Genomic DNA, 72,089 nt, shown 5'->3' on the forward strand with positions numbered 1-72,089 from the left:
TTTAGAAGCTCAGAAAAAGCCTCAGGAAAAGGAGATAAAGAAGAAAAGATAAAGTAAAGGTAGAGAGAAAGATAAAAATAAGCATAAAGATAGGGAAGAGAAAGTTACAAGAGGAGCTTAACTGAAAAGAATTGGAGTGAAAAGGAGACAGGGGAGTAATTGGAGTAAAAAGTACAGTGCAGGCAAAATTGACCAGATTAAAGAATAAATGGACACAAAGGAGAAGAGAAAATATATACTATTGTTTCTGTTATCTTAATATAATTATAACAATAATAGTTGTAGGTAACATTAAAGAACTTTGAGAAGATACACAATACACTCAGTACCTCAAACTTTGAAAACATCATGGTTCCACTACACCCGAATGCCTTGTATTCACAATGACAGCCCTATGTTGTCTAAATGTGGCATCTGTACTCACTATAATTATTTTTGCCAAGGCAGAGAAATTGCTGTACCTCAAACTTTGAAAACATCATGGTTCCACTACACCCGAATGCCTTGTATTCACAATGACAGCCCTGTGTTGTCTAAATGTGGCATCTGTACTCACTATAATTATTTTTGCCAAGGCAGAGAAATTGCTATTGTATCTTTTTAAACAATGATTGCAACTAAATATTGTATCTTTTTAAACAATGATTGCAACTAAAAACTGCTAGATTTTGATATGCCAAAGTATTTACCATAGTCTATCTAAAACCACTCCTTGGTGAGTAAAGATTACAACTGCTATGTCTGCACCATCTATTCCCATAGACACGCATGCATCTCACAGGTAGCTCCGCCTGGGAATTCAAGGGGAGGCACCCTTTTATTCTGAGAGGTCAAGTGGGGATTTCTCATTTGTCTTCATAACTTTTCATTGTATCAGCGTGGATTCAGCCTAGACACACAACCATTGGCTTATGGACTGAACGGCATGGCAAATCACAGACATCTCATCTTATATTTAGTTTTGAAAGTCCAATTTAGAGATTCTCTGCATTGCAGCATGAGGTCAGCATTTCATTGACAAAAATCCCTGTTGTCAAATCTATTTCTGCTGCAGGTCTGAAGGTTTAGGACAGGGAATACAATACCACCCTTTCAAGTTTTTAGTAAAATAAAACAAAATTAAAAACAGCAGCCATCAGAGAATCTGTCAGGTTCTTAGGTCGTCCACATTCCTACATATAAGGTTTCAGTTAGTTAAGTTAGTAGGTAAGGAGGCTGTTAATTGTTTCTATTCAGAAGTTTGATTTTTCCCTCAGTGGATAGAAATTAACTTGACAATTGAACTAATTTCTATGTGGAATTTTTGGAAAAAAGTGCTCATCCCACACAAAAAATAAAAATGGATAATGAAGACTGAAAGAATTGTATAATTTAATCTATTTGTTTTACTCCAGCTACCATGCTTTATTTGCAGAAAACTGTGCTTGGCGTCCACAGGATCTCTGTGATCAATGCTGAAGTGTCAACATTTAACTCAAGTCCAGACCACTACTATCACAACCCTATTCCAAAAATGCACCCGAAAACAAGAAACTGCAAACTTACTTAATAAGCTTCCACTCCCTCTTTCCCCCTTCTGGCCTTTTTGTCCAGGATTTCCTTTGAAAAAAGAAAAAAAAAATATTTTTTTTAAATCAGGGCAATTCACAATGCTTGCTTTAAATGGAGACAGGACATTGCTAGGTAATCTAAAACATCAATGTATAACAACATACAGACACTGAAATATAACAATAATGTTGATAATAATAATGATAGCTATCACTGGTAAAGTCTTATTACGAACCTGGCATTGTGCTATCTCAAATTATTTAAAAGGGCATTAAATGTCCCATTTTTCTAAAACAGGCAAAGCTGATGTGTGAGTGGTTTGTTTTGTGTTTATTCACCCTCCTCTCCTGCTCTTCCTTTTACTCTACCTTCCTCCCACCCCTAGGAAGCCCAGTGTCTTCCATCTCACTGGAAACCTTCCTCTTCTATTCCATTACAACTTATCTGTACGATTTTCCATTTCTTTATGGTGGGAGCACCCCAGAGACTGGGCTGTGAATGAATTTCTGGGAGTGCTGAGATTCTGATGACATCAGTCTTAGAGGAAGGTAGGAAGGTCTGTGGGACATTCGAACCTCGAGGCTGGGTCACTTTTGGCTTTGAGCAACCTCATTCATTTACACAGGATGGTGGTACAAATATCATCATTTTATATGAGGATCAGGGTTTCGAATTGATGTGGAAACACTGCTAGACCTTGGTCTTTGCTAATAAATTGTTAGTTCACCCACAGTTCCATTTTTTTAGAGGGGTATCCAGGAGATGTTCTTTTAGTACCAACAAGAGATTTTAATGGTGACAATTTCATCTCATGAGAGTGGCGCTGCTCTTGCTTATTAATTCTTCTTCCAACAGCCATCAGGGACTTATGTGCAAGTGACTACTTTCTTGGCATAAAAGGAGGACTGATCCTACTGCTTTCTGTCTCTAAGTCGAAGTCTTTGCTATTGTTCTTGATTTCCCACCCCCAACAAAATCAAGAACCTCCATCTTTTCATCTAAGAACAGAGAGGACATAGTTTAAAAATCATGAACTTTGGAATTATTATAATTTTGAAACCTTTGGCTTTAATTATTTTGCATTGTCACTCACTAGGTACGTGGCTCAGGACAAGTCTTTAAGACTCTCTGAGCCAAAGGTTAGTCTTCTCTAAAATGAAAAAATAATGCATTTCATTTGACTTGCCTTGAAAATTAGCAACAAAGTTCACAAAGCACCATGTCCATAAGAGGTGCATGTAAGAGATGGTGGCTCTTATTATGTCTGTTTCTCATCTCCCAAAGCTTGGCTAGAATCTGCTCTCTGCAATTGCATTCTCAGTGAATGAAAGAGAACTTTTTAAAAAAATCTAAGTTCACTTTTATTTTATTTTTATTTGAATTCATCAATATACAATGTAGTTGATTTTCATGTCCCTTTACCAATTCATCTTTCCCCCTCCCTCTCCCCCTTCCCCTCCATCAACATCATATTGTTCACTTTTCTTAACAAGTTCAAGGAATTGTTGTGATTGTTGTGTCTTCTTCCCCCCTCGCACCCCCCACCATTTGTATATTTATTTACTGATTGATTTTTAACTCCCACAAATAAGTGAGAACATGTGGTATTTCTCTTTCTGTGCCTGACTTATTTCACTTATAATCTTTTCTAAGTCCATCCATGTTGCTGCAAATGGTAGTATTTCATTCTTTTTTATAGCAGAGTAGTATTCCATTGTGTAGATGTACCACAGTTTTCTTATCCACTCAACCAATGATGGACATTTGGGCTGGTTCCAACTCCTGGCTATTATAAATAGAGCTGCAATAAACATTGGAGTACAGGTATCCCTTCAACATAATGATTTCCATTCCTTTGGGTATATTCCCCGCAGTGGAATAGCTGAGTCATATGGTAGATCTACTTGTCATTGTTTGAGGAACCTCCAAACCATTTTCCATAAAGGCTGCACTATTTTGCAGTCCCACCAACAACATATGAGATTTCCTTTTTCCTCCACAACTTCACCAGCATTTATCATTCACAGTCTTTTGGATATTAGCCATCCTAAATGGGGTGAGATGGTAGCTCAGTGTGGTTTTGATTTGCATTTCCCGAATGCTGAGTGATGTTGAGCATTTTTTCATGTGTCTGTTGGCCATTCGTATATCTTCCTTTGAGAAATGCCTATTGAGAACCTTTGCCCATTTTTTAATTGGGTTACTTGTTTTTTTGCTGTAAAGTTGGTTGAGGAACTCAGTTCAGCTTTTAAAAAAATTTTAATTGACATATAATAACTGTATGTATTTATGGGTTGCAGAGTAATATTTTGATACATACAATGTGTAATGAACAAATCAGGATAGTGAGCATATTCATCACCTAAAACATTTATTCCTTTGTGTTGGGAACATACAAATGTGCCTCTCTTCACTTCTTATGGCATAGTTATATTTAATTTTATTTTAAAGTGTTAATATTTATTTATTTACCTATTTTTGGTTTCTCTAGTTTACTTTGTCTTCATCTGTGTTTTGTTTTGAATGTTTGTTCTTATGTACCTTTTAGAGAAGACTTTTGTCCCCTAATTTACCAAATTAAAAAAATGTGATATATTAATGGGTAGCATGAGACTTGAGGCACTCAAAAAGTATAATTTTCCAACTCAAATTTTTTTTGAAGATTTAACAAAATGCCAACCATTCATTATCAGAGTATTATAAAGAGAATTTCTAAGTTGCTAATTGTTTTGCATAATGTGATTATACTTTATATCATTAAATTCACTTTTTAATTGTGTGTGAGTCATTTCATGTATTCTTAAATTGGCAAAAATCATTTAGTTCGTATAAAGTACCCAAAACCTTTCTGATTTTTTTGATGGTATCCCTTTATGAGGTATAATACCAAATTTTCAGTTTGCTCAAGAGGAAAAGCTTAAGAAATAAAAAATAAAAATAAAAATGATAAGGGAGAGTTAAAGCAAGGTGTAACTGATCAGTTCTATTTCCTTTCAGAGAAGAAAATGTAATAAACAAGCTTAATTTCATCATTTCAGAATTAATTTCACAATTAGAAAAGAGAAAGAGACTGAATTATTCTTGGAAGTCTTTTCACACAGTGATTTGTCTTGGATATCTGAGACTAGAAATGCTCAGTTCAGAGCACTGACCCACTTACGGTCCTTATAGCTCTAGGATCCTACAAGCATAAAATTAGTTTTTTTTATTTTTTTTTTCTGACACCACTGTGACTTTTTCTCTTAGAGACGGTAAAACAAAACTTTTTTATCTTCTTATTATAAATAACAAACAAATGTTTTATATCATTTTAGTATAATTGAGAGATGTCCTCCCAGAGGACACTTAGAAATCTTTTCTCACACTTGAAAATACCAAAAACATTCTTTCTAGAGAATAGGAGTGTATTGCTCCTTTAGAATGACATCTTTGGTTAAAAATGACCAAGGACAAAACCTGGAGTTAACCCTCTCCTGTCACACACATCACTCTTTAATCAAAAATAACATATTTCTGAAACCCATTGAAAAATGAGAAGTAGATAGTATGTAATATAGTGACATTCTAACTTTAAATGTTAGAGGAGGTGTTTCAATGACATAAGTATTTCGAGCATTTTTAGTGCCGCTTCTATGATGCAGGACATTTTCACGTGCATGCCTGAAGTAGCCCAGACACACTTTTCTACAGCTGTAGCCCCTCCTCTCTTTTTTAGCTATTTCAGTTTAGATTGTGACCATCCTCCCTCAAAAGCTTAATACTTCTCTGAATTCTTCACCTTCCACCTTCTCGTTAACCTTACACTATCTTTTTACCCTCCAACCTCTTCTCTATTTTATCTTTCCATCAGCATTTAAATACTATTCAAATCTCTTCTTCAAAGAAAAACAAATCAAATGAAAAAACACGACAAACAAAAAGCTCATTTCTTTCGCCATCTCTGCATAACGAGAGGGTTGGCTCTGTCCCCATCTGCAGTCCCCACCACCTACCTGTTCTGGCTCTGAGCACACCTGGATCTGGTTTCCACCCCACCCTGCCCCACAGGAACTGCTTTCAACAGAGGTAACATCCCCAAATCAATAAATGCACAGAGCTTTCGGGAAACTTCGTGTGACGTGAACACCTTTTGAAACTCCCTCTGCCTTTGGCTTCTTTCACACCACATTGTCACTCTGCTCTGTTGGAACTGCTGCTCTGCTCTTAGCCCTGAGCCTGTAGTACTGGAACTACTTAATGCTTATCCAAGCCCCCCTCTCTTTTTACCTCCTTCTCACTCTCAACCTAAGAAATCCTATTAAAATCCTATTAAAATGTTCCAGTGGACATTTATATGATCATAGCTGCAACTTGGTCTTTCTATCTCTGGCCTCTCCTCTGAACTCCAGACCTATATATTCAATTATCTATGGATAACTCCATGAATGGCACAGAGAAAATGTTCAGTAAATGTTTGTTGAATAAATAAATGCATTATTTTTGGTCTGTAGTTTTAGATACTCCTAAAAATGACCATAACTCACCCTTAAGGAAAAATCATCACTTTGATTTGCCTCTGAGAGGCTGACTGGACAGAAGCACATTATTTGCATGCTGGATGGTCTTTTTTTTTTTTTTTTTAAACAAAGTTATATACAGAGTCTTCTAGAGATTCTGAAGACATGTAAGATTACACTTCAGTTAAATTTCTGAAGTAAATACAGTATGTCAGATCTTATTGTAAATGCTTTACTTTATAGATATTCTTTGCACGGAAAATGTACACATTCTTCCCTTTCCCTTCTCATGTTTGTATATCTTATCAGTGAAGATCTGTGTGTCATGCACCTCTCATTTTCCTGTATCCAGCATTGTGCCCTCTCTATGCCGTGTACACTTAATCTGTGTAGAAGGAAAGGGGTGGGGTGGGGAAGACAAGAGGAGCAGGAGAGAAAATAAACATGGGATGCTCTTTCTTGAACTTTTTGCCTTCTTAACATTCCTAAAATTTCTGCTACTTTTACCATTTTTATGTAGACTTTCTAGAAAGACACATTAGTAACTCTGTTTAAGTCAGAGCTATAGTGATATCTGGATTTAAAGTTAATTAGCTACAGAAAACGAGTATATGATGTAATGCATATGTAGCCCACAATATATCCATATTTCAAAACAACATGTTGTACATAATAAATATATACAAGTTTGTCCATAAATAAGTAAAAACAATTCTCATGATTTAATGTAAAAAGGAAGCTACAAATAGACCAGATCAGAAAGAGTCCAAAACAAAATCATACCATGATTTTGCCAGGGATACTAAATGATCACTATTATTTGAGATAGATCACAGGCTGATACACTATTTTAAATTTAAACTTAGATTATTGATAAAATATTTTATCTCACTTCACAGAATTATTTTGAATTATCTTGGAATTTATAGGTAGCTTCAAAATTGTGTCAAATTTAAGGTTTTTAAATATATTTACTTATTAGAGACAAATCACCCATATGGGAAATTCAGTAATTCCTGAGTAATGTAGATAATTTCAAACAAATTAGCAAATGTGAATGCTTTTTTCCATTTTGCCAAAAGAGCCTGATTAAAGCTAGACAGTTTTAGAGAGGCTGGTACATAGATATACCACCCACTTCAGGTAATCAGGTCTCTAGTGGAGACTAATTACAGATTCCTTATTTGTGGCTAGCTGATTTTTCTCCAAGCCTAATTGACATTGAAACAGTTCATAAACACTGTTATTATCAGCAATACTGCAACATACCTATAATGATTGCTAAAATCCAGAACAGTGACACCACCAAATGCTGGTGTGTGGAACAACAGGAATCCTCATTCATTGCTGGTGGGAATGCAAAATGGTAGAGTCCCTTTGGAAAACATTTTAGCAGTAAACGTAGTTTACCATGTGACCCAGCAATTGTACTTCTAGGTAAACTCTTTTACATACAAAAGCTTGCACATAAAGGCGTATAGCAGCTTTATTCATAATTTCCCAAACTTGGAAACACCAGGATGTCCTTCAGTAGGGGAATGGATAAACAAATTGTGTTAAACCCATAAAATGGAATGTTATTGAGAAATAAAAAGAATTTATCAATCAGGCCAGGAAAAGACGTGGAGGAACCCAAAATACATATTGCTAAATGAAAGAAGCCAGTCGGAAAAAACTACGCACTATAAGATTCCAACTATATGACATGCTGGAAAAGGCAAAGCTATGGAGACAGTAAAAAGATCAATGATTGCCAGGGATTTGTGGGAATGGAGAAGAGAGGGTTGGTGATGAGTAGGTGGACCACAGGTGATCTTTAGGGCATTGAAACTATTCTGTATAATGCCGTAATGATGGATGCATGACATTATACACTTGCCAAAACCCATAAAACATGTAACACGAGTGGCCTTTAATGTGAACTATGGATTTTAGTTAATAATAGTGTATCCATATAGGTTCATTCATTGTTACAAATGTACCACACTAGTGCAATATACTAATAATAAGAAAAATTGTGTGTGGGTGGTACACGGGAACTCTCTGTACTTTCTGCACAATTTTTCTATAAACCTAAACTGCTCTAAGAAATAAGATCCATTAAAAAATACCTCAACATCCTACTTTCTTGATAATAACTCACTTTGAAATTAGGAAATAAAACGCCTTCCCCCTTCTAAAATTGCTATGCAAAGTTCACAATTCAAGCTTAAGCTACTGGCATAACCAATGAAAATAATATCATCAAGTGAGCAAATGTTGATATTTAGAGTGCTGAACAATGTTGATTATTCAGCATGAATAAATAGTAGCAGGTAGCTTATTTCGCATAGTATAGGATTTCAGGCCCACCTGTATTTTGCTAACTGTAACTTAACAGGATTTGGACAGTTGTGGTTAAAGTGGTATTTATACCTTGTTTATTTGTTTTTCTTTGCCTGTCTTTCCTCTCTCTTTTTTGTCCAAAGGTAGATACCATTCTTCACAATGATTTATGATTGTGTAGAGTTTATAAATCCTGTGTTCATTTGTTTTGAACTATTTTCCTTCGGGACATAGAAACTTTCTTCAGGTGGATAGAAATAAGTTTCAAAATGCTTTAGGCCACAAAATAAACTGCATGTGAATGCTACTATTCAGACTATGATGAATATATTTTTGTTATCCAAGAATTTGAAAAAAAAATCTATAAGCTGTTGTTTCTTTTACATAATTAAAAAAAGAAAAAACTGCACATGATCACAATACCTGGCCTTCCTGCGGGTCCTGTGGCTCCTCGACTTCCAGGAAAGCCAACTGCTCCCCGATCACCTTTAAGACCTGGAGGACCTAGATGGTTAATGAAGAAAACAAAGTGGGTAATAATTCATTTTGCATACAGATTTGAGAGTGTGATGGAAGAATCTAGTTTCATAAATGAATATAAAGCAGATGAATCTACAAATGGAGTAATCTTATCTTTCCTAAAATTTCATGTGTGCCATTGAAAGGCAATATAAACAATAAATATAAACGTTAATACATTTAGTACATTGCATATAATCAGTAAATAACATATTGTTAGCAGAAATAAAAGCACATGAGAAAAAATAAATCTTAGAGTTTTAACCAGAAGGCTTCTGTAGTCAATCAGAAGTTGTCAAATAACAGAATTTTGCTGCAGCTGAAATGGTAACTTTGAAATGTATAAGCTGAAAATTGAATTCTTAAAATTTGCCTTTGAAAAAGGACAACTTACACAATAAAAAGTATCAGAGTATTTATAAAAAGTTGGTGTCCTAGTTCTGGAATATATCACTTTATCTCTCATGAACCTGTTTTTCCATATTCCATATGTAAAACATATTCTATATTCTAATAATACATATTCCATATGTAATCCCGAATAATGTAAATATATATGTATACACACACCCAAATACATACACACATACAATACACAGATTTACTTATGAGTATATATTACATACATACACAAATCCAAGGTTATACGTGCTTAAATGAAAACTGAAAATGGCCATTTTTTTTCTTTTTACCCCATATCTCTGTGGTGACCATGAAAACTGCATATAAAAGCAAATGTTATATTCCTATGAAATAAAATATTTCATCCTGGAGTTCAAAGGTTTAAGATAAACTATTGTAAAATAGCTGAATTGTCTTATTTTATCTTCTTTTAAGTGTCATTGTCATACAACAAAGATCCCATTCATTCAATTTTTGGTTGACTCCTTGAGAAGAAACATTCTAAAAATTGATTATACATCTTTTTACAATATCAACCTTTTAGAAGATTACCCTTAGTTTGCAAGTTTCAGGAGACAAGGCTTATACATATTTAATTCATTAAATTTTTTTTCTTGAGATTCATTCTTATAGGCACCTAAAATTAGGCTAACTGTCCTCTAAAAAAATGTTCAATTTAAGAAGTATATTATTCTAAAAAGTTAAGAAATATTATTCAATCCAATGTAAAATTTCTTTTTTTTTTTTTTTTTTTTTTTTTTTTTTTTTTTTTTTTTTTTGTCTTTTTCCGTGTCCGGCAACGGATCGCAACCCTCAGTGTTGCCCCCGTACCGGACCGGGGACCGGCAACGGGATTGCAACCCTCGGTGTTGCTCCCGCGCCTCGCTCAGCCAGTGAGTGGGAACTGGTCTGTATGTGGGATCCGAACCCTCGGGCGGGAGCGCCGCCGCGCTTCCCAAGCGGCGCACTATCCAGTGCGCCACCGGGCCGGCCCCCGATGTAAAATTTCGATTCCAACAAAAATTAAGCAGATGTTCAAAGCAAAATAATTATAAATTATGTTTACAAATATTGGTAGAGTCAGGACATTTCAACTCAATGTAATTGCTCAGTTTATACTATTGTAATTCAGAGTATACAGCTGGAATTCATAGTATACAGCTCCAAAAAGATCTAACATCTGTTCTCAGGACAAGCTGATAGTTTAATACTTAGACCTCCTTTCACTGTACCTGTATTAGCAAGGTAATCAGACCTCTGCACTTGCAGCGATTGAGAACTGTCACTCAAATTTACAAATAAAAACACTGACACTATTCTCTCATTTAAAAAAATGTTTAAAACATTCTCCCACTCTTTACAGAATGTCACTCACAAATGACTCCCATTTTTACTATTTTCTCTATTAATTCAACAAATACTTATTGAGCACACATTTTGTGTTAGTCTTTGTACATTCCTGGAGTTAAAAATGACCTTATCCAAACAGATCTTCCAGTGTGGAGAAACAGTAAGGAGACAGATGGTGAGATAGGCAACAAATACATAAAGAAGGCAATTCTGGTAGTTATAACTTTAGAAAAACTCGGAAATGTAATAGACAATGGCTTGGGCCTGCTTTAGAGAGGGGATGAGAAATGGCCTCTCTTATGATGGCCTGTCAAGTACAGTACAGTGACAGAATGCAGGAGACCAACTACGAATTGTGGCACATTTTCAATGGGTAAACAAATAAATCCATAAATGAAGCACATAGCAATCAGTTGATCATTAGCCATCTATTAGGGGAGATGTTTACCAGACTCTATAAAGCCTGTAGAATTATGAGACTTGGTTGTTTAAAGATGTTTGAAAATGTGGCCTCTAAATGTGGCACCACTGTTGAATTTTATTCTAGGAGACCAGATTATCTTAGCCTTGTAGCTGGCAATTAGCTATTTTTCTACAATAATCTGTGGCAAAGGGAAAGGATTTGGCACCTGTTACTTACTCACAGGCAATGTAAGTACAATTATACAGAATCTCAGCCATGAAATGTTAGAGTTCCAAGAGACCTTAGACATCATTCCGTCCAAATCTATTATTTTGTGGAGGCAGGACCATAAGACCAGAGAGATCAAATCTCTTATGTAAGGCTGGACTGATCATTCTCCTCCTATCCTAGGTTCCCCACATTCCATTCAGGCTTCTTTCTGTGGTCTAGAAGACAGGCGTGGACTCTACAGTCATGCCCACCTGGCCTCACATACTAGCTCTGCCGCATACCAGCTGCTGACGGACCTCAAGCAAGTCATTTAATCTCCCTGCACATCCGTAAATTGGATGCATTATTCATCTCTACATCATCAGTTTTTTTGTGGAAAAATTGAATTAAAGGATAATATGAATCCTTCCACAAACGTTTTAAAGATCCCTTACATATACATATATACATGAGTGAGGTGTCTTCAAAAAGTTCATGGAAATATTCATATTGCCTTCTACTTGTATTTTTTCATGAATTTTTTGAAGTACCCGTGTGTGTGCATGTGCGTGTGTGTGTGTCTTTAAAAATACTTCTAAAATCTTTTTTTATGTTTTTTTTTTTTTTTGGTGGCTGGCAGATAAAGGGACTGAACCCTTGATCTTGGTGTTATTACACCACACTCTGACAAACTGAGCTACCCAGCCAACCCTAAAATCTTTTTTAATGTAAACTTTATAATCATTTTTTAAGCATAAGGATGTAAAGGCCAGGCAGGTGTCAAATTCATACTTTTTATTTTAAAAAATTGTTTTTCTGATGTAACCTGGGTTAGTAAATACATTGATCAGAAAGAACATCTCTATAATCAAAAGACAGAAAAAAAAATTACGATGAAATACATGGTATTTAGACTTTTTTGGCAGCACAAACAGTTATAATTAGATCATGCCTACTTTCAAACAGCATGCAGGGGATTTGATTTCTAGCCAAGAGGAACATGATAATCATGCTATTGTTACTGTCTTTTTTATTTTTTTAAGAGCAAAGAAAGTTCATGCTCTTTCTCCTTTTCTGTCTTCTATTAGCTCCTTTCAAAATAATGCTTTCAAGACTACAACATTGACAGAGGAAAATAATATGAAACAATTTTGCTCTGTGTAAAATGCAGAGTGGCTGACAGCAAATGTCATCTATATTTTAGTCAATATTTGCATTTAGATTTTGTGAGTTTCAATAGATACATTCAGGGAAGGACTACACTCATATAAGAAATATAATCCAATTTGCCCTTGACTCATATTAATGCATTCTTTTTTGGTATCTTAAAAAGCAGATAACTTGCAAATGTATTCAATGCAAAGATGAGGTTTGTATTTTCCTTCATATGTGACAAAAAGCTGGGTTTGCCATACACTGTTTGCAGACTATATTATAGACAACACTCCTAAGAATTAAGAGTAACTCCATGTAGTGACTCTGGCTAAAGCATTGAATTTTCTTCAAAAATCAAGTGTCAATTACAATTCAGCATATTATATGATTAGGCTGCTAGAGTACTTAATACCCCCCCTCCCTAACACACACACGCGCGCGCGCACACACACACGCGCACACGTGCACACAGATGTGTATTAACTAGCTTCATAGCACATGATTAAATAGTTACTATTATCATACCTTTCGGACCTGGTAAGCCTGGTGGACCACTTTCTCCAGTAGGACCTCTATCTCCTTTTTCACCTGGGGGCCCAGGAGGACCTTTAAAAAAAACACAATGACTGGTCATAGTTGTAGAGCATAAGTAAAATGAATTTGTCAAGACAGCTATGTAAGGAAATCTAAAGTGTTTTATTTGTTGTGCAATAATATAGGAGTAAGACTGACCTTCCTGAATGGAGGGCTACTCTGCTATTCAGTAGTATAATGCCCTATACTGATAAGAATGACATAGCCCTAGATTAAAAAAAAATATTTATTTATTAAATATTTATGTGTGCCTAACAGCCTTCTGGTTTCTAAGAACCTGGGGTCAGAGAAAAAATACCACATTGGCACAAGGCCACATTAGTATTGTGCATATACTGGTCAGATTTCACTATATTGAGTTGGATACTGTGTGAAAAGTGTATAAGGAAGGACTTATAAGACATTTGGATACGCTCAAGGGAAACAAAAATCCACACATGGTAAATAACCAAAAAGCATACTGTTGGAACTGACCATAAACTCAGATATTGGTCAGACAGATGGAGACCAGCCTGGGTGGCAGTGGTGGACGAGGACTTTAATGAGGGAGTAGGACATGAGGGTACTTTGAAGAATGGGTTGAATGAGAAAAAAGAGAATTCTAGGGAAATGAGAGAGACGTGTGGAAAGGCAGGAAGGTGAGAATGAGCAGTGGAGTCCTTTTTCAAGTAAAATCCCTAGATGCGTACAGATATTATAGAATAAGTAGAATCTCTAGATGGGTACAGATACTATAAAAAAAGAGGGAGAGCTTGCAGGGAAAATTTTGAATGCTTAGCTCCACCATTTCTCAGGTGGCTCCTGAGTGCTGAGTTGAACAACATTAGTTTAGTCATTTGAACTTTCTGAGTCCAGCAAAACAGATAACTGGCGATCACCTCTTGAGAATGCACTGAGTATGTCTTTAGAACTTAAAGGTAATCCTACCAGCATTCCCTCTTCCACATGGACTGCACAGGACAAGTATTCTTCCCTTCATTTAAAGCAGATGCTTAATTGTCTTTTCAACTCCAAAAGGAAGAAACAAACATAGACATACTACAGAATAATGAAATAGCAACGTTTTAAAAGGGGCACTTTCAATTGCAAGGGTTTGGGCACATACACAGCCCGAGGACAGCCAAGGACTGAAAGAGTCAATTTGCTGCCTGAATTCTGTTGAGCAAATTAAACAGAAGCAAATCCACAGTGTTGAAAGATGGTGTTTTGAGAAAAAGTGCATGAACACAGACTTTAACTTAGTAATTAGAGATCTAAAGCAATACACAGACATTTCAGCAAAAACTAGAATGATTGGGACCAGAAACGAGGGATACACAGATTAGGTCAAGGCTTTTAGCCTTAAGATTGAATCTTGCCATTTCTTTGGTAAGTAAGAAATGGAATTCTTTCGTAATTACTGACTATCCTTTCTATTATTTTGCATGTAACTATGGGAACTGCATACAGCTTTCATTTTGGGGAATTAGTTCAGTCACAACAAACATATCTGTGTTCCTTTCTGAAATTTGGAGTTAAAGATCCTTCTCTGTGTATTTATATATATATAAAAATATGAATAACTGGTGTCTGAATCCTAGAGTAAGAAAACCAGGTAAAGGCTTGCCTTAAATATTTCTAATTAAGTCTGTTGAGTATTACATTTTTATTCATCTTCTATTCTTTATGTAACAATTACCTTACCTATTAGAAGTTTCATTTTTATATATTGTTATATCTCTTTCACTGCCTCCAACAAAATGTTGGAAGGATCTCAATAAATGATCTAAGTGACTTTTAGATACTTTTGGGGGATGGAATTAAACAGATTATATATCACTGTACAATTAGCTTCTGGTATAGACCTTCTGAGAACATTATCAACATAAGGCTATCCAGCTGCCTTCCAGGCTGGTCTGCACTCCACCCCTGTTAAAGTCGTAGGTCACGTCCTCTTCATCCTACAGCTGGACTATTGCTAGAGTTTTTTTTATCTGGTCTGAATGAATTTTGTCTATTTCACCCTCCTATTTCTTTCGGTGTTGGCTTTTTCTTTCTTTCTAATAAGAGTCTGTTTTATGTCTCCATCAACTGGAAAGAAATGTGGTAATCTATTCTGCCATGTTATGGAACAAAAGAAAGAACATTAAGTCAGGAGACTTAGCGCCTATTGCAGTCACCTTTGTTCTTAGTTCCTACTTAGCCTCTTCAAACTCCTGTTTCATAATCACATCAATAACTGCCTCTGTGCATCAGTAAATGGACATAATGTTACCTGTCTGCTCCCTTGCTGACGTATGTCAGAGAAAACTGGATTAGTATTGGCCAAAATGAATGATTTGCTTTAGTTCAAGAAGCCATAACAGTTCATACTATTTTCCCTCATCTTTAATATCTTCTAATTACAAAGTTACAGGAATAATTCATAAATGCTACGGCAATAATCTGCTATGAACAATTACCTCTATAAAACACACAAATTCTATTTCGCTTCCCCTAAGATTATTTTTTAGAAAAAGAAAAACTAAGATTTCTACATAGCCACAAGAAATGTACTGATTTACAATACTTCGTAATCAGAAATATGATAGATCAAAAATACCCAGATTACTGGAAAAGCAAGCCCAGGCATATCACATTATTTAAAATCCTCAGATGATAACATACTACTAATAATATCTGCCTAAATTTCCAGAGCTATGCTTATCCATGTCCTATTCATTATGATAGTTATGATCATTAATTTTCTACTTCTTTTTCAATCTTGCCTCATATTCAGATTAAACATAAAAATATGCCAAATATTCTAGACTATTGCTACTTAAACCCCTATTTTTTTTCCTCCCCAGTTTTCGTGCTCGCTGATTTAGATATGTTTAACCTGGAAGATGCCTTAAAGATTGCTCAGTCAAACATACAAAGATACTTCAAAAAGTATGTGGAAAAATAGAATTAAAAGATAATACGAATCTTTCCATGAACTTTTAAAGTACCCCCATATTTACAGAGTATCAGAGAGTGAGTTTTGCAATATCTTAAAGCTAGTTGGGTAAAATCAGAACTAGAACACTTCCTTCCTGGCATCCTATGCTATACTATTCCAAACTCAATTGACTTCATTTTTGGCCATCAGTTCCTCCATTTTTTCCTGAGCTAATTTTTTTCTTTACACAGTAGCTAAAAACACAATCCATTTCAAAAATCTCAAATAATTGTGCAGAATTCCAAATCCAACTTTCGTCCATTGCTTGTTTTTTCTTCTTCCCTACCATAAAGATAAATATATCTTTTTTGGTGCTTTTAGATCCAGGAAAGCAAATATCTCTTCAAATCTTCCAAATAAACATCATATTCTCTTTTCTCAGCACTGAGTCATATCACATGATATTTCTCTTAACTTCCTCAAATGTTTACCCCTGGTTGCTTTAAATTGTGTAATCCCCAACTCTCCACCAAACTCTACTTCACCATTTCAACAATGAAATTGCATTTAGTCCTTTCAACTCTAGTTATTGCAATTACTTGAGAAATGTATTAGAAATATTTATTTAGTTTATCTTCATTATTATTTAGCAATAGTAAAGATAAGGAAAGGGGAAACACAGAGTATTGATACTGATCCTACAGCCAACACATGAGAAGGCACTCATTAGATTATACAATATGTTTCTCTTGGGTTACAGTTTAATAAATATTTATTAAAAATTTATTTCATGGCTATGTGCTACAAGGAATATAAAGACCAGACCCTCATTTTAAGAAACTTCTGTCCAGAAGTGCTAACATTTCACTAGAAGACACTATGAAAAACTTTTAAATGTGACTATCATATTAAGACTTCTTTCATGAGAGAATAACATTCAGTATTAAATAAAATATATATGTCAGCTGGGCATTACTATTGGTAGAAACAGAGAAGGCTTTATGCAATATCTTAGATGGACATTGAATGATATAAGACATTTTTAGATACAAGTAGAAGCGTATTATTTCAATTGAAGAAAAAGGCATGAGGAAGGATGTAGAAAGTACTAGGTATGTTAGAATTATAGTCAAATTGATTGAAATATTTGGTATATTGAAATATTTGGGGCAAGGGAGGGAATGAAGCATTCAAAAGTAGTTGAGACACATTGTAAAAGACCTTGAGTACAACAGAGAGAAATCTATGTCTAGTGAGAGGGAGTAGAGATGCTCTTTGCAATCTAGAGTTTCCCTTTAGGAAGGCTGCATTCTAACAAGAGTGTAGAAAGGGTTATAGTCCGGAAGCCTGAGGCAGGGAACAATTTCAGCAGTCTGACACAGTAGTGGTAAGAACAGTCCGTACCAGAATATGAATAAGTGACAAGGGAATAGAGAATAGAGAACATAACAACTGATGGTGGTCTTGAGAGATGTAATAAAAATAATTTAAATGTCCAGTTTGGAAAACTGAAAGAGTGATTCTGCCATTACGAAGTGTAACTTGATAAGAGGGAAGTGCTTGGGTCACTTATTCACTTATGACACCTATATAATTGCTCACTCACTATATTCCAGATATTCTAACAGGTGTTGGGTATGCAAAGGTAGACAAGAGAGACAAGAACCAATCTCACAGAGCTCACATTCTAGTGGAGATGAATATGATGAAGAAATAAGCAAATGTGTATATAAAATAACTTCATATAGTGGTAATTATGAGGAAGTTAAAGCAAACAGTGGTATAGAGAGATGGGGAGTCAAAATGAGCATGGGGGAGGTTGAGGGGGAAATAATCCCTAAAAACGGTGGTTTTAAGTAGAGACAAGGAGTAGAGATGTAAGGGAAGGAAATTTTAAGAGGAAGGAAAGGAGTCTAGTGCTCGTTACAGCGGCTGTCAAGTTAACTCAGTTGGTTAGAACGTGGTACTGATAACACCAAGGTTCGGGGTTCAATCCCATCCCTGTACCAACCAGCCTCCGAAAAAAAAGTAAGTTTGCAAAATGTTTTTGGTAACTTTGGTGGAAAGAAAAATTTCAATCAATCCAAAGTGGCAAGAAAGGAAAGAAAAAGAAACATAAATCAAAGTGGGGGGAAACAGCACAAAATAAGATGGTAGAAGTAAATACACTGAAAAGAGATTGTCAGGTTTCATTAAAAAGTAAAAAAGGTTAAGTGTTTACTACAAGAGACAAACTGAAAGGTAAACAATATCAAAAGGTCGAAAGTAAAATGTAGGAAAATATCTACAAATGTAAAAATAACTGAAAGCTACTAAAAATATATGTGATATATATTAATTAAAAAATCAGTAAGATTCAACTCATCATGTCTTACTAACAGGAACTGAAGAAGAACTTGACCAATCCATCCTTATTTTGGAGAGGTCCAAAGACCATTCTCATTAATAATTCAGCCATGTAAGAAGTAAGAAACTATCAGAAATTTTTGAAAAACAGAATTAACCAGCTTGATTTATGGGCATATAGAGAATTTTGTACTTACAGAAAAGTTGTATTTGTCTTTAGTAATTACGGAATATGTTCAACAATCAGAGACTCATTAGATCTTAAGAGATATTTCATTTGTTTATACCCTTCAATGTAGAGAATGCTGGGCTACTTGTTATCTCATCACGTCTTGATCTGATCTTAAGATTCCTTCCTCCAGGTATTTGTAATGAATGTATGCTCGAAACTGATTATTTCAAACCATAGGATTTAAAATGCCAGATCTCTGCGTAAATTTTAGTAGATGTACATTTAAAATATATAATATTTTCTGGAGGAGTGATGAGACACTTTACCTTGAATTAGAGTGATATTTCTCAATGTCTGAGAGTGTTCCCAATCTTTCAGCCTTAGATCATTAGTGATGTTGTTCAATACTTTCACTTCTCCTCTTATTTCCTGATCCAAATGCATGTTTTCTTCTTTCACAGACTTAATTTCTGCTGATGCATTGTGCACACGCTCCTTCAATTCACTGATTTCCTGTGAAATATAAGTGAGCATCCACAGCTTTTGTTACACACGTAATTATCAAACATGCAAGTTCAAGAAGGCCTGGAAATTCAGGTTTTTAAAAAACATATAATATTACAGAAATTTTATGGAATAGAACATGGAAATTAGAAAACTTAAAATAATAATTCTTTGATTGTGAAGCATTTCCTCTTTTGACTGAAAGGCTGAATTTTCACACTCCAAGCCCCACCTCCCAATAACAATAATAATCAATTAAATATATCTAATGTATGCTTCTATTCCCAAATATATAGATGTTTGAATGCTCAAAATAAAATAAAATTTAAAACTTGTCATATGGTTTTTAATTTACTGAAGTGAAATTTCTTCATATTCTATTTAGAGTGGTAACAAATTCCAGTTCTTACATACAAAATTGTTTTTATAGCTATAACCAAATTTAGTATCTTAATTCTCAGGGATAATGAATGTTAAGGATAGATTTCTAATTTCAATAAAATCTCAAACTAGCATGTTAATAATACTTTACTTTCAATTTTTGTCACCTCTATATTTGAGGCTTCATTATTATTTTGCTTTTGAAACACGTACATATGTTATGTGTATTTTTATGAGAAGGGAAAGTGGATTCGATTTAAAAAAAAAATCCTATACAGCATCCATGCACAACCTCTGCACTCCACCACCAGTGGCTCTGCTGGGAATAGGCATTTAATTTTGCAGTCCGACAGTCTTTTCTATGAACAAAGGAGATAAATTCCACCCCATCTTCTATTTGGTACCAATGTTCTTCCTTTTTTCTTTCAAATTAAAATGTCTATAACCAAATTTTAATGTCTTAATTCTCAGTGGTAATGAACATTAAGGACAGATTTCCATATTCTATAAAATCTCTGTTTGGTCTTTCCTTGATAAGTATTATGTTGGTATTACTTATAAGCCTTTTCCTCAAACAGCACTTACTGATTCAGGCATTCATTTCATTTACTTATTCCTGTACTGGATTAAAGATTCCAAAATCAGTCAAATTATTCAAGCAATGGGGATGAGAGTCCCGATGTTGCTTTTCTGTGTGTGCATACATGTACACATAGGCAAACACACATACATACGCTGACACTGACATAGTTTCTAAATCACTACAAGGGACTAGTGTTGTCGAAAGAATATACAGCTTTGAACGTTCCACCAATTCCTTGTACCTCATTTTCTAATGCTGGAACTCCCTTCAAAACCTAACAGCAATCTAATCCAAACTTAGACTACCAATCACCAGATTTTGATTATTTCTATTAATTATTACTTCAAACAGATCCAAAATTTCTACTGCCTTCCATTGGTTATGTGGGCTCAATGACAATCTATGGTCTCTGCTGCATTTGGCACACTACAGATACCAAATATGTCTTTGTTCTTTCATCTTATCCATCTTCTCTCTGTCCTACTCCATCTCATGGCCCCCCTGACTCTCTGTTTCTACATAAATTAGTATTTTTTTCTCCCTCCCTTTTTCTCTGCAACTTAATCAGAGGCTACTCCTATAACTAACATTTTAGCCTCCTCTCTCTCCCACACTCCCCAAGCCTATGGACAGTTTCTTCTTTGTGTGTTTTCTCTAACCCTCCCATAGTCCAAGTCCTTGATATCCCAATACCATTTGATATGCTTAGTTACTTGTTATCAATGTGGGAAACAGTGATAAGATTTTGAAAGTGATATGGCACAGAAACAGAATATCAAAATTGGTGTAGAGATGAGGTTCACCAGCAGAATCACCACCTTTAAACCATAATGTCATTGTCTTCTGGCACCTTAAGCAGAAGACCATGTAAAAATTCAAAAGTTCTGAATGATTGAACCTCATAAGTAATAAATATGTGGGATATTTTTCCTTAACCTGTTTAGTCTATTCTCTAGTCAATAATTTAGTTGGTTTTCATGTGATGCTATAACTTTGGAGTCTTGTCTTTGTTCTATAAGTGATGACCATTTAAAAGAAAAATCACAATGTGTAATATTGTATCTATACAGAAAACAACCTCATTAACTAAGAATGGGTCTATTCAAGTAAAATCTCCTCCAGAGACACCAGCATTGCTTAGCAAATGATAGAAATTTTATAGGCTTCACATTAGTTAGGGGTCTTAGATATTTTATAATATAAAAATTATTTTTCACATGAGAAGTGAAGTTTTTGTCAAATATTTTTCATGGAAAGAAACAATTCTAATTACTCAGTAAAAAATGCAATTTTTGAATAAGTTATTTGCTGCTTAAATTCTTTCTCATCAATGCAAAAGATCTGAACCAGGGTTGGCTACAGAACAGTCTAGGACAGAGGTCAGAAACTCATGGTCGTTTGGTCAAATTCAACCCACAGTCTGTTTTTGTAAATAAATATTTATTGCATCATCACTTTGCTTACATGTCTGCATATTGTCTCTGCCTGCTTTTGCACTACAGTGGAAGTGCTAAATAGTTATAACAGAGACCATACGACCCCCAAAGCCTAAAATGTTTCCATCTGGCCCTTTACAAAGAAACTTTGCTGACAATTGGTGTAGAGTATGTTTTGCTCTCTTGACTGTATTATAAAGGGATATCTGATCATTCTACGGCTTGACCGTAATAGTGCTTTTCTTGTTGCTATATTTCTCAGTGTTTAATGAATATCACGGCTTGCACAGTAGTAGAAAACTTAATGTGTATTTGATCCTATGATGATAATAACTGCACATTATTATCCTATGATGATCTTGTAATGATAAAATGTATACATTATTCAAAATGTAATTATTTGTACACATAAAAACTTATGTATACTTCTTGGGAGCAGCAAATAAATTATTTTAAAATTTAGATTTTGTAGGATATTTGTGTAAATAAAATTTCCATTCCTTTGGTGATGAAGAAATATTGGGTCTGTTGTAAAAATTCACAAATGCAGAGTGCCCACCTCTCAAGACCTACTAAGATAACCTAAGAATCATACTTTGTTTAGAGAGTTTAACAAGGCACTTTAATAATATTTAAAAAATTAAAATACCTTAAGAGAGTCTATATCCAATGGGAAAAAAAATTCCCCCTTTTTCTGGGAGTCTGGGGAAGGCACTAGGTAAAACCATTTGAAACCTTTTGCTAAGATTGCCAGAAGAATCAGGGTAAATAGGATGATGCTGAAACAGTGTTTGCAACCTTTGCTTTCCTGGACTGCTTAAGGAGATAGGATCTGGATGGATTCAATTCCAGCATGTGAACTTCCAATGCAAAAATTCTTACCTCTTGTTGTTTAAATGTGTTCTCTTGGATTTTGCCATTTAGTGTTTCTACATTGAGCTGCAAATCAAGCAATGTGGTATTCAGATTTGTTAAGGACTTGGCGATTTCTTCTATTGCATTCTCATGTCCCTGGACGGAGGAAACCAAGTTGCTTAGCTGGAGAAGAACATCATCAAATCTTTGACCAGTTGTCACAGTGAAATTTTGGAAATGCTCCAAATCTGGGAGATTGGCCTCAGTATCTGAAATATATTGAATTTTCTTCTCCATGTTGCTCATGTGTTCCATAACATCTTGAAATCTCATTTCTTCTTCACTGTCATTTCCTTTACCCGTGAGACTTTGAGATATACAATTTGTGTTAATTGAATCAAGTGTGGAATTCTTTGTTTCCCTCTTCAGGAGTTGAGCTGCATATTTAAGTAAAAATAAACCAAATCATGGCTTGTATATTTAAATGCGTACACCATTTCATGCCATATCATTCTATTTTATTTATTTCATTCCATTCCATTCCAACATTTTGAATGCTAGCCTAAGTTAAGTATTTAATTATACAATGTGTAAACCACACTAAGTATTTTGCTGAGAAACACAGTGTACCTTTGCCACTTTACATTAGAATTTATTCCAGGATTACATCATTCTTTCTGAATTCTGCTTATATGAATCTTCCTGGCCATTGAATTTGCCAGTTAGAGAAAATTTTATAAATCGTAAAATGTACTGTATGCTACTCCACAGGACTATTGTTAGGATAAAATGAGATACTGCTTAATATAGTTTCGAAAGTAAGAATCTCAAATATGTAAGCTACTGTGATGATGATGATGATGACCAAAATAACATATAGTGAAAGTAGAAGTAGTACTGTCATTCACTGTACAGATAAATTGTTGGCTCATCTTCCTTGTCTTTGCACTTAAGCTAGCAGAGAATTGTCATTTCAACTCGCAATTGGTAGAGCAGAAATTTGAGCAAACGAATTTTTTCATCTTAAAAATATGTTTTTATAAGACTCCGCTCTACCTATTATAAAATATATATTCATAGCAGAAAATTTAGCAAATATGAATAATAAGAAAAAAATAATTTATCATAAATCTCACCAACCTGGGTTAAACTCTAACATTTTGATGTATGTATATCAAATCTGGCTGTTTCCACTATTGTATTATTGCTATTATAAAAGAAGGATTCTTTTTTATATATAATTTGGAAATTACTCTTAAATTTAATGCTATATCATTAATACTTTTTTCATGTTATTTAATATTTTTCTACAGAAATAATTGAATAACTATATTGTATTCTATGTATGGATTTCCTAGATTTATTTAAACAAACATCTACATTTAATTCGCTTCTATTTTAGTAACATGTTCAATATTTTGATGAACAATTTTGTGATTATTTCCTGACAAAAAAATTCTATTAAATGGTATTTTGGGAACATATTGAGCTGCTAATTTTCAAATGGGCATATGTTTTCTAAACAACCTAATTATGTTTCTGAAATGATCTAAAACAGTATGTTTTACAGTTTCAAAAACAATGAAAAACATAAACATTAAATTTGCAGATAAAAATAATGCATAATTATACATGACGAATAAAGTGTTTAACACCATTTTATCACTAATCAGTGATGGTTGAGATTTTGTTATTTTTCCATATATCTATATATACATTTGATCTACATACATCAATCACATTTGTATTAGGTTGAATGCATAAGATTTTCATTACTTGACAATTATGGAGCAATAAAAAGAGTAACTTCATATGGTTTAGAAATATATCTTTATATATAGCTACACCTGAATCTGTTGGTTTTCTTAATAAAAATAATGTGGTAATAGTACCAGCTTTACAGATTTTTGAGAGTCAACTGAGATAACACATGGAAAACATTGAGTTCTATCCCTAACTTAGATATATATAAGTTATATAAACGAGAGTTTGGCATTTATAGAGGACCAGGCTGCCTGACTCTGGAATCTAGTTCCACCTCCTCACTTACCAGTGGGGTTACTCTGGGCAAATTACTTATCTTCTCCTTACTTAGGTTTCCTCAAACAGGTAAAAGTAATAAGTACCTCAGCAGTGGTGTTGAGCACGAATAAAAAAGTATGTGAATCCCATACACACACTCAATTCAACCCCAAAGTGCCTTACACATCAAGATACTATCTTAGTTATAGAGTCCACTGTATTTGCTACCCTTCTTTCAAGAAGCTGTTCGATGATGGTTGCTATTGTAGCTGTTACTATATTGAAAGTAACTATTATGTTATACATGCATTTAAATTTCAATTAAAAAGGCATTATTTCATATTTTCCCCAGTTGTATTTTTTAATATTAGTGTATTTGAATTAATGAAATATGTGTGATAACATTTTGATGTGATGTACAACAGAGACCATATTGAGTGTCTGTTATTCTATATTTCTTAATTTATCAGTAAATTAGACATAAAACCATATTTCTCATCACATTTATTAAATTCAGTGTCGGGAGCAAGTTTTGGATTGGCTACTCATTCATGCATTCATCAATACTTTGATTTATTTATTAAGAACCTACTGTGTGTAAACCACCGAGTAACTATGGGAATAAGAAACTTATTGGGAATGGATTTTGAGTTACATAATCAGAAATCCAAATAAACAATTTTTTCAAAATTATTTCAAAATTGTTTCTTAAAGTTTTCTCTTTATTATGATTATTGCTTTTTAGGTAGCAGTTGAGAATCTAGGTTCTGGAGTAAAACTGCCTGGGTTAGTAATTCTGGCTCTGTCCTTTATAAGCTGTTACATTAGACAAATTACTTAATCTGTTAATGCTTCTATTTCACCATCTGTATAAAGGGAATACTAACAGACAGTGTTTAAATAATTAAGTGAACTATTTGTAAAGTGCTTAGACCAACTCCTGGCACATGATAAACATTTGACAAGTTTCAGGGTTTTTTGCTATTGATATTTTGGATTCAATAACTGTAACTTAGCATCTGTATACCCAATATTGGTTAACTATGCAGAATTAATACTGTGTAGTATAAAAATATTTCTGGAGTTCGATGTTCCGATGAGCACAATAGTATCTGTGCTTTATTTTACTGGGCACATTGCTCTAATTTCTCAACCAAATATTTTTACTTTCACTGGAAACAAATTTAATTTCATATGGGTAAAGTGAATATTTTTCACAATATGGAAAAAGAAGACCTAATTTGGCAAAAGCCATGTGGCCAACAGTTTTTATTCTGAGAAGTTAAACATGCGTTGACAGTAAAGGTTACATTTTGCTCGTAGATTTAAAAACACAACATTGCTTTTTCCCTCAAACCCTAAATGAAAACTTGTTTAACCCTTACTTTAAAAAAAGTTTAACTCTTTACCATATAGCTACATAAAAATGCCAGAATTCATACTTTCAAAAGTTTATTTCTTTTACTTTTTTTAGACATATGGCATTTTGCGGCTCTCCATTTCAAATGTGAAAGAAAACAAACATTCATGTCCTGTGCCAAGACCCAGAGACAGGGTTAGGTTTAATTTTATGGACCACGTTTACTCTTTCATGTTGGTAGTATCTTTTCCTACCCAAAGTTTGTATTATTTTGTACTAAAAGTTTTTTAGAATTTCAGTAACAATTTGTATATGTTAATCCTAGATTATTGTCTTGAGACAGTATTATGTGGTTAGGCTGTGACAGTGATTCAGCAGCTTCTTTAAGAAAAGGTAGCAAATGGAGTGAACTTTATAATTAAGAAAATATCTTTTAATATATAATGCACTTTAAATTTTGGTTTGTTTGTTTTTGGCAGCTGGCCAGTGCAAGGATCAAACCCTGGACGCTGGTGTTATCAGCACTACAATGGCACTTTGAATTTAAGTAGTTTTTATGTATGATATTTTATTTCACTCATCAATTCATATTTGCCAAACAGACTAACTTCTATCATTCTGTATATCTTCTATCATTTTAGGGATACGTTTTGTCTATATTTGTAATTTTTTGATATCAGGTGGAGATATGTATTGCATTTTGTTCCTTTCTGAAAAATGTTCTGATCTACAAACTAATTAAAGCTGCAAGTGGGTTATCGATTGTTTATTATTAGTGTATGATAGACACAGTGAGTTCTGTTCCAAATTCTGGTGAATTTGGTACTGATGTGAACTTATAAGACATTTTCAGTTTCCTGTCAATCTTATTAGGTACCATTGTAGTTTTAGTAAATAAATTACTTCAAATCAATCATTGTCAACTCTAGAAAAAAGGTGTTGGCTTTGTAGGATTTTCTAATAGTCCAGGAATTTTAAACTTGGTTAGAATCCTGAGTTCTTTTCAGACTTCTCCCTGCATTATACATGGGCTTATCAAAGCTGCAATCCCCAGGGGCTGGCTCTGTAAGCCATGGTTTGTATAAAAGTGCTGAGATTTACCCAAATTCTAAGTGGCTTATATATAGCTAATGATCTCAACCAATGAAGCATCTTTCAGTCATGCATTTCAAACTACAGATAAGCAAATATGTAAACAACATACAGACAACCTCCGTTCCTCAGGAAGTTGATTATTTAACGCCAAACACACATCAGGTCCTTTTACTAAGATGGCTGCAGTGTTTCTTTGTTTGGTTTGGTTGTTATGGTTGCATTTTTGTTTCTCTTTGTTTTTAATAGTGAAAACAGGAGTTAACGTCTACCTCTGGAAAATACGTTTCTGTGGTAACTCTGCTCTATTGTGTTTTTGATTGGCCAGCTGTATTTTGCTATAAAAACCCAATTTCACTGGGAGACTGTAGACCATAGAGGTTAGGATTCAGAAGTCATGGAAGGGAGCTCCACTATTCTGTGTTGATAATGAGGATGATTATAGTAGCTGTTCAGAGAGTAACTGTAAGAATGTATTAAGATATAATCTGTGGAAAGTTTATAGCCCAGTACCTGAACACGGTAAATGCTCAAAAATGATAGCTACTGTTGTTGTTTTCAATGTCTTTTCTTTCTTAGTGGAATTTTGGCTCTATCTTGGAATATTCCCTTACATTGCCCCTTAGCAGAGGAAGTTTGGCCTTGTATTTAGGAGCATTGTCTTGTTAAGCTGATTAGTATGCACATAAAAACCTATCTTATTCCCAGTGTATATCTGATTAGAGCATATGGCCAGACATTTTAGAAAGAGCTACAAGGCATAGAAATTCAAATGCCAATCAAAATCCTTCAAATTCATCAAAAATGCCACTGAGGGGAACAATATTTACTTGTTTGAGTTATATGCCTGCCATTCAGCCTTGTGAAAATGCCCAAATCTATCCCCAGTTCAAGTCAGACTCTCCAAATATGAACCTGGAGAACACGTTAAGCTCAAGTAACTTGTCCTATTTTTTTTTTCTTTGAGAGGATACTCTCAGTTTATTTTAAAAGATATTTTAAACAACAGCCCTATGAAACACGTGACCATATAAACTGTAAGGATATTACTGAGTTGTAGGCCATTATTTTACAAAGTCTCCTCTCTCTGAAAACTCACAAGAATATTTTTGTCAATACTATAAGTAGAAGAGCTTCTCCTGAACAACAGGCTTGTATTTGTACTATAGACACTGTTAATGTAAATGATCATGTTTATGTCTGCACATCGGCAGCTAGGATACTTATCATGAAATTTGTGGCCTACTGCTAGAAGTATATAGGACTTTAGAGGATAATACATTTTTGAAATGGTCTAATCCTTTCCATCTTACTTTCACATATCTATATTTTTATCTTACTCTCTTTTTTCCACTCTCTTTTTTTAAAATTAAAAAAATCTATTTGTTTCCAGTTAACTTTGCAGAATTTATTTTTAAATTTAATAAATTTGAAGAACCCTTTGTAATATGAAGTTTTCCTCATCAATCTTCGATATACAAACCACTAAATGCTTCTTTTTTGCTCTTACAATGAGTAATTCACAGGGTGAACTGCTACATTCAAAATTCTGGAATACTATACCTGCCATTATTCCAATAATAGGTATAAGAACTGCAAATACAAGAAGATAAAGGGCAATCAGGGCAGCTTTGAAGGACTTCAGTTTCTCCTGAAGGGTAGGGCCATTTTTAGGATCTGAAAAAACAAAAGCCCAACCTATTGTTAGAAAACTTGCTCTTCTCGCTTATTTAAAATTTTCTTAATCTCCAATTATAGGACAGTACTTCAAAAAGTTTGTGGAAAAATAGAATTAAAAGATAATATGAATCTTTCCATGAATTTCTTGAACACTCCTTGTATTCTTACTACCAAGCCTACTGAAATAGCAAAGGGGAAAGAAAAAATAGGTCATTTATCCAGTAGAAAACAAATGGACAGTCACAGGAAAAGTCAATGCGGGTACTACTATGGACATTTGATTTACTTATCCTTTCACTAAACATTCATGAAAAAGTTCTACCCTCTTCAAGTTGTGATTGTCTCTGTTTTTGGAATTAGATGGTATATTTTCATATTGAAACTGACATATGCAAACATAAATTTTATTCTATGCATTTCACATGGAAATATATTTTGTGTGAAAATAAAATTTCTCAAGTAAATATATAATTATGAATCTTTCCTATTTTTAACAGTTACAGAAATATTTATTTTCAATGACTATTATGCAAAATTAATTTTCTTTACCACTTAGAACTCAAGTTTTGTATTTAGGTACCTCTTATGATTTAAATATAATGTGAAAATATCACCAAAAAATGAAATAAACAAGGTGATTTACATTTTGACTAAACTTTGAAATGGAACAAAGAAGCCCATCCTCAGAATATTTTGAAACATGTTAAAAACAATCACCTTTTAGTCTTATGAATTTATAAATAACAGTGATTCATATAACGACATGCTAATTGTGGTAGAGGAAAATCGGTATAGAGGGAAAACTTAGTACCGTAAATGAGGAAGTCCTTTCCTTGAGTAGGTGAATAAAATGTACAATAAAAATTTATTTTTTATGGCCATTGCTTTTACTGCTCAATAACAACGTCAGGTTGCAAACTCATAAATTAAAAACAAAATTTAGACATTGTTTTTAATGCTTTATACAAGATTGTGAGGAAAAGAAGAGAAAATATTTTAAAAGTAAAGAAAAAAAAAGAAGGAAAAAGATAAGAAAATTGAAGGAAAAAGAAAAAGAACAACCCACAATACAAGCAAGATGAGATAAGATATTCCGTTTGTCAAGTTGAGTAAGCCTGAAATTTAATATCTAATTTACAATCACAAATTCTGTGTATTGTTTTTCAAGTAGCTCTCAAATGTTTCTGTTGTCTTCTCCGCTCCCAAAGCCTCTGCCCCCCTGCTCGATCTCTCATCCTCTGTCTCTAGCAGCTTTTACTGTATCTTTTTTACCTGTGTCTCACTGGTACCACATCCTCTCAGCATCCTTTGCCCAGCACACAAGATCCACCGGGCCCAGGGTTGTGGTCTACATTCCAGGTTTGCCTGTGCAAGAGCTCATATTTGATCCTTTAACTTTGCATAGGCTGCTTCCGCTAGCTGAAATGTTTCTCTGACTGCCCTTTCCCAACCTCATCCCCTTGGTGATGTTTATTCAGGGCTTAGTAGAAGTGCAAGCAGTTCTGTCCCACCACCTTAAACGAGCCTGTCCAGATACAGCTGAATACTACTACTTCTGAGCTCTTGTCATAAACTACAAACATCTGCTTCTGCATTGCTGTGGGTTGAATTGTGTCCCCCCAAAAGACATGTTGATATCCTTACCCCAAGTACTTGTGAAGGTGACCGTATTTGGAAATAGGATCTTTGCAGATGTAATCAAATTAAAGTGAGATCATACTGGACTAGCGTGGTCTCTAATACAATAATTAGATGTCTTTATAAGAAGTGAAAAAACACATAATTACACAGGGAAGGAGGCCACGCCAAGAAAGAGACAGAGATTGGAGTGATACAGCTACAAGCCAAGGAATGCTAAGAACTGCCAGGAGCCACTAGAAGCTAGGAAAAGGCGTGGAAGGATTCTCCCCCAGAGCCTTCAAAAGGGTGCACAGACCTCCTGACACATTGATTTCAGACTTCTGGACTTCAGAACTATGAGAAAATCAATGTCTGTTGTTTTAAGCCACTCAATTTATGGCAATTTGTTACAGCAGCTCTAGAAAACAAATACAAGCACCAACCACCCACATTTTCAAACACTAGTGCTTGGCCATGGTGCTAGGACCAGGACCTAGTACTGTGGCTGGGCAGTCAGAGGACTCAGTCAATACTGAGGACTAATGTAATTGCATACAATGCCTCCTTCAATTTCGGCTTATTTTCTTCTCAACAGAGAAGATCTATTTATCAAGTAAGTGTTATTTTAACATCTATACGCATTTAAGGTAAGTCTCAAGCTTATAATTTTTATATAAAAATTTTACTTTGGTACATGGAAATAACTTTTAGGACAACCTCGAGGGGCACCCCATCCTCTTTGACTCACTCATAGGAAGCAAGGCTGTCATCGAGCGTGCATCGAATTTCACATATTCAGAACAGCTATCGGTGTCCTCCTGTTGATCAGGAAAGCTACCCAACTGCTCCATACTTCTATCAAACACATGAAAAAATACATTGATTACACATGAAATGACTAGGGACCTTTTGTATAATGCTTCAAATTGAAACTTATAAGTAAAATTCAGTTTTGGCAAAAAAAAAAAAAACAAGTACAGTTGATTAGTTAAATTTATCTGTTACTTATAGCAAGGCATTAAACTTACCCATAAATTTTAATTTTAATGTAAGAAGACAGATTTATGTGGAACCTACTCATGTATCCTTCTATGTACGAATACATATCTGTGTTTGTAGATGTGTGCTTTTTGAGTGTGAGGAGAGAGGTAGCTCTTCTTTCTTAGCTAAAAAAATATTTTCTAAGTGACAGAAAATAACCATTTAGCTGAAAAGAAAAAATAATTTCCCTTAGAACAAATAGTTATGTACATTTGGAACAAATATTTCTTGTTATCTTTTATCAGAGGTTCTATATTGAATATTTTATTTATTTATTTATTTATTTTTAAAGATGACAGGTAAGGGGATCTTAACCCTTGGCTTGGTGTTGTCAGCACCACGTTCCCCCAAGTGAGCTAACCGGCCATCCCTATATAAGGATTTGAACCCATGGCCTTGGAGTTATCAGCACCACACTCTCCCGAGTGAGCCATGGGCCAGACCTTACATTGAATATTTTAAACATGGCTTCATGAGCTAGTTTTTCTTTGCCAAGGCATCTGTTAATCATTTTAGAAGGATAAAACAGTCTTGTCACTAGATTAGAAACCACAGGAAAAACTTAATTTTTTTTTTTTTCTTAATTTCTCTTTCTTTTTCTTTGTTTCTTTTCAGGGCTTTTCTTATTACACATTGGCAGCAACATAAATATATCCTTGTATCTTTTTAAGCACAATATATATTCTATGACACCATGTATGCCTATGTCTCTTTAACATGTATCAGAATCATTTGAAATCTTGACAGATCTCACCCCCAGAGTTTCTGATATCTGGGGTGGGGTTCGAGAATTTGTAATTCCAGCAAGTTCTCTAGAGATAGTGCTGTTGCTAGTCTGAGAACCACATTTTTAAGAACATTTTCTTTTTCTTTCTTTCTTTTTTTTTTTTTGTTGTGTGCAACGTGATTTTATTTATTTATTTAATTTTAATTTATCATTATACAATGTAGTTGATTTTCATGTCCCTTAACCAATTCCTCTTTTCTCCCTCCCTCTCCCCCTCCCCCATCAACATCATATCTGTTCATTTGTCCTAACAAGTTTTAAGAACATTTTCTACAAAAAGAAATTGTGTGTCTTTTTGTGTGTTTTTCGTTGTTCGTTGATTGATACATTTAGCATAAAGCTAACATCTTTTGATCATTTCTTATTTCCTTTAATGTTGAGTTATGTATTTATCACAGCATGGTTTTAACTGAGTTGGCTGGCAGCTCCAGGACACTAAACTCAAATCCAATCCAGGAAATGAAGAGCAATTATTCATATGCAGACATTCATCCTGCTTTGGGGAGAGGCAAGGACACAGGAGGATATGACCCAACTCCTGCCAATAGATTTTTAAAATATTACTAGGGAGATTCTCTTTTTGGCAGTTTCCAATGACAATCTTTTTACATGCATCATTTCTGAGAATTGGTTTCCATAAATCCTATGTCGATCCATCCAAGGACGGTGTTCTTTAAAGAATTTGACCACTGTGGGGGAAGGCGATGGAGTGGGGTGGGTATAAGGCCTAATCCTCTTTTTACTCAGGCAGAGAAAAAGCAAAAGAAAGAAACAATTATCTGGGAAAATTGACTTTTGTAAGAAACCAAATTGGATCATTCAGATCCAGACTCTCCTTCCATTTCCTCTCTTTTAATTTAGTCTATTGTTAGATTTGGATAACAGGTTTACTCACCAAGCAAAACAAATGAACAAGTAAACAAAATTAAAAAACCGAGATGACAATAAAGCTTAGCTAAATTCATTTTGAAGCTATAGTTCAAAGCAATTGGGACTGTGTGGCAAAGGCTGTTAACTTTGAACTCAGTTTGTGAAAGATGGGCTCACGAAGCATAAGGACATGTACTCCTGGGATGGACGGAAATCTTTTCCTTTCAGGCTGCCCACCTGCCCCTTCTCCACATTTGACTACAGCTTCTGTCCTCATGTTTGAGATATTCTGACTCTGCTTTTATTTAATTACAGAACAAACTTCTCAGATTATCTTATAGTCAAGAATGTTTATGCAAAAAAGTAAAACCTTTTGAATTTGATAAACATCTCTAGACTGTGAGTTATGGAAGGGCAGGGATCATGTCTGCTTTTGTCCACATTGTGTCACCAGAGCCTAAGGCAGCCTGGAACATGAACATACTTAATATTTGATGAGTGAATGATCTCATTTGTTTCTGACATTAGTCTTATATATCAGGTTGTTTTAGTTTTTTAAAATAAGATGGATGTTTGCCTATGATTCAGATTTATTTTCTTTCTTTTTTTTTTTTTTTTCTTTCCTCTCTAGTCTACATTCTCACTCTTTAGATAGCCTCCTTGAATCTGAAACTAATCTGAGGCCTGGATGACTGTTATGCTGTTAGGACACTTTCTCTCACTCTAGCCTGTTCCCTAATCACCATTTGTTTTCATTCTGTCAGTCCCAAGTGGCGGCAGCCCACAGCAGTTCTCAAGGAAACATTACCAGTCTTTTGGTTGTGATAATTCTTTTTCATTTAGGGCTGTCTCCTGGTTGTCACCCTCTAAATGTCAATAATGTCTCACAATCATTGTGTCACAACTCCTCCTGCAACCCCCCTCCTGCCATAAAAACCTCTTCCATAAGTATTTCCAGACACCCAGCCCTCTTTGAGAACCATTGCTCAACGTGTATCCTAAATGTGGATGAAAAGACAGGAACAGCAGCACTCTGCAAAATTTGTCTTGAGCCATCTGACTGCTAACACACCTTTAATGAGCATTTGTTTTCAGGAAAAAAGAAGTATCTTCATGAGCTTCAGCAATCATACAGACTCCTCAATTTGTTTTGAAGGATATCTCTCAAATCCCTCCCTGTGTTGTTAGCCCTTTAAATTCATATATTATAGACCATTACTAAAGCCTACATGAATGGTTCTTACAATAAAATTTAAATATTTTGTCATTTTAAAGAGAAGAGAAAATGGCAATTTCAGAATGATAATCCAGTGATCTAATATTGGCCTCAATAAAGTAACATAAATGTTATTTTTATCCAAATACTTGCTCAGTCATGATATCAGGTCATTTTATCAATTCATTACATTAAGCACTGTGCAAGTCAACGAGATGCCAAGATTAATGTGTGTGGAATATTCTCAAACACCGCTAATTCGGAAAAGTGAAATCTTTATAAACAATCACCTGACAGTGTGATATATACACATATGAGGTACCAGCATAGTGCAGACAAGAGTGGTTAACTCTTTGGGGAAAGTGGGTAGTCAAGGTAGGAACACAGAAAAGATGATACTTTATTGCAGTGTTAAAAATGAGCTGAAATTTGTGGCGAGAAGACTACCCCAGGATGGAAAATACCATGTTAAAAGGGATGCAGGGGCTGGCCCGGTGGCGCACTGCTACAGTGCGCCACTTGGGAGCGCAGCGGCGCTCCCACCGAGGGTTTGGATCCCACATACAGACCGGTTCCCGCTCACTGGCTGAGCGAGGTGCGGGTGCAACACTGAGGGTTGCGATCCGTTGCCGGACACGAAAAAAGACAAAAAGGAAAAAAAAAGGGATGCAGGGTGAGCAGCATGGGGACTTAGAGTGGATCAGCACAATGGAAGCAGGACTTCTGGGCGTGAGGCCAGCAGAAGAGTCTGGAGAGGCACGTAGCTGGTAGTATGCTGCCCATCAATTTCTTCTTTCACTTTTTTGATCTCACAAATCTATCTAGCTTTTGCAACCTATCCAAAATATAATACTGTTGTCAGTATCTATACAAATGAGGTAAAACATCATTCTTCGCTTTGGCATTAGAGACCTAGATTAATATGACTAGTGACATAACATATATTATCTATTAAACATTTTGTTTTTAATCCTTCCACCCTGAAATAAAAATGAAGCTCAAATTTTGTTTTTCTTTAAGCCTCTAAGCTTTGATTTTTCTTTCTTCTTCTTTTTTTTTTTTTTTTTTTTTTTGTGGCTGGCTGGTGTAGGGATCCGAACCCTTGACCTTGTTACACCACCACACTCTAACCAACTGAGCTAACTGGCCAGCCCTTTTATCTATTTTTTCCTAGCTTAAAGAGGTGATAATAAATATTTTGTGGATTACCGTATTTTAAACTGTGTTTTCTTTGCACAGACATTAAAACTTTGTAAAAGAAAACTCTCTTGTCAATGTTTATAAGTGGCTTAACTTAATTGATCATGTTTGGTCTTATTATACCCTTGGCAGTGGTAGGGTGCTGGAAGGGAGATGATCACTAAATTCTCCGAGTGGGATGATGAATAAAAAATACTCCCCTCTGGCTCCTCTACTGCACCATGGGAAGTTGTTTGTTTTCTCAGGCAATGTACAGCAGGGGTTGTTTTATCATAAACTGCATGAAATATTGGTATATATTTTTTCCATAAAAAAAAGATTAAGTTAATCATAGTGTTGTCATCGAATTGCTGGCACTGTCTGTTGTTACTTTCTTTTGTTCTTAGTCTGCATTCTCTTTCTGGAAATCTCATTTACCTCATGGCTTGAACTGCTACCTATATGCTGACCGAGCCATATATCCAGCTTAGATCTCAGGGATTTTTGTTTTGTTTTGTCTTGTTTTAATGCAACTAATGACAATGGTACATTTTCTGCATCAACCTAATGTTCTTTTTCTGAGATATTCAATGTTGGCATATCATCTATTTAGATATCTCTTTATATCATCTATTGATTATTACAATCATTTGTTATTATCACCTACTTATTGTGTAGTGGGGAATACATAACACAGTCAGGCACATGCTAGCAAAGCACAGTCACTTAAATCAGAAGACAAAGCTTTGTCCTAGACCACCCTCACTTACAAGACCCACAGCAATCCTGACTTCCTGGGATCCCTTCCTTCCACTCTATCCCAAGTTTTGAATTTCAGCTCATTTTTATCTTCCCCAGTCGGCATCTTGGGTAGACAATTAAGATGAACATCTAAGAACATTAAGATAAAGAAGGAAATTAAAAGCACTGACGAACAAGCACCAAAACAGAGCACTTTAACAAAGAATAGGAGAAAAATATCAAAGAGTAGAAAATATTTTTTCAGGAAAAATATATGAGAGACATACACTTGAGAACAAACATATATAGTGGGTGAGTAATAGAAGAGAGCCCAGTACTAAAGACAAGGAAGAACTTTTTGACCCAATGAGAGGAAAACAAGAAGTGGTCAGGGTCGTGGAACAGAAAAAGATTCTCAAGGCATGCAAGGACATCCATAGCCTGCCATGAGAAATGCAAAAGGCAGATGCAGACTTGTGAGAGATCAATAAGTAAGTAAACACATAAAGATGAAAGGTCTTGGGTGCATACTAGAAATCTGGTCTTGTTTGTGCTTTTCTTTTGAGAGGAGAGATACTGATGATTGCATTAGGATAGTATATTGAGGGGAGTTTTATTTTTTCCTAGGTATTCCTCCTCATCTCCCCAGTGTCTGACATGGGAGTGTGCCAGGGCTCAGTTCTTGTCTTTTCTCTCTCTCTGTTCACTCCCTCGGCTGATCTCACTATTCTCCTTGCTTTAAATAACAATCTATAAGGCTGAGGCCTCTTGCATCTTTATCTCTTGCCCAGACCTTTCCTAACTCCAGACTTGTATATGCAACTGCTTAACATGTCCACTTAGATTTCTAATATGACTTTGCTTCAAAGGCATTTATTATTAGAATTACCAGATTATTTCTTCCTCATTTTTTAAATAACATGAAGTACATACACATGGGAGGCCTGTTAGCATCCAGGGAACAAAGCATACCGTTCGAGTGTGCCTTTAAAAGTCATTTCCAAAGTTATGAGAAAAAGTCATTTCACACAAAGTTACTTTTCCTACCAAATGTCAATGCACTGAAAAAGGATTGTGAAATTGTTTGAGTTTATATAATCTACTGAAAGTACATTCTCATGAGAAGTGAAAGACATTTCTGTAATATCAGCTTTTTATAAAGTGAGTGAAAAGTTTACAGAACTACCAAGTGAAAGAAAACATATTTTTAACTTCTTGGTATCTGCTACCTGACTGCTTTTTTAAAAGATCGTACAAATTTATAGATATTCCAGTCAAATATCTGGAATATATTCAAAAATATATTTTGAAAATATCAAAAATCATGGCAGTTTTAAACCAAATTCATCACCATTTGGGTAATAATGTTTCTTTTATAATCATTTAGATTCTGATAAGAGTTAAATGATACTTCAAGGTGGCTTTTATTTTCATTGTTTATTCTTAGTGTAGAAGAGATATTTTCATCTAATTGTTATTTATATTTCTTCTAGGGTTAGTGCTTGTTCGTATCTATTGCTTGTACATCTCCGGGGAGCTTTCTTTTGTATGTATGTGTGTGTCTGAATAAGCTCTTCATATGTAATAAATATTTACCATATGTCTTTTCATATTTGATGTATATTCTTTCTTCTAAGACTATTCCCTATTTATATTTGTCATCATATTAATAAGGTCAATTTCATCTTTAAGATTTGGGGTAAATGGTAGTCTTGTAACCTTTCTTATTACTTAAAAATAAAAATTTTGTCTTTTGTAAGAACAGTTGAAAATATGTATAAAATTATTTGTGAAATCCACAGCTCCAAGCTTAAGGAATCTGCCTGTAAGAAGGATTCTAGTAGGAAATGGAAACTTCCGTGTTGTGCCTGATTCCTTGGGATTTAAGGAGAAAGAACATCGATTTTTGAATCTGAAATCTAGATCTGAGTATTGGCTGTGCCATTACCTAGCTGTGTGACCTTACACAAATACTTTAACTTCTTTGAATTGCAGTTTCTTTATAGATGTAAAATATGATTACTATATCAAACAATTGTTATGAGGATTAAAAATAATTTTCATAAATTACCTGGTGCACAGAAAACTGTCAGTAGCGAATGGATCACCACTATTTTAAAGCACTATTTTTTTTTTTTTAGTAGCTCTTTTTATGTTATTCTCACAGAAAACCCCAGGAGGTATACAGTAGTAATTTTTTGAATTTCACAGGTTAGGAAATCAAGACCTAAAATATTTAAGTAACTAGTCAATGTTACACAGTTAGGGTGGGGGGAGCTGGGATTTGAGTGCAGGCGGGCAGTGTCCTTACAGAATATCAGCTCTTCACCACTGCATACAACTCCCAGTCACTGCATAACACAGTCACAATCTCAGTTCTGTGACTTTTCCATCACTATTTTCACATGGCCAATGAGAACACCAACCCCCATTTATACTGTGTAAACCTTACCCATTCTTCAAGATGAATCTAAATCCTAACATTTCCATGAAGATTCTTTTTTTGACAGTTCTTTCTCTCCTTGAAGTAATTTTGGCCTCTCTTATATTCCCTTAGATATCTACAGCATTTTCATGCTACTTTAAGTGCTCAAATTGTATTATGCTTATTTGGGTATATACCTTAGATCATGAACTTTCTGAAAGCAGAAACTATTTTATTCTTTGTATCCTTCCCATATCTAGCTGAATGAACTACATATAGTAGATGCCCAGACAAAATTTGCTATATGAGCAAGTAAAGATAGTAAAAGGTATTAGGCTAAAGCCAAAAGTGTTACCTGAAAAGTAAGGAAAGGAGAATAACTTAAACATGTTAAATTACACTTTGAATAAAGACAATATTTTTAACAAAATCTGCACAATTATGTAACAAAAATATCTTGCCATTTCAAGCTACAAAGTATTTAGTGTATTTATACACATATATATATTTTCTACTCGTGGAAAACTCAGCAGAAATCTCTATTTTTTATTCTTGAAAACAATCAAACCAAATTATCAGTGATAGAATAAAATATTCTACTAGGTACTATTCACCATTTATATACATATCTATCAAATATCCCTCTCTCTCACACACACAGAGTAGGTACATACAATCAACAAAAGCAATTTTGGAAAAACACATTAAAATAAACCGCTTTTACCGTTGGTCCTGAAGAAGGCAGTGAGGATTTATCCACTTCCTTCTCTTTGTATGTGAGACCTGAAATCTTTATCTCATAGTATTTCAGTATCTGGTACATGAAGAAAGGAAATGACACTTGTGTGTGTTGAAAATCTTTCTTAACAACGTGTTTCAATAGCACGTTCATCAGTGCACAAGTTTGCAAAATCTAAATTTGTCAGACAACTCATTCCTCTTCCCATTGAGGCCATTCTAAAAATAAAAAAAAAGAAGAGAGAAGTAAAAAGAAACAGAAATAAGGGTTATGGGAATAGGGCATATAATTTACAGCAGATTGATCTTTCCCTTTTTGTAAGTTACGTATGCCTTCTATAGCATTCACTGAATTCCATTATCTCTTCTTTCATGCTACATAATGTTGAGGAAAGACTCCATGTTTAAGCGACTTGTTTTTCTTAATCTTTTTTCCTATATCCCCACCCCTAGCCTCAAACACAAAACACATGAGGAAAAGATAGGAAAAGCAATAATCTAACAATGCGCACTTCAGCTCTTTCTGTACTGATGCTAGCACTGTCTATCTTTTGAGCACCTCACAAGCTGTTTATTTCCCTAGGAATATAGTGGAGGGAAGGGTTGCCTTACCTTCTGCAACCCTCTCAGAGTTTTATATATTCCATCTCATTTATTTACTCACACTCAACAAGTTCAAACATGACACACACACAAAATATTCAACATTCCATTAATGAGCTGGTTTATTTTTATTTTTAGTTGACACATATGGATTGTACATGTTTATGGGGTACAGAGTTATACTTTATTCCAAGTATACAATGTGTGATGATCAAATTAGGGTAATTAGCATATTTGTCACCACTAACATTTATCATTTCTTTGTGATGACAGCATTTGAGCTCCTCTAACTTATAATAAGCCAATGTTGACAACTAACACTTCTGGGAGAAGGTGTTTAGTTTATATTCCATAGACATTTCCTGGGGCTCTAAACAGGAAGGATCATATTTCCTGCCAAAAGATGGCCAAAATTGCCATCTCTCCGAAGACATAATTCCTCATAGAAAAATTACAGAAACAGTGCACTGCCTTTGAGAGACACAGAGTAACAGTATCACCCAGTCATTCGTAAGGGAGCCATGAAAAGGCTAATAGTGATAGTAATAAGGGCATGAAAGCAAGGGCCACAAGTTCTAGCCAGGCTGCTTAGACAAGAAGTGGAATTACAAGTCGATCCAGCCTGAACCAGCATGAAGGCCATTAGGTTATTCCTTAAACCACTGAGGTTTATCATCAAATTCTTAGTGAAAAGGAACTGGACACTAACATCAAAACTCACTGCTGTAAACTCATTTCCTTTATAAATATTTGTACTTGTATATGCATCTCATTTTGGAATGTGGTCCTTTCCTGTCTTTACAAAATCTGGAGTTTAACAACCCCTTCATATATGGTTATATTTGGGTACCCCTGTCAACACTAGCTGATTAGGCAAGTCGGACTCTGAGAATAAAAACTAAGACATCAACTTTCCAAGATTCTGTCTAATGGGGTTTCTTTCTGTTGGAGTAGGCTCTATTTCTAGTATGTCTCTCTAATATTGTTATGTATCCATCTGCATTTCCACAATGTGAACCACTTCCCTATTGGCTTACTTCCACATTCTTCAGCCAATCTAATTGTTCATTTAAAAAATCTCTCTTCTTTTTGATAAATTAAAATTTAAAAAATCTGCAAAAAATAAAATCTAAAGAAAAAAAATTCTCTCCATCTCTACATATATAAACATACACTATACATATATATGTATGTATTTTTATATAGGACATATGTATGTAAACATATTATATATTATATTGTATAATATTTTCTATTAGGTCTTACTATCTGTAAAACACCTTACCAGATAACCAGGTAGAATTTCAAGCCAATGATTAATTGAAAGGCACAGGGAATGTTTAAGGGGTTGAAACTTTACATTTATTGTTTCATTTGATTTCACAGCAACTTTGCCAGGTCATTTTCCCGATTAAGAAATTGTGGCTTAGAGATATTAAGTAAGCTTCTCCAGATCACAGAGCTATGAGTCATTACAGCTGGTTGTCTAACTCAGTCTGATTTTAAAACTTGGCAAAGTACACATTCTTCTTAATGTGGGGTCAGTGTATGTATTACAAGGTGCTTACGAATTCTTCATAAGAAATGTTATGTAGAAAACAAACCACAGACATGGGCACATTACAGATCATCTGACTAGTTGCCTTGCTATTAGTTACTGCAATGGAATCCCAGTGACTTCATTTTTGTTGCTTATGGATATATGTGTTTATAGTGAAGACTAGATAAGATTATGTCCAGTGTTCAAATAAAGGTTCACAATCAAATAGAGAAATAAGTTGGAAGAATTGAGTTGAATATCCTAGGGCTCATGGTGGTAGAGGCATGCCGAAATCAAAGGAAGATTTAATATTTTTCACTCATTAAGAGATAATTTTGTATGTCTCTGATTTTGATAGGTCATTGGTCACTAGGTATATGACAGATATATGATAAATTTGCAAAGATAATATTTTTCACATTCTAAATTCAAAGCAATAGAATATTGCTGCAGTGGACACAAATCTCCATGTGAACATAATGCATTTATAGAACTGTCAAAATATACCTCATCAAAGTTCATATCGAAAAATGTCTCCTGGCAGAGTTTTTGTTTGATTATTATAAGAAGAAAAAAAGAGAAAAACTTGAGGTTATCAGTAGCATTTCATATAGCCTTATGTGGACAGAAGTTTCTTACATAAGTTTTATCGAAATCCAAATATATATAGTAGGAGAACTAAGCAGCATCTTCCTCATATTAAGCCTATTGCAATATTTTGTATCAACCACACAATCTTAAAAACGATATTATTATTTAAGATTTTAGTATTTTTATAGGATTTTTGAATTGAATTCACACATGCATTACATTTCAAAAATTGGTTAAGAACTATAGACCTATGGAATTTAGATCTAAAATTATATTTCTATATATTTTTTTTTTTGTCTTTTGTCTTTTTCCGTGTCCGGCAACGGATCGCAGCCCTCAGTGTTGCCCCCGTACCGGACCGGGGACCGGCAACGGGACTGCAACCCTTGGTGTTGCTCCCGCGCCTCGCTCAGCCAGTGAGCGGGAACCGGTCTGTATGTGAGATCCGAACCCTCGGGCGGGAGCGCCGCCGCGCTTCCCAAGCGGCGCACTTATCCAGTGCACCACCGGGCCGGCCCTATATTTCTATATTTTAATGACACAAAATTATAATAAAATAATATATCAACACTCAGTGCAGTGGAGGAACCTATATATTTATTTTCCTTTGAGAAACACCACACTTTACCATACTGTCAATTTATAAAAGAAAGTGCATGGAAGACTTCTAGTTCCAGCTTTAACATCTAAAGAGCTTGGGAGTCATTGCTCATGTCCCTACACCAAGAAAAAAGCTTAGCAAACTTCAAGTCAATGACTTTTCTTGAACCCATCAGAGAATTGATGTCTCAGGGAAAAATTACCACCCTGAAATCTGAAGAGAGAGTCGAATACAGAGAATTGCAGCTGAGATCAGTTTACCTGGAGCAGAAGCCACTGGAGCCACAAACTGGTAGGAACTCTTAAATGGTAATTTTGATGAATTGCAAGAGGCTGAGTGTGGAGAGTGAGAGACTCCTGGAGGCTGCAGTATTAGGAGATCCTATCCCCCAAATATTCATGGGCTTTACCTCCAGGAATCCCACCAGTCCCTCACAGTATAGAGCCAAGAAAAATCACCTGATGTCTCTGGCAGAGGGAGTGGGAGAGTAACCATTCTAAAATACACCTAGAACATTGTCCATAACAAAAGATTTACTTTCCAGTGAAAAGCCCTTACCAGAGCCTTATCTTATGTAGGCAGCTAAAGGGCACTTAACTCTAGTTCCCTCTAGCCTTCCAGTCTAACTTAATAGGGGAAAAGAAAAAAAAAAAAAAAATTCCAAGAAACACTTGTGAAGGTCACAGTCCAGGGATATGGGCCTACTAAAAGTCAGGGATTTAATTATAAGATTATAGAACTTTTCCCCTCCCCCATACTTTATCAATAGAGCTCCAGTATGATAACAGTGGATTACAGATAAAAGAGCTGCAAAGTTTTGTTTTAAGGGAAGTTGGTAAGGAAACCCAAAGACAATAGAGGAGACAAAAACAAGACCTGTAGAGAAAATTTTAGCTTCTGACAGCTATATCCATAGCAAATGTTAAACACGGTCCAACGCCAGCCAGATTAATATAAAATCTCACACTAAGAGTCCAGTAAGTACATCCCAGACCCTAAAAGTCACACACTTCTTGGACAATTAGGGAAGTAGAGTGGGTAAAGTATACACAAAATACTAGTGACTAATTTCCTTGCAAGCTCAGCTGTTTCCCAAAAGCAACATTAACAGTTCATCCTTTCCTCGTGATTATGTCTTACTAAAAAGACATAAAAATGCAACAAAAAAGTGAATGTGAGCTAATTTTTATGTGCTATTTTAAGGACATTGCATTGAGTTTAGGGAAGTATAGCTTCAGAATTATGGGTGAAAGACCCATGCAGTTTAAATAAGTTTAAAAGTTGTAAAAGTGTCAATTAACTTGAGCCTGAGCAAAATGCATTAAGCAAATTCTTACCCAGAGGTCTCTAAAATCATTATGGGATGTCAGCCTAGGGGCTCAAAAACAGAATAAGACTTATACTATAACCAGGTGGATTGTGGCAAGCTGGCAATTATACATGCTCCATATCCTTTTATTCTCACAGCAAAATCTCTTTATTTTGAAATAAGTGAATTTAAAGGCTCTTCAATAAATTATCTAGGGTCACCTGGCCAGTGACAGAGTGCGAACTAGAATGTATGTTCTTATGATGTTCTGTCTACTAAACCGCATGGGTCACATAGCCTTCATGAAGATACATAATTTCTTGTTCTATACATCTCCATTTCCACCCATAACATCTCCAAAAGCAACTGCCGATAATTTCCAGGAGTGTCTCCAAAGTTCAGTTCTGCCATTTGCTATCTGATCTGCCTCAATTATCAAGTAAAACTGATTTCTCTTGTGCCCCTGCCAAATCTCTTGAGAGCACCACTTGTTGACAAATGTGAACCAGGAACCATTCAGGGAAGATGATGACAATTGTAAAAATCATTGATAGAAACACTTCATTCAAACCCCTGCACTAAGAGACGTCACTAAACTGCAACAATGCTCTAGCAGCCATATGTGCGACTAACAAGGCCACATTCCTGCGGAAAAAACCAGCAAAGAGCTCCTTTTTGAATTGCTGTCAGGAAAAGCTCGGGGCTGTCAACAGAATTTACTGATCATTCTAGCCAACATGTGACAACAGGTCCCTGACCTCCCTTTCTTAGAGTATTTTCTAGAAAGGGCTTACAATTTTGAATCCCTTGTCTGTGTGTTTAAGATGTATACATATCTCCTACAACTCAGGAGTGTCTCTCTCATGGATCTGAAAGCCTTTTCTTTGAAATGTAGTGATCAGGAAGGATAGGGTCTCTGTCTCCTGGTCTCTGGGGGAGGATAGAATCTTTCTCATTTATCACTCCAGATCTGCCCCCTCACCTATCTCTCCCCTTCTCTTTTTCCCAGGAGGCTGACCTTTTTGAACTGAGTCAAACTGCTCTGTTGACCTCGGGCTGCTGATTAGATTTGGCAAATGGGAAGCCTAGCTGGAGGCTTGCAAAAGGAAGGAGACTAAATCCTCTTTATTAATTCTCTAAAAGCAAAATAAATATTTGTGGTCCAGAAATGTTTAGTCACCTCTTAAGGAGCCACTTGACCCATATAAGCAAAAAATTTTTAGGCCCAGTGAGTAAAAACCTGTCATTATTGTGGGGTTTCACAACATCTTAGTTCCAGAACTATGCCAGTTCAAAAATCCACTACTTCTTGAGTGATGGGCCCCTTGAGAAACAACCCAGCAGCTTGGTGATAGGACCTGTGGTGGGTGGAATAAAGCCCTCTCCACAAGGATGTCCACATCCGAATTCCCAGAACAACATTATATTATAGGAAAAAGGGAAATTAAGGTTACACGTAGAATTATGATCACATTGGACTTGCTAAGCTGACATTTAAAATAGGGAGGTTATTCTGGATTACCTGAGGGAGTCCGATGTAATCACAAGAATGCTTAAAAATGGAAGAGGAAGGCACAAGAAGAGAGTCGGAGGAAATGATGGGATGAGGGAAGAATGACCTGAGAGATGCAAGGTTGTTGGCTTTGATGATGGAGAAAGAAGGCCACAGGCCAAAGAAAGTGGGTGGTCTCTAGAAGCTGGAAAAGGAAAGGAAATGGATTTTCCCTAGAGCATCCAGAAAATAACCCAGCCATACTGACAACCTGATTTTAGGTCGGTGAGATCCATGTTGAACATCTAACTTGTAGAACTGTAAGATAATAAATTTATGTTCTTTTAGGCCACTTTGTGCTAATCTGTGCTTTTTTGTTATAGCAGCAGCAGGAATCTAATACAGCATTATATTAGTTTGCTTGGGTGCCATAAAAAAAAAAATAACACAAACTGGGTGGCTTACAAAATAGAAATTTATTTCTCACAGTTCTGGACGTGAGAAGTCCAGGAACAAGGTGTCTTACAGTGGAAGGATGCCACCCTCTGGATGCCATTGAAACTCCCACTCCCCACCAGGATTGCAATCCAAAAGCAATACTGCATCTCAGAGAACTAGTGAGATCAGGACAACAATCAAATACTAATACTGCGAAGGTGTGATTCTGAGGGAAGGATAGGTGAATAAAACTCTCAAAATGGGAAAGAGTGTGAAAACATTCGTTTCCTGTATGAATGCCCACCAGAGGGCATTCATGGTGGATGCCCAGTAATCTGGCTGATGATATGATCTATCTGGTGAACGTTGTCAGCCTCTTTTCCCAGCCACTAGATATGCAGAGTGGCCATGCAGCAGAGATGGAAGTGATTTGTGGGCTGAACAACGCGCACTTCCTCTCAACAAGACTGATCTGGATACTGCCCAGAGCAATATGTCAATAGCAGAAACCTGATACTGCCCAGTTGTCTGGTGGCATGTTGATTACACTTGACCTCCTCCAGGGAGGCATGTTTAATCTTCACTGGAAGAACACCTGATGTACATGTAGACTTGCCTCTCCTGCCTGCAGTGCTTCCCCCAGCATCACAATCAGCAGATAACACTGAATCTCTTATTCCACAATGAGGCAAACCTCACAATATTGCTTCTGACCAAGGAGCATGTTTTATAGATTGTTCCAAATTGGAAGGCTTCCAGAATAAGTTCTGATTTGTTGAGTTTGGAAAGGGGCACATCACTAAATCAATCACTCTCCTCTACAGGTGGGATTTTGTGAGAACATCAACTCCCTCCCATACAAAAACTGGATGGCTGAACTGGGAGAAGAAATATATCGCAGAAGAAAGGTAGTGACAGGAAAATGCCTCAGCATTAATTTTCTGTCCTCCTAAATTTCATCTATATATCATAGCACTGTTTGATTCTTCATTTATTTGTTCTAATTTTCAAACAGAATGATAAGGGCATGCATATTTTTAGTATATTTTTAAATTAAAATTTTGATAATAATACCTCACAATTATGTATTCCTTAGCACACAGATTGTTACTTTTACATTCACTGTCATTGGATTTTATCTCACAAATGGTAGACCCTTAATACATTTTTTCATTGAAAAGAAATTGAAATAAACATTGCATAAGTTATTTCATTCCATTCCTTACAATGACTTTATATTCTGGGCAGAATATTATCCCAATTTAAAACTGAAACCAAGGCTTAGAAAAGAACTTCTTTAGCCAAGATGACAATGATGGTAAAGGACTGGGTTTCAGTTAGAACCCAAATTGTTTGTCAGTTGATCCTCCTCTCCAACACTCTGTTATCTGTGGATGCAATAGTGATGATGGAAGTGGGCCACTGTCTTTTGACTGAACAACATTAGAGACCCTTTAAATTTTTGGTAAATTCTCCACTGTGAGTGCCTTTTGGGGAGGCAGAATTCACTTGCCACCACAAACCTGACAGCTCCAGGAGCTCTCTCTCCCTGTCCTGTGATAACTGCAGTGCAGGCTGTGATGTGGGGCCAGCCAACAATTTCGTCCTTCTTGGGTTTTTGAGTTTAAATATATATATATATATATATATATATATATATATATAAAGATGTTAGGATAGGTAAGAAATGATTCATAGCAATGCCTGGAATGGGAGTCTTGAGGAAGATGTATTATCAAACACCTGCTGTTTGAAGGAGGCTCTGGGCTTGTATGCTTAGCATTCTTTGCTTTGTGCACGCTCTCTCTCCAGCTGGGTTCTGTACTGATTCCATGAGGAGCCTCACAGTCTTCCAGTAAATTGTTTTGCTGCTTACATTAGCCAGAGTTCTTACTACTACAGTGTTGATGATACTTGATGGAACCAAAGAGAAGCTGGTGTAGAGAAACCGGGTGGTCTGAAGAATACCTATTACTTTTCTCTAACTAATCACCACTGTCCAGGACTACTTCTTCCTTTATTTTTTCTTTTCCAATTCAGTTGTCATGGCTGAAAGTTTAATAGTTTGCACTATTCCAATAGCAACTTTACATGTGGCATGCTCTCTCTACCAAATCATGGGCAGTATGAATAAACAAATTCTTACATGAAAATGGGGCGTGTTATATTTCTCCTCATTAGATATGTAATATGGGCATGAGATAAGCTTTGTGATCTTTGATAATGATCCATTTTCAAGTATTCACTTAATTCTTAGAGGTAAACATCCTCATTTACCAAATCTATGATAAAAAAGAATATTTAGACCTTCCTTAATTGGGCTCAGATGATTGTGCAGATCTGATGGAGTCCTGTGGCTCTCTGCAGGACAAGGATGTCATCTAAAAAGCACCCAACAAAGGCAAACAATGAGTATGATAATGAGGATGAAAGAAATGGCAACTTTTCATCATCGGACAAAGTGCAGGATTCCCCACAGAGGACAAAAGAAGAGGATGTTTCAGAAAAAAATGAGAAAATGGAACTAACATAAACTGCCCAGGACTGCATTTTTTCTGTGTAATATAAATGGCAATTGCAATATTTAATCCTGAACTTTCTATTATTTAGAGATGAATACAAATTATCTTAAGAAAATTCCTCTGCAAAGCAAAAGTTTTTTGAAAATTTAAATGTGTCCTTTCCCATCTGCCATGACGCTTACAATGAATTTACATAGTACTTCACATGGCATCACCTTAACCAAAGAGAACACTCTGGCTGTTTTTGCATCATATGGAAGACACTTTTGTTTGTTTATTTTTTAGTTTAATTTTGTTTTACTGTGGTAGAAACTGGCATATCAAATATTTCTAGCCTGTCTTTAAAACCTATAGCAAAATACTGTATTTCTTACATTTAAAATTTTCTAATAGCTAAAGCAGATTAAGGAAAATTGTTAGAAAATTGGTTACAGACATTATTATATTTACATCTGGAAATAAACCCCTTGCATCTAAATCACTTGCTATATTCATACAAAATAGGAAAAATGAGCAAAGTACAACCACATTATTATATTTACATCTGGAAATAAACCCCTTGCATCTAAATCACTTGCTATATTCATACAAAATAGGAAAAATGAGCAAAGTACAACCACATTATTATATTTACATCTGGAAATAAACCCCTTGCATCTAAATCACTTGCTATATTCATACAAAATAGGAAAAAGGAGCAAAGTACGACCTTTGATGATAGAGTATAAATCAGCTGGTAACAAATTATTGCAGTAAAGAAACACAGTGTTATTTAAGAAACACACTATAAAATCCACAATGTCTTCCAGAAACCAAACATTTTTACCTTTTTATGATAATTTACTCCTTATTAAACACAAGATTTTTTTTTTAATAGCATGGAAGAGAAAGTATGGACTCTAGTACCAGTTTTTGAATCCTGCCCCTGGAACTTACTTAAGCTGTTTTTCAAAAGTAAAATGAGGATTAAAAAAGGGAACTATTAGAATTGAATAAGTTTATATTTTTAAAGCACATATAGCAGTACTTGGCATCTACTGTACCCCCATAAGTGTATTGTTAAATTGTAAACAGTAATTGAAATGTTAAAATTTAAAAATGTAAAACTAACATTGAGTCCTCTTTATTAACATTCATATTTTTTTCCTAAAAGAGCAATTTCTTAGGAAATATTAACCAATCAACAAGATTCTTTCATCTTCAGTAACTGATTGTTTGAGAATAAGCATTGGCATGCTATTTTACCCAGTACACTCAATTGAAGAGTTCACTTTGATAGAAACAGGATGGATAGTTATATTTTCTATTCTCTTATTTACTTGTCTCCTAGTAGAATTCTTTTGTCCTTCACAATTCAGCAATTTAAATGATGACTTAAACCTCATAACTGTTGGAAAGATTCTTGTCATGTATGTTATTGTAATTGATTTACTTATGCAATCTACATCTGCAACCAGCCCAGTGATGAACACCAAGCCACCACAGGAAGCACCCTGGACTCCTGAGCTGGGGTGGTGGGGGGACCAAGGACCTCAGCCACACACCCCCAAAGTCCACACCAAGTTCAGCAATGACCTCTGAGCTACTGCCAGAAATGCCCATGCTTCTGAGCCAGGCCAGTGGTGGGCTGAGGGTTTCAGCCACATCCCTCTGACATCTGCATCCAGGTCAGCAATGACCTGCCCACCACTGGAAGCCCCTTAGTCTCCACCGCCAGAATGAGGGGGATGCCACAGGCCTCGACCAAGCCCCTCCTCCTTCCTACTCCTCCCACCCTATTTTCTTCCCCCTTCTCCTCTCTCCCTACCCTCCACCTGCTCCACAACAAAATTTTAGAATGTAAAAAAATAATAATATAAATAAATAAATAAATAAATAAATAATAAATAAATAAATAAATAAAAATAACATCATGGTAAAAATCACAGATTCTAGAGCCAAGCTATCTGGCTTCAAATCCTGGATTCATCACTTATTAGCTATGTGACTTTGAGCCATCTTATTTAACCTCACTGTGCCTCAGTTTTCCTCACTCGTAAAACAAGGATAAAAGAGTGAGATAGGTTTGTTGTGAAAATTAAATGAGTTCATAGCAATGCTTTCCCATAGTGGGCCCTCATAATGTTAATTATCATTATTGGTATTAGCATAATAATTCTTGTTATGATGTCATTATATTTTTATTTTTGGTGTCCATTTCTGGGCCTTTGAAAAGTATATATGCTGTATTTTTTGGTAAATGTCAACTTCTTTGACATTTCCTATATTTCAAAAATATACTTATTGAGTATCTATTACTAGTTCAACACCTTAATTGAGGTTCAGTTACTAATTAACCACCTCAATAGAGGTGGGTGAAATAAATATAAAAATAAAAACACTCTTGCATTTAGGTTTTAAATCTAGAAGAGACATTGTTAGTACTCACCAGTAGTAGATTCCTTTTTCCTTCCTGGGTATTTGAGAGATCACAATTTCTAGATCACTTGTGGGTCTATGTGACTATTATGACCAATATAAAAAATATTTTAAAAAGTAATGTGAATCACTTTTGGGTTAAGACAATGGACAGTGTCAGTTCAGGCATACTAAATCTTACAATTACAAAAATTATTCCATATTGGATTATACATTATAAAGAGAAGGACATGATTTCAAAAATAATATGCCATAACAGGCAAAAAACATAATATATTTAAATTAGTATTGAATAATTTCTTAGAGTGATTACATTGTCTCATTTTAAATAAAACAGAATACCTTAACATTTTAGAGAATTTCACAAACTAATTAATAATAGTTTACACAATTCCAAATAAAATGAGTTCTATAGAACTCACAGAAGTGTTTTGAAACATCTTTGGAATGGAATCAACTTTATGGTATTCATAGATTCTGTGAAAAATAATGCCTTTTGGTCCATAAATGACATGCACTCAAGTCACATTTTCTGTTACTTACTAAAACAAAGAAATATTGTGAAAATGTTGTAGGTGTATCTATCATGGAACTTAATAAGAAAAATTAATTTTATTCTAAAAAATACATTTAAATTTTTCAAAACATTTGAATCAAATATTCCTTAAAACCAGAATTACCTTATCCTCATCTGCAAACTATGGCCTACAGCCTGTTCTTAAAAATAAAATTTTATTGGAATACATCCATGTCCCTTTTTTTAAACATGCTGTCTATGGCTGCTTTATAACATCAGATTGGGTATTTGCGGCAGAGAGTGTATTCCCCACAAAGCTTAAAATGTTTACTATCTGACCTTGGCAGGAAAAGTTTTTCAACCCTGGATAATAGAGTTAAGAACTTCTATTAGTTTATCAGTTTTTAAAAATTTTGAATTTTTACTCAGAGTTCAGTGCCCTGAAACAGAAACCTTCATTCTTTAAAGTATTTAGGAGTTTTAAGCAGAAAGGAATTCAGGGAATAAAGCATCCGTAAAATTTCTGGAGGGGCTGACGGAGCCAGATCTGGGCTGGGGCTCTTGGAGTGTTTTCCAGAAAAAAATGGAAATGACCTACCAGGGGACCTACAACCTCTGAAGGATCCGTTGGAGGGCTCTGAGCCCAACGAAGCAGGCTCAGTCTTCTGCCCCTTCAACAGCTTCTCTCACCCAGGGAGCTGACTAATGCACACCCTTCTCCAGAATTGTGCTGCAGGAAAGTAGGACAGCTTCATGTATCTGCTGGCCAGTGGCAATGGCCAAGGACCCTAGGAAGATGGCCTCTACCTCACTTCTGCCTTCTAATCTGCAAAAGAGTTATTCTAATTAGGTAATTTGCCCTCAAGCTCAATCTGCAAGGGAGTCTGGAAAATATGAAAGAAATGTGTTTTTTTGTTTATTTTTTGCTTTTAATCTCTCCATCTAGAAGAAAGATGGAATGGACATACATTGAGTGGGCCAATACAGAGAATCCACCTGATATCTTAAGAAAACAAATAATTATACTCAATTATGCTATTTTTTTTTCAGTATGAATAAGATACAGAATGCATACCTAAAACTACGCATACCCATACACACGCACACACACATACATACATATCTACATATATAAATGGTGAAATACTAACACTCTAACATTAGAGACAATGGTAGTCTATCAGAATGACAACCACATTTTGTGGTTAACATATTGGTGTTTTTCAATTAACATGTTGCTTTTAGCTCACAACACATTAAAATATAAGAGCAAAGGAGAATTTATGAGAACTTAAATTATCCCAGGTCATCCTGACACTTTTAGCTGCCCTTTTCCTTTTTTTTTTTTCCTTACCTTGTATCTTTTCAGTACCACCACCATTGAAAATTGTACATTTCCATTGCATTAATTATTTTTATTCTTTTATAATTGAATGGAAGCAAATACAACAAAAAATTTTATTTTTAATTTAAAAAATTTTTATTTTAATATTTACTTGTACATATTTATAAGGTACAGTGTGTTGTTTCAATACATGTATATAATGCACAAACAGCAAAATATTTATAATGGCTGCTCCTATGCAATGAATTTATGGCTGGTTTTCATGCATCTTTCAACATTCTGAAGGAAAATGTAAGTTTAATCAAGTTGTTTATATAGATATGAGATTTCACTGGGTTAAGAAAATCTAAATTGTTAGTTACCAAAGGTGTTTTCAGGAAGTATTATACCAATTTGTCTTTCCATTAGCAATTAATGAAAGTAAATACCTATGTCCTCAAACCATTATTGCTGTGAAGTTTGTTCTGTTATTTTTAACTTTATTAAATTAATAAATGAGATTTTTTTTATTAATGTGTTTATAGGTTTAATTGATTGTAGGTGAAGTTAACCTAATTTTCTCAGTGCATTAGTCATGTATTTATTTTATAAATTGCTTGCCCATCACATAATCTCTTTAATTGAGGTTTTTTTTTTCTCGGTCCTCATCAATTTTATGAGAATCTGTATACTGATAGCAATGACTCTTTATAATTCACAGTTATAATTATTTCCTTTTTTTCTTTTGAATTTAGGTTATATCTATTACGTTATCTTATAATATGATTTTTTAAAAAATTATGTAGTCCTATCTATCAGTCTTTTACAGTTTTATTTCCTACCTTTTTAAAATAACAGTATATTTTAACTTTCCTCTTCCCAGGCTTTGTGCTATTTTTAAAATAATTTTCTACAAATGTTATATATCATATATAATATTATTATTTTTGCTTTAAACAGTTTTCTTTTAAAGAGATTTTTAAAAATGAGAAACAGATACTTAATATTTACTCATATATTTATCATTTACAGTGCTCTTGCTTCCTTTTTGTAGCTCCAGTATTCTACCTGGTATCATTTTCTTTCTGCTGAAAGAACTTTGTTTATTATTTCTCATAGTGATGGTCCTCTGGCAACGAACCCTCCCTTAAAGAAAGGAAAAGAAATAAGAAGCATAAGAACTAAAAGGGAAAATATAAATCTATCATTACTTGCACTTGACATGATCATCTACAGAAGAAAAACAATGTGATGGGCAGAAAAATGATAAAAACTAATAAAAAAAATTGCGACTTTTAAAATCAATAACATTTTCTTCTCCCAACAGTAACTGATTCAAAAACAGTTGTACTTCTGGCAGTGAAATCTCTCAGACTCCTCTTTTATTTCACCCTATTTTTGAAAGACTTTTTTTTTCTGGGAGTAGAATTATAAGGTGTCACCTTTTCTTCCAGCACTTCAAACATGGCACACCATTGATTTTTGGCTTCTATAGCTTCTGAGAAGTTTGTCATTATTCTTTTTTTTTTTCCCCTACTAACAAACTGTCTCATTTTTTTCAGTACTTACTTAGATTATAATGTGCCATGGTGTGGTTTTCTCCATTTTTTTTCTGCTGGGAGTAGAATTATAAGGTGTCACCTTTTTCTTACAGTACTTCAAACATGGCACACCACTGATTTTTGGCTTCTATAGCTTCTGAGAAGTTTGTCATTATTCTTATTTTTTTTTCCCCTACTAACAAACTGTCTCACTTTTTTCAGTACTTACTTAGATTATAATGTGCCATGGTGTGGTTTTCTCCATTTTTTTTCTGCTGAAAGTCTGTTGAAATTTTTAGATTTGTACGTTTATAGTTTTCATAAAATTTGCATAACTTTTGGGAATGTTAAACATGGAAGATATAGGGAAGACCCAAATCAAACATCTAGAGATGAAAAACATGTAAATAATATCTGAAATAAAAAATACATGGGCTGGGATTTCTAGTATATTACACACTGAAGAAGAAAAGATGACCGAACTTGAAGATACAGCAATAGAAACTTCCAAAATGAAATACAAAATGAAAAAAAGACTGCCTTTTTTAGGTGACGGATCTTTCCAAACTGAGTATCATATAAGCAATGTTTTAGTAAGGACAATAAAAAAATAAAACAGAGTGGGAGAAAATACTTGTAACATACCTAATGAGAAAAAGCCTGGTATCTAGACAGTATGAAATATTCCTCAAAATAATTACCTAGTAAATAGAAGATAAGATAATACAGCAATGTTGCTTCTAAGAATGTATCTCAGAGAAATTCTTGCCCACGTACACCAAGAAAAATGTGCCATAATCTCTCAAAGTCATGTTGCTCATAACAGCCTCAACTGGAAACAATCCAAATGCCCATTAAGAATAGAATTAATAGGTAATTGCAGTGCATTTGTTCTCAAACCCTTTCATCTTGGAAACCTTTTATACTCTTACAAATTATTGAGGACCCCAAAGATCTTCCTTTATGTGAGTTATGGACGTCAATATTTATCATATCAGAAATTTAAATTGAAGGTTTAACAAAAATATTCACTTAAAATCATAATAAAGCCCTCGTATATTATCAACAATAATGTATCTTGCAGAAAATAAGTGTATATTCCACACAGAAAAGATTTGCATTGTTTTTTAAAAAAAATTAAGCAAATCTCCTCTTTTTAAAAAATAAATGTTATTGTGTATATTTAAGATATACAACATGATGGTATGGGATACATATAGATAGTCAAATTGTTACTAGAGTGAAACAAATTAATATATCCATCATCTCACAGTTACCCATTTTTTTTGTCTTTGTGACAAAAGCAACTAAAATCTACTTATTTAGCAGAAATCCCTAAAATAGTATAATTTTGTTAACTATAGTCCTCATGTTGTATTAAATCTGTACACTTTTTCACCTACATATCTGCTACTTTGTTTTCTCTGACCAGCATCTCCCCATTTCCTCCCCATCCTCCCCCCGCCCAGTTAACCAGTTTTATTTTCTATCTCTTTATACTCCCCCCCCTTTTTTTTTTTTAGATTCCACACATAGCTAAGATCATGCAATATTTTTCTTTGTGTCTGGCTTATTTTACTTAGCGTGATGTCCTCCATAAAGTGGCAAATGGCAGTATCTACTTTTTAAAGGCTGAATAATTATCCATTAAATATATATGTATATACACACATGCACGTGCACACACACACACACATACATAGACATCACATATTATTTATCCATTTGTCCATTGATGAACACTTTGGTTGTTTCCATACCTTTGCTATTTTGAACATATGTTGCAATGAACATAGGAGTGCAGATTTCTTTACAAGGTGATGATTTCATTTCCTTTGGGAATAACCCAGGAGAGAGATTTGCTGAGTCTTATGGTAGTTCTATTTTTAATTTTTTTAGGAACCTCCCTACTGTTTTTCATAATGGCTGTACCAATGTACATCCCCACTCATAGTAATATAAGGGCTCTCTTTCTTTGTACCTTTGCCAACATTTGTTTCCCTGGACTTATTGATAATAGCTATCCCAGTGGATTTGAAGTGATATCTCACAGTGACATTGATTTGCACTTCTCTGATGATTAGTGATGCTGAGCACCTTTCATATACCTGTTGGTCATTTTTCTCTCTTCTTTGGAGAAAGTCTATTCAAGTCCTTTCCCCATTTTTTAAGCAGGTATTTGTTTTTCTGCTACTGGATTTTATAAGTTCATTATAAATTTTGGATATTAACCTCTATCAGATATATGGTTTGCAAATATTGTCCTCACTCTGTAGGCTGCCATTTCATTTTATTGATTGTTTCCTTTGCTGTGCAGAAGCAATGTAGTTTGATATAGTCCCATTTATTTATTTTTGTTTTGTAGCTGGAGCTTTTTGTGTGATATCCAAAAAACATTGCTCAGGCCAATATCAAGGAGATTTTTCCCCTACATTCACTTCCAGGAGTTTCATGTTATGTTTAAGTCTTTTATCCATTTTGAGTAGATTTTTGTGTATGGCGCAAGATAAGGGTCCCATTATTCTTTTGTATGTGGAAACTATTGGCATTGTTCTACTTCTTTGCAAATCTCTTTAATGTCTGACTCATTAGAAGGTAGACAGATTCTCAAACCAGCTTCTGCATTCAATTGAGGTAATATGTTCCATGAATTGAAGACTATGAAAAAAAATCTTGTCTCATACAGATGAGTGGTTGAAGAAGAGAGAAATATTTTAATGGATATTCTTTGTTAATACTACACCAAAATTTAATGAGTGGTGGTTTCTTACAGTTTAGTTGCAATATGGAATCTACTGCCATGTTAATAAACTTTTTAAACTGTTACATTAAAACTATTCACCTGTCTGCACTCTGAATGGACCTTTTACTCTGCTTGATTTTGTAACATCATGCAGGATCATTTGGAAAATATTAGTTTATTATTTTTTTAAGTCACATTATTTAAATAATAACAGTAGTATAAATAACAGTATTTTTAAAAAATCACATTCTTTAATATCACTAGTAATCTCATTAGCAAGGTTATTAAATACCTGGAATCTGTCAAGTTGACATCATTGGCAACAAATATTGGCCATAGTCATTGTTATGGACTGAATGTGTCCCGCAAAAATTTGTATGTTGAAATTGTAACCTCCAATGTGATGATATTACGAGGTGGAGCTTTTGGGAGGTAATTAGGTCATGATAATGTAGCCTTTATAAAAGGATTAGTGCCCTTGTAAGAAGAGACACAAGAGCCTGGTTTCTTTCTTTGCGCTCCGTGATGAGAGGATACAACGAGAAGATAGTCATCCGCAAACCAGGAAGAGGGCCCTCACGAGACACCAGACCCACCAGTGCCTTGATTTTGGAATTCCCAGCCTCAAGAACTGTAAGAAATAAATTTCTGTTGTTTAAGCATCCAGTGTATGGTATATTTGTTATAGCAGCTCAGACTAAGACACTTACTTTGTTCTTTTTGAGAAAATGTCTGTCAAATTCTCAAGTCTGAGTAATTACATTGTGTCTATCAGTTATTCTTTCAAGTAAAATCACATTTCATGAAAAGGTCACCAGTTTATCTCACAATTCAATCCCACAAGTGGTTTTTTTGGTATATGACAGTGTGCCTCATGCATTCTTCTCATTTTATTTTAAATTTAATAGGATGCTTTAACAAGTGTACTTGAACTTTGATATTTTATTCAAAAAATTAGTGGTTTTTAGGGCTTCATCAAGAATGTTTCAGTGTTACTGGCAGGGTTGTTTTCTTCTGAGAGGAATGGAAGGCTAAATTTTGGTGTCACTGCATTGATTCATGTTAAGAAGCCAACAGTGTTACCTGCTTGTGAGTTTTCAACATCAATGCAAGTGAAACACAGTGAAAAAGTCAAATAGCATTACACTATTAAAGTGAAAAGAGATCTGACTTTGTGGACCTACTGAAAGGGATCTGAAAACCCAGGGGATCAGGAAACCACACTTTGAGGACTACTGTTTTGGTTCATTATTATAATGAGATAATACTCAGCAATTGAGATGGGCAAAATAAAGATGTAGAAAACAGAAGAGATCCATCTATCATTTTAAAAAAAGAAGCAATATTTAAATAATACACAAAGTATGATTTTAATCATATAAAGTTCTGAAACAGGCGAAACTGAACTCTTGTTCAGGTTTGCATACATATAGTGAAACCATATAGACAATGAAATGCATGCTTATCACAAAAGTCATATTAGTAATTATCTCTGGGGGAGGGATAGAGTTACGATTGGAAAGTGGTAGATGATGGGCTTCTGGGAGGCCAGAAGTGATCTATTTCTGGATTTGAGGGGTGGTTCCATAGGTGTTCATTTTATAATAATTTATTAAACTGTACATATCCTTTTATTTAATTTTCTGTATATGTATATGTTAAAATTGAGTAACAGAATTGACAAGTTAGCATTTATTTCAGTTTTTTGTATTTCTTCTCCAATCTCTATTGGCAAAGAGGATGAATCTATCTTTTCTTCTCCAGATATTAGTCAAATCTCCCTCTACCCCTCATTAACTGGTTTATTCTTTCCCTACTGATTCTATAAGCCATGCAAGAAAGGACTGTTGGGCCGACCCCATTGTGCACTCGGGAGAGTGCGGCGCTGGGAGCGCAGCGGCGGGTTCGGATCCTATGTAGGGGTGGCCGGTGCGTTCACTGGCTGAGAGCGGTGCTGCCGGTCATAAAAAAAGACAAAAAAAAAAAGGACTGTTTAAGTCTTTTATAACCCTTCTGTCTTCAATATCCATGTGTAATCCTGATTGTATATGGAGTAAAATTTCTTATAGTTATGATGCTTAATTTACTTCATTTTGAGTTTTTTTGCCTGGAGAGTTATTGCTTAATTTATTTTATCTATTACTCACTCCGTGGGCCACTGCAGCCAGTGTATTTCCTTTGTCTTTTCTAAAATAGCATAATGAGGCGCCCTTAACCATCTGCTGTGTAATTTTCATGTTTGAGAATGTTTACTTTTAAACTCTTCTCTAGTGATTGAATCTAAAGATCAAGAGAAGGCTGGTCAGCTCAAGAACAGGAACAGTAGACTCTTGGTATTTGATGTTTGACTACTTGAAAATGACCTAAAGTTTCAAACTATGCAATAATTTGCAAATTAGCTGAGGCACAAATTTGGATGGCACATGCTGTGAGGTTGGTGTGTGGGAACATCAATTAGCTAATGAGGAAGCCTAGTGGATTACACACCATCATCAATGCAACATCATCAATGTGACTCTGTTTTTCAGTTATACATGCAGGAACTTCTAAATTTATTCATCGTCTCATTCAACAGGAGCCCAGAAAAGAATATAATCAACTGGTGCTGATAAGGAAAAGAGATTCAGGATACATAAAATTAAAAACTTAGATAACAGTGCAAAAATTATTGTAATGAATATTAAACTCACAAATACTAATTAAAGATAAAAGATTGATGTAAAGATTGTTTTTGCTATGGATTTCTAATTGTTAGTAATCTTCATACAATCCACCTGGGCCTTACTGCTAGAAATGAGAAATTTTCTTTTAGAGAATATAAACAGTGAGAATTCCTAGGTGATCTTAGTGGGTTTAAATTCAAGCCTAGCCTCGTGGTTTTTGATCCTATTTAGGTATTGTAAGATTTATGAGAGTAGAAACTGGACCTTGTAATTTTTGTAACTCTGTTTTACTTTTGCGCAGTAATAGATCTGGAATGTATTAAATTGAACTAAACATTATCTGAGCTTACGTAAAAAGAACAGCAATCTAAACAATTAGTGTACACAAATTGGTTTCCAGATATTAATGAGATCCATTAGTTGATTTGTTCATGCATGCAGTAATAACTGCATCACTCAACAACGTTTGTGAGGATCAAATCAGAACACACAGAAAGGCCCTTTGCAAACTTAAATAGTACACAAATATTATGTTATTATCATTATAAGTATTTCTATATAATTCATACATGTGTGGTTATTGCCAGATAAGTTGACACAGGGAACATAGTCAATTTGGTCAGAGCAAAACATGACCAATTATTGACTCTAACATAATAGGTAGAATTTCTCAGTTGAGGAGGATAGAATATGGAAGAAGAGAAGTAAGGATCTAGACATCTTGAGTTGGAGAACATTTGGCTCAGAAATATGGCTGTGTGAAGAATGCAATAATTAAATTTTGAAAGGGTTGCTATGAGGATTCAGGAAAGGAATCATCAAAATATTAAGAGGAAAATTAAAGTTTTCAGAGATGCATTCTTTGCTGTGAAGAAGTAAGATATTGTTCTTTTTTAGTGAGTCAGGTAATAATGGTTCTCTGATATTCATTGAAAACCTTTTCTGGACATATAAAAAAGCCATTTACTAGTTTCTTTAATATTTTATCACTATAAGATCTATAGTGTGTGTGTATATATATATATATATAAAAATATATTCTAATATTCTATATATTCTATATATAAATATATATATATAAATATATTCTAAATGAAGAAGAGAAGTGAATTAAATATCTTGTTTAAAATAACACATTTAAAAATAGAATCTGATTAAATAACTACTTGGTAATATTTTGATACTAAAATTTCAGCTGATGCTGAGAATAAAAGCTCAACTAGAACTACTGAGCTGTCAAGTTAAGAGAGAATTTCAATGTTAATAAATCAGCAAGTAAGAAAAAAGGGTTATCATCACTATGAAGTAACATCTGTATCAGAGTTGAAGCTAGTAAACTATTTTGTCTTTGTAAAAAAAGGAATGCTCTCGGTATTTTAAATTTCTATTGAACACCAACTAGTGTATGTTAATAATATTCATAAAGTTATCAGGTAAATATTTTTTAAAACTTTTCTGTGTTTGAATGTAAATTGAATCAAACCACATCAAAATGTATGTCCTATCATAAACCATAAGTGGAGCTTATAAATAAGAGAATGTATTTTGTATTCTTGTTAGATCTCAAAGTATAGAAATAAAATGTCTAAGAAAATTATTTTAATAGTTAATCCAATCTTTTAGTTTTCATCATTTCATTTTTTTCTGCAATCCATATTTTAATTATATTGATTTCTTCTATGTTTGTTGCCTGATGAATGTAGTAATCTCAAATCTTACTGAGTAGATTATAAATGTAACAAACTGAAAAAAAAAGTTGCTGACTTTGAACTTGGAAGTAAGAAAGTTAGCATCTGTGTATTCTACAGTCGACATAATGATGTTCATCACTATTAGAAATAAATATAAATTTTCTTAAGTCAGAATGTGAATAGTAACCAGATTTGGCATGCACATGAATCTAAGCATATGCGTGGATAGGTGGGGAACACAGTTGAATCATCTATAAATAAAACATCCATATAACATTGACATTATAGGTACAAATTTTCTTTCTTTCCAGGTGGGATAAAGAATTGTTTTACAATGATTACTAAATTTAGTAGCATGACTGTCAGCATTGTTTAAGATATAGAAAAGTCAAATTTGGAATAAAGGGAAAAGTGAATACTTTCTCATAATATAACAGTAAACAAATGGGCCTTCTCAAGATTAGTTATTTTTATTTCAACTACTCCTAAGCCTAAGTAATATAGTTGTCCTCTAACTGCAGTATCACTTTTCAAGTTCTCATTTAAGTCTTAAAGGTTGAAAAACTTCTAAATTACCTCTTTCACACTTAACTAATGCCTTTCAAAGATTTAGGACATCTGTGTAACTTAACTATATTTGCATGTGAGTTACTCTAATTTGGATATACCATTGATAAATAATTGCAGTGTTGTGATAAAAAAAAAAAAACCCTCACAATTCAAATGTAAACATTCCAGATATATATAAGGAAAAGTTTTGAAATATGAGGGGTCTTCAAAAAGTTCATGAAAAAATGTGAATTATGAATAAACTATGCATAGACTTAAAAAACATTTTGCACCAAAATAAACTCGTACTAACTTATCATAACATGTCTGAACAAAAACTAGTTTGAAGCACTAAGAAAGATATGACGCCAGTTTGAAAACAGTCCCTCTCAGAGCAACACGCTTTCTGCTCACATTAATGTAAGAGCAAACATCAAATTGACAGCAAAGCTTGGGTGAAAGAATGATGAAATCATTGATGCTTTACAAAAAGTTTATGGGGACAATGCCTCAAAGAAATCAGCAGTTTGCAAATGGGTAACTTGGTTTAAGGAGGAATGAGATGATTGAAGAGGAAGCCCACAGCAGCAGACCATCCACATCAGCTTCTTGGAGAAAATTAATCTTGTTTGTGCCCTAATTGAAGAGGACGGATGATTAACAGCAGATACAATAGCCTATGTCATAGGCATCTCAATTGGTTCAGCTTAAACAATTCTGACTGAAGAATTACAGATGAGCAAACTTTCTGCTCTATGGTGGCCAAAACTGCTGTGCCCAGATCAGCTGCAGACAAGAGCAGAACTTTCAATGGAAATTTGGTGTGTGGGATCAGGATTCTACAGCATTTCCCAGAAGAATTGTAACAGGAAATGAAACGTGGCTTTACCAGTAAGATCTTGAAGATAAAGGACGATGAAATCAATGGCTACCAAGATGTGGAAGTGGTCCAGTCAAAGCAAAAGTGGATCAGTCTAGAGCAAAGGTCATGGTAAGCGTTTTTTGACATGCACAAGCCATTTTGCTTGTTCAGTTTCTGAAAGGACAAAGAATGATAACATCTGCTTATTATGAGAATGTTTTGAGGAAGTTTGTCAAAGCTTTAGCAGAAAAAAGCCCAGGAAAGCTTCACCACAGAGTCCTCTTGCCATGGCAATGCTCCTGCTTATCCCTCTCATCAAAGGGCAATGTTTTGAGAGTTTCTATGGCAAATCCTTAGGCATCCACCTGACAGTCCTGATTTGGCTCCTTCTGATTTCTTTTTGTTTCCTAATCTTAAAAAATCTTTAAAGGGCACCTCTTTTTCTTCAGTTCATTATATAAAAAACATTGCACTGACATGGTTATTTAACCTAGGACCCTCAGCTCTACAGAAATGGAATAAATGGCTGGTATCATTGCTTTTTTATTTTCCTATATGCTTATAACTGACAGCAAAATAATTTTTATTGTTTGGACAAAACATTTTACACTTAATGGAACAAGTTTGCTTATCATGTTTTCAACCAGCATGATCATTATCACTGTCCCACACTACCATCATGATTAGTAACTTTAGCTTGAAAGTTTACTTTGATTGGAATATTATTCCTCTCTTTCTACTCATTCCTTCTGTTGTGAAATCTCATGATTGCCTCCAAGCAATCTAGGAAGTAAAGTCTAAAATCAGATCCTTTGCTAGGCTCCCAACTGCAATGACAAAGGATTCATTTATTTGGGTGTGATTTGAGGATAGGAGTCGCTCGTCTGTTGGACTCTGACCCCAGAAATAGCCTGACTTTTGTCTTTTAATCTATGTACACACATTTGCAAAATGTTGAGCAAATGCTATAGTGGTACCATGGGAAACTGTCAATATTGATCTTGCTTATAGATAAAAGGAACTCACAAAGTAAAAACAGACTAAGCAAACCAACTTAACTAGGCCAAAGAATTTCAATTACAATTATTTTAGAGAACTGTCCCATGTGAATATCTATTCATCATGTCTTTCAGTAAGTGTATCATTAAATCTGCATCATTTTAATTTAATTATGATTTATTTGATTTTAAAAATGATGTCTCTCATATTTTTTCATATGTATATATTTGTGTCCTCCTGTGTTAGTCCAGGTTATGGAGAAGCAGACACCAAGACAGGATAAGTTGTACAAAAAAATGTATTAGAAAAACACTTGTAAGAAAAAATTGGAAGGGGGCCAAGAGAAACTAGGAGAGAGACCCCAGAGAAGGAGACAGAGAAGAGAGGTTGTATGGGGGCATCTTAGACTTCAGCGATGTTCTGAAGAAAGTTTAACATCAAGCCAAATATGCATATCAGAGATGTCCTGTGTCTTCCAGGAGCAACGTGCCTTGGTATCACTGACATTTGCTGGGAGCAGTCCATAGGTTGCATGGGCTCAGTGTGAACACTTGGATTTCCTGACAGAAGAAGGGTACCTGATGAAAAATAGTAGCATGATACTGGTTATATAGTCACAGAAAAATCAATGTAGAACTGTCATCATTGGTTAGACGGGCTTACTTTAGTAATGTAAAAGTAGAACAACAATCTCTGATCGTTTCTAATGTTCTGGAACACTGTGGAGAATAATCTCCTGGCAGTTATTTAGAAAAGCTTAAGCGAGATCCAAACGTTTTGCTTCTTCCTTTACTAAATAAACTGGCTAATTACTTAAGCTTCTGCTTTGCTTTCTTTCTGGAGTAGAATGACCATCATTGCCTGTAACAGAAAAGTTGCTTCTAACTGATCCCAAAGGGCATTTGACAGCTTTGCACAAAAGCTATCTTGGCTGATGTTCACCAATATTCCAAGTGAGGAGTAGAATCATTCTCTGTGGGTAGTACTACTCCTGTTTGACAAAAAAATTGATTTGAAAATTTTTGCCTAAAAATGAGTTAAGAAATAAAGATCTAAGGAGCCAAGGCAGCCCCCTCTGCTAGGAAGCAGGAGAACACCAATAGTACCACTTCTGCATGGGTAGCCCAACCACAGCCACCACTCAGCCATGGCTGCTGTGAAAGCAGTGGATGCCAAAGCAGTAGCCACAGCTACTGTGCAGGTGGCCCCAGACACTTGACTGCACTGTACAGGGAGAATCACCAGTGGAGACTGGAAAAAGAAGAGGACGTCTCTCTCCCCAGAGCCCACTCCAGAGTAATAGAAGAAGCAACCACTCTACTAGATGATGAGACATCAACATAGAGATACTAGAAATACAGAAAACCAAGAAAATATGATACCCTTGAAAGAATATGGCAATTCTCAAATACCCAACCCTACAGAGTAAGAAACCCTTGAAATGAATGAAAAGCAATTATGAGCAACAATCTTAAGGAAACTTACTGAGATACAAGAAGACTCAATTAGAAAACATAATGAAACAAGAAAAAAAATCCAGGGTATGAAAGAGGAAATTTACAAAGAGATTAATACCTTCAAAAATAATGTAGCAGAACTCACGGAACTGAAAGATTCATTCCATGAAAAAAAAAAAATACAACCAATAGCTTAAGCAGAAGGCTAGAACAAACAGAAGAAAGAATTGATCTTGAAGATAGTCTTCAAAATAACCCAGGTGTATAATCTTGAAGATAGTCTTTTTGAAATAATACAGGCAGACAAAAAAAAAAAAGGAAAAAAGAATTTTAAAGAATGAAGAAAATCTAAAAGATTTGGTAGACAGCATTAAGTACACAAACATTCGAATCATTTCTGTTCCATAAGAGGAGGAAAAAGGGAAAGGCATGGAAAACTCATTTGATGAAATAATAATAGAAAACTTCTCAGGTATAGGGAGAGACATGGACCTTCAGGAGGCTCAAAGATTTCAAACAGATTCAACCCAAAAGGATTCTCTCCAAGATACATTATGGTCAAACTGGCAAAGCTCAAAGACAGAGAAAATCTTAAAAGAAGCAAGAGAAAAGCATCAAGTCACCTACAAGGGAGCCCCTATCAGACTAACAGCAGACTTCTTAACAGAAACTCTATAGGCCAGAAGAAAATGAGATGAAAACTCAAAATACTAAATTAAAAACAACTGCCAGCCAAGAGTACTATACCCAGCAAAGCTATTCTTCAAAAATGAGAGAAAAATAGTATATTTTCCAGACAGACAAAAACTGCATAGTTCACTACCACATGACCAGACCTACAAAAAGTCATCAAGGAAGTCCTGCATCTAAAAGACCATATTCACTACCATGAATACACAAGAAAAAACAAAACCCACTCATAGAACAAAAATGCAAATGAGAAAGAAAAAGAAACTAAATTTTGCCATCACAAAAAACCATAATGACAATGTAGTAATACCCCTGCTTTATTTATGATTTTAGTAATTTTGGTCTTCTCTTTTTTTTCTTGGTCAGTCTTGATAAAGGTTTACAAATTTTGTTGATCTTTTTAAAGAATCAACTTTTGGTTTTGTCATTTTTCTCTATTGTTTTTTGTCTCTATTTCATCTGTTGTAATCTTCGTTATTTCCTTCTTATATTTGCTTTTGGTTTAGTTTGCTTTTCTTTTTCTATTTTCTTAGGGCAGTAGTTCACATTACTGATTTGAGATTTGTCTTATTTTTAATATGCATTTATAAGTATAAATTTTCTCTAAGCACTGCATGAGCCCTGTATCCTATAAATTTTGATATGTTGTGCTTTGATTTTATTCTCAAAACACTCTCTAATTTCCCTGTTATATTTCTTTGTACCTATTGGTTTTTTTTTTGTCCTTTTTGTGACCGGCTGCACTGCGCTCAGCCAGTGAGTGCTGTGACCGCACCGGTCATCCCTATATAGGATCCAAACCCGCAGCGGGAGTGCTGCTGCGCTCCCAGCGCCACACTCTCCTGAGTGCGCCACGGGCTCGGCCCCTGTACCCTTTGTTTATTTAGACAAGTGTTGTTTAATTTCCACACATTTGTGAATTTTGTAAATTTCCTCCTGTTATTGTAGTCAGAGAACATATTATCTATGATATTAGTCTTTTAAGTGTATTAAGACTTGTTTTGTCAATAAATAAATATATACAAAAATAAAATTGAAAAAAAAATTTAAAAGCAAGAAAGAAATAAAGATCCCAAATCTTGGTGTTCAGATAGGCCTCCAGAAATGAGTAAGAGTTTTATTTTTGAAAATAATAGGAAATGTAAAATATTTTAAGGCAAATAATTGAAAATGTAATAACTGTAGAAAGATAAAATATTATTGCCATGTTATCTATAATATGCTACATATATTATAAGTAATACATTTACTGATATTATATGAAAACTAGTAAGACTGTAATTGAAGTGTAAAAATTCTCTATAATTATGTAAAGAACAAATTAGTTACATATATTCAAATTTCAGTAATTTTTAATTTGAAAATTATTATGTAATTTTATGTTCTGAAAGTCATACAGAAATATTATAGATAATTTGAAAATTTATAAATTAAAAATTCACTTTCATTCTCTTAGAAATAAATTTTATTAATATATTGGGATATTTCCTCCCAGTCATTGTTTTTTCATTTATACAATATTTATTATTTAATTAAGATCATAGTGTGGGTAAATGTTTTATTGCTTTTTTAAATTTCATTTTTTACTATGAACATTTTTTCACATCTTTAAATAGTCTTAGATAAAACATTTTTATTGGCTGCCTGTTATGCTAGTGTTTTTATTGACTTATTTAATGTTCCTCTATTTCTTTATACATTGATTATTTTCAGTTTAAATATTGTAACTAGCTCTTCAATAAAAATTTTTACATATAAATTTGTATACATATCCCTAATTGTTTTTCTAGGACAGAATCTTAAAGGTGGTATTCTTGGTTAAAACATATGGACCAAATGTCATACGCCATTACTTCAGCTTTACTGTTTTCATTAGAAGTGGGTCTCTAGGTATAGTCCACAATCAAGGGCAGGAACTTTAGGCTGGACCTCTTGAGGAAACACACAGCAGAGGATTTGTGACTTTATTTTAAAACCATCAGAGACAGGTATGAACTGCTCAACAGCTGGTTAGAAAATGATGTGGCAATTTGATTGACAAGTTGCACCAAGATTTCATGAAATGAGAAAAAAATATGAAATAAAATGTTGCCACTAAGGAAAGGAAGAAGGGCTTCTGGATGGCAAAATGCACCAGGCCCACTTTTCAAAAATAAAATAAAATAAAATACTACTTTATTTTGCCATATTAGCACCTGCTTTTATCTTTATTACTTTTTCTCCCCTTTTTGATTTGCTTTTGACCCACTAATAATTCCCTTTCTGAAAATTTCTTTATTTTTGAATTGCACAATCCTGTCTCCAACTTTTGTTAAATGATACCCTTCCCTTTTGTGTGTGTGCTTTTAATATTTTTGTGAAATTTTCTTTAAAGAAAAATCCTTTCAAAAATTTTATAAATCTGCTCTTTAGACCGAAGTGTACTTTCATGTACTTACTAAACTCGAGTGCCTATTGGCTGTTTGATTGATTTTGCGTGAAAACCATTAGTGTGTTGTTTTAAAAACAAAGAATCAAGTAAAAGTGAATGATAATGTAATTTTATATCATCTTTATAGAAAATGACAATATTGTATAGGATTATATACTTTATATATTCCCTTCCCATTATCATCAAGAACAAATAATTGGTAATTGAGAGAACTAATTTGGAAGAATGAACAGATCCAAGGAGGTAGAAGAATCTGGATTTACTCCATATTTTTATTAAAATGGAATAATTTTACTCTGTTATTTCTTCATCTGATTCAAAACTGGATATTTATCCATTTTTTAGTTTTAAGAAAATATAGTTTATATTAAGAATAAATGAATAAATCTAAGCAAATGAGTATGTTTTAGACATTACTGAGGCCAGACAACTGAGCCATGTTTCCTGTCTGTAGAATGCTGAATTCTGACTGACATGAAATCAAGATCAGAAAATATTTTTGGTTCTATTAATGCAGACACATTAAAAATAAGTCTCATTGAATTCAACAGAAGATACAGCAGCATTTGAAATAATAAGGGCTATTTTTCAAGGGTAATTAAAAGCTTAACTAGTAGTCCATTAAGTTTGATCTTAGTAGTCCTGACTGACACACTCTGTCCTCAGTGGCCTTTCAGGGCACTGGAGAAAGGACCTGCTACCCTCCCGGGGCTTGGGAGTCCGTGTAGTGAGGCTTACCGGCCCATACAATGCTCAAACAATATTGAACAAAGGAATGAGGTGGTGTTAAGAGTCTGGGTGTCTTCATTACTGGATTCGTCACTGTGGAACCTCTTGGTAAGTACAGGAGAATCATAATCTTTTCACCTCATTCAATTTCTGCTGGGCATCTTGCCACCATATCTAACAAAGGTGAAGGTTCTCCTGGGCTGAGTCTCATGATTCTGCTAGTTGATGGGCATGAACTGGGAGCAGAACATATCGTAGTTTTCAGAAGTAATACTGATCGAATTTCAGGGTCAAGAGTAGGCAGTAAGTTCAGACCTCTCACCTCCCTTTCTTGCCTAAATTTTTATCATTGAAGCAAAGAGTTACTCCTATCCTTTCCCTATATGCTAATCAAGTAAACTTTTATTAATTCCCCTTCAAATCTCCTATTATAATCCAGATATATTTGCTAGGACTGAAGCTGAAAAGAAGCCAAGCATGTGCTAAAATCTACCGCATAATCTATAATACTTTTATATTTCTTTATTTTTCATATCTGGTATAATACTTTGACGCATCTTATTAGGAAAAAATGTATTATAAAGTCTACTTCTAACCTCTTGATTGTGGTAAGTTTAGAATCTAAGAACATGATAAAAAAATAGAAACAGTGTATCTATAAGCATCAGTTTCCTCATCTTTAAAACAGAGATAACAATACCAGTCCATTAGGATTTTGGGAGGATTTCATGAGACCCTTTCCTATAGAAAGCTTAGCACACTTCTTGGTTAGTAAATCCTTATTAATGCCTGATGCTGGGGGTAGAAAGGAGATCAGGGGAGAAAGCCAGCATTAATAGGCTCATATGGATTCTGATCACAGGAAAACTCAGTTAATTTCATCCCAGTCTCTAGACTGAAGAGCAAGTTTTCCCAGAACCAGCTTCTTACAGAAGAACATTTTGTGGAAGTGTTAATTCAATCTCCCAGTACATTTGATCATTCATATCAGTATTATCAACCCAATTTACTGTACCAACTACACAAATATTATGACAAAAAGCAATTGCATTATGAATTAGAATAAGATTGTTAGAAAATTAGTTTTAAATATAATAACATTTTTTTAACTTTCCAACAAATGTAGTCCTTGCACATATAAAAAATGTTGTCATGGATTAGGGTATAAATCAAAAGTGAAATCTCAGTTAACTCCAAATCTGTTATGGGAAGAGCCACATATGTTATTTTATGGTGTAAGGTTGTACTGATAAGGGTTCCCAACATACCTTATCTTTAAGTAATGCCCCATTCTCCCCACTGGTAAAATCCTAGTTAAGTTTAATAGATTTCCAGTTCCAACTAACTGAGCTATCAGGTACATACAGCTTTTGTTTACGAGTGGGGCCTGAGAGGACACCTATGTAAATTACATTCTCCAATTATGAATTCTCACAGGCTCTGGAGGACCATAACTCTCCTTTAAAATCATTCCCTGTGCTTCTGTTGCCATGATTCCAGGCTACTTCTCTTGTGCAGATGCAGCATTATTAGAATTATTCCAAGTGTTTCTTCACAAGGTATTGCTAGTGTAATTGTATGTAACATATAAATGACTCCAGACTGAAACCTCCTAAATCAGCTGGGGCACCTACTAGACCTTCAGCTCAAAACAAATGCGGCGGTTTCTGCAGGCAATTGGCTTCACACTTATGGACATCAGTAAACACAGCTAAGAGATAATATCATTTTGTTGCTCTTACCTCTCATGAGGCATCAGTGTGATGTAGGCATTTCCTTACTGAGTTATCATTTCCTTTCCAAGAATCGCCACTTCTTTTTTTCCATTTGTTGGTAACTTTCACCCAAAGCCTCTAAGGGAGGGCCATCAGATTCTGTCAACTGACCCACAGAGCTGGCAGCACTATGACTCTGGCCTTCGCTTTCCCCTATTCCATTCTCAGTCATGAGGAGTAGTGTTGGATAAATACAAGTGTTTAGAATGCCTCATCTCCTGGGTTGCAGAGAGGCAGAAACCATTAATCCTGGCTTACAGAGGTGAGGAGAACACCCCCTTAGGAATTGGGATAGTAAAATTTCAAGGTAGTGTTATGGGTAATATTTAGCAGCCAATATTTCATCTGGAACTCATAAATCCTATCCAGATGCTGGCACTACAGAATAAGGCAGAGAAAAAAAAAATTAGGAGTAGGAAAGAAGTTTATGTAGGTTCCTGCGTCATCTCCCATCTGCTCTTCCTAATTTCCCACAATATTTCAATGATGTAACCAAGTGTGATCCCTCTTTATTTCTATGCATATTAAGTTTTAAGACACATTCAATTACAGAAGGCATCCTTCAGTCTGTTCTTACCCCAACATTTTAGTAAGTAGATGTTTCAACTGTCTATTCCAATTTTGAACCAATTCACCTCTTTGTGGATGGAAAAGTGTAGGATAAGTGTATTCTATGTGATGCTATAACCTATTCTACGTGATGCTTCTTAGACCATTGTAATATTGTGCCTACAGTACAACTCTTTACATGATCAGATGATATATAAGCCACAGGTCCAAACCAAATATTTTCTGTAACAGATTTCTTAGAAAGTTAGAACTTTGATTCAGTTACTAGACATGGAAATCCAAATTAAGAATGAGGATTGACTCCTGTCAAGACTCATGGATATTCACACAGATATGTAGGTAATAGGCAGTGCGTTCCATCTGCGAGCTATGGCCAGTCCAGATCCATTCAGCAGTATCCCATAGTTGCTTTTAGTTTCTGACAGTCTTGTTGACATATAGAAGCTCTGTTAGTCACATTTCAAGGTTCTGTGAATGACAGTGCAAGGCATCCTTACTGTGCATTTTTTTTTTTCATTTTTGCATTGTTTGAATGCCTCCACATCAGTACTGCAATACAAACTGTTGACCCTGGTATTACAACAACATGATCCAACCAGTGAGCTAACTGGCCAGCCCTAATATCCAATCATCTTGTGTACAAAAAGGTCACTGCCAAAAAATAAACAAAGGCATCTATTTGTTGTTATTACTGCTGTTTTAAATTTATGATTAGCTATCTTAACAATGTTAACGAGGCATAATTGACCTACAGCAGCCTATCAATATGTAAAGTATAAAGCGTTTGATTTGTATGTATCCATGAAACTATCACCACAGTCAACTTAAAGAACATATCCATCATTCTTCAGAATGGCCTCATGTCCCTTTGAAATCTTTCCCTCCTGCCCTTTTCCATATCTCCTCTCCAGTTACCAGGTGATGAAGTTTGGGTGTGTTGTCCCCTCCAAAACTCACATGGAATTTTGATCTCCAATGTGGCAGTGTTGGAAAGTGATTGAGTCCTGGGGGCAGATCCTTCATGAATGGATTAATGCTCTCCCTGAGGGAGGAGGAATAAATGAGTGAGTTTTGCTCTA

General features: G+C 34.8%; 1 protein-coding gene across 1 annotated transcript; it reads right to left on the reverse strand.

Annotated features, from left to right (window-relative positions):
- Nucleotides 1-1,545: 1,545 nt before the first annotated feature.
- Nucleotides 1,546-39,138, reverse strand: MSR1 (macrophage scavenger receptor 1; the record flags this gene model as incomplete). The annotated part of the gene is made up of 8 exons (XM_008584497.1): nucleotides 38,942-39,138; nucleotides 30,707-30,813; nucleotides 28,222-28,335; nucleotides 22,212-22,621; nucleotides 18,752-18,938; nucleotides 12,937-13,017; nucleotides 8,796-8,876; nucleotides 1,546-1,599 (listed from the first exon to the last, which is right to left on the reverse strand). Coding segments are annotated over exons 2-8 (1,030 nt in total), but the record flags the coding sequence as incomplete, so codon positions are not given.
- Nucleotides 39,139-72,089: the final 32,951 nt, after the last annotated feature.

This window comes from Galeopterus variegatus, unplaced genomic scaffold (genome assembly GCF_000696425.1).
Source record: "Galeopterus variegatus unplaced genomic scaffold, G_variegatus-3.0.2 Scaffold3276, whole genome shotgun sequence".
Classification (NCBI taxonomy): domain Eukaryota; kingdom Metazoa; phylum Chordata; class Mammalia; order Dermoptera; family Cynocephalidae; genus Galeopterus; species Galeopterus variegatus.